This window comes from Cygnus olor, chromosome Z, assembly GCF_009769625.2.
Source record: "Cygnus olor isolate bCygOlo1 chromosome Z, bCygOlo1.pri.v2, whole genome shotgun sequence".
NCBI lineage: Eukaryota > Metazoa > Chordata > Aves > Anseriformes > Anatidae > Cygnus > Cygnus olor.
In genome coordinates this window covers 33,749,614-33,821,702 of record NC_049198.1, presented here as the reverse complement: position 1 = coordinate 33,821,702, position 72,089 = coordinate 33,749,614, and the positions used below count along the sequence as shown (strand labels likewise).

At 39.9% G+C, this 72,089-nt stretch overlaps 1 protein-coding gene across 2 annotated transcripts; it reads left to right on the top strand.

The window, feature by feature from the left end:
* The first annotated feature begins 18,789 nt into the window (after positions 1-18,789).
* LOC121062396 (nuclear factor 1 B-type) lies at positions 18,790-35,044 on the top strand. Of its 2 annotated transcripts, none has more exons than XM_040542404.1 (3): positions 18,790-19,141; positions 25,153-25,684; positions 34,974-35,044. In XM_040542404.1, exons 1-3 carry the CDS (start codon positions 19,112-19,114, stop codon positions 35,027-35,029), a joined length of 618 nt encoding a protein of 205 aa, XP_040398338.1. In that variant the 5' UTR covers positions 18,790-19,111; the 3' UTR covers positions 35,030-35,044. The 2 variants fall into 2 exon arrangements, with proteins under 2 accessions (XP_040398338.1, XP_040398339.1); XM_040542405.1 differs by lacking the exon at positions 18,790-19,141 and adding an exon at positions 24,631-24,740.
* The last annotated feature ends 37,045 nt before the right edge of the window (positions 35,045-72,089 follow it).

The window sequence follows — 72,089 nt, the reverse complement described above, 5'->3', positions numbered from 1 at the left end:
GCAAATGTTCTTGTCTACTTTTTTTTTTTTTTTTTTTTTTTTTAAGAATGATTTGCCAGGCTAAGGGAGCCATTTCCTATAACAGGTAGTTTGACAAGGAAAACCGATGGTCTTAAATATCAAAGCGCAGTCAAACCGCAATGAGATTCAAAGAAGGGAGTGTTGGTATATTTTGTTCCAGCAAACGAGCTAAAAATAACAGCCCCCACCCATGCTGGAAGGAGGTTGATTTGCCCACTTGGAAGGGCCGGTAGGAAATAGAAATTAAATTATTAATGTAATCAAACAGAGAAAAAAAAATCTGCCCGGAGACGCTAAGGGTTTTGTTCTGAAGTGTCGCTGACTTAAACAAGTCCGCGTGCAGAGTCGAGGCTCGGAGCGGGATTTGATGTGTTGTTGGGAGCTTTAACCTCATTTTATACCTTCCTCACGCCGCATCAGAATGCGTTTGAACAAGGTCGTAATCGTGCCAAACTGCACAGCGCAGTGTAACCCTGCTGCTGTCGCCGTCCTGACACTCGAAGCCCAAAGTGAGCGTCTCCTTTTCAGCCCCAAAGAAAGCTCCTTCCACACTTTCACGTATTATACTTACCTGCAGGGCAGGGTCTCTAAAGGTGTCGGAACTACTTTGACATTCATTTCAGAGATTAGTGTAAACGTGGAGCACGTCAGTGAGGAAAATGCTTAACATCACGATTACAAAATCCACGTTGGTGCCATTTTGCACCACGCATCTCCCCTCGCAGTCCGCAGGAGAGAAACAAAACAAAACAAGAAGCCCGTAACTAGAAAAAGGGAGAAAAAAAAAAAAAAAAAAAAAGAAAAATCACGACACACACACACACACAACGAGCCCCGTGTTTAATCCCCCGACCTCCCCTTTCTGCACGGAGGGCAGGCTGTCGCCCCCTGCACTAAGCGCGTCCCCCTCCGGTCGTTACTGCCCTGCTCTGGCGGGCGGCGTGGGTTTGTTTTAGGATCGGACCGCCGGGCGCACAATAGCGACCTCGTCGGAGGAGCAGCCCTCCGCCGCTCCCCGACAGCGCCGCGCAGCCGCCCCCGGCCGCCCGCGGGGCCCCGGCTGCCCCCGGCCCCTGCCCGCAGCCCCCTGCCCGCAGCCCCCCGCAGCTCCCCGGGGCCGGCGCCGACCCCCGGTGCTGCCGCCGGCTCCTGCCAACGCCGCGTTGCTTCGGTGTCCCCCCTCTTCCCAAAATCTCCCGCCCCCTCCCCGGGCCCGTGCCCACTTCCCCCGGCGCGCACCTACCCCTGCCCCGCTGAGCTGAGGGTTTGCTCGCCCCGCCGAGCCAGCGGAGGCCGGACCTCCCGCTGTTACCTCCCGCTCGTCCGCCGGCAGAAGGGGGGTCCCGCACCTTCCGCAGCCTCTCCCCAGCCTCCCCAGCGTCCCATCTGCGGGACTCGGGCTTTTTTCCCCTTCTGTCCTCCCGCCCGTCTGCGTGCCTGCCTGCCTCCTTTTTATTTCCCCTGCCAGTGACTTAAGACCAAGCCAAAGGAGGCAAAAGGAGAAATACAGCCCTGGGCTCCAGGTCTATAAATACAGCTCAGAGCGAGCGCTCGAAAGTTTGGAAAGACAGAAAGGAAGGAGGCAGCACATGGAGACAAAAGCTAGAGCCGCTCCGCCAGCGGGGAGCGCGGAGGCGATGCTCCGGCTGCGCCGGGGCTCCGCGGCTTCTTCAGGTGGGCAGGGCGGCGGAGGGAGAGGGTTCAGTGCACTCATCATTCCGCGCTGAAATACAGGAATATTAGCCAAAAATAAAAATAAAAATAAATAAATGTTAGTCGATCGATAAGTGAACTCTGTATAGCAGATAGTGAGAGTGGAAACTTTCCTAAAACGTCTTGAGCTGGTAGTGGAGAAGAGCTGGCAGCTTTTTTTCTTTTTTTGGTTTCTTTCTTTCCTTTTATTTATTTATTTTATTTTGTATTTTTATTTTATTTTTTTTTTTTGCTAGCGGGTGAATCCTAATTGGCTCAACGTTTCCTTGTTCTCTCTGTGGCTTGTGTGCCCACCGGCAAAGGAGAGAAAAATAATTCGAGGGCTCTTCAAGGCTGCAAGGGGTAGCTACAACCATACATGTTTTATGTCATTGTCCTCAAAAGAGTGTCCTTCTGGACACTCTGAAGTGGGGCTGCAGTCCGCTGTGAAAGTGACACAGAGGTGTCAGAGAGGCAATGGCCAACATATATCTCCTGTATGCTAACTATACATTCATGTCCACTGCTTCCAAGTCTATCCTATCCTAAGGTATCAGATGGAAGGTATTATTCTTCCTTAGGATGTCAAGCAATCCCCAGTTACATCATGCATGGAGTAACAGCAGCAACAGAAGAGTCAAGGAAATGTGCATATACCAGATGAAACAGAGAGAAATGACCCATTGACAGGGGTCTGCGATTTGGGATGTTGGGGGTGTGGGGAGGAAGCAGAGCTGGGGTTAGGAAATGAAGCTAGTAAGTGGAGAAAGTGACTTTCAGCCTGCAGCTCTTGAAAGCGTGCAGATGGACAACCCAAACCAGTCTGTGCTGCGGCTGCCAAGTGGGAGCAGTGAGAGGCCACAAGATGTGGTGTGGAAAGATGCCGCTGGAAGCGCCTGCCCGCTGTGTCTCCTGCTGCCCTCTGCAGAGGGAGAGGGCCTTGCCCTGGGGAGCAGCATCCTCAGGGGTTGCTGAGAGGGAGAAATAGAGGGAGCTGAGGAAATGAAGGCTGGGAGGCAGAAGGAGGTGGAAGGAGTTAATTGGAGGAAGAAACAGACTGCAGCTTGGCACTGAAGCTTTGCAGGAGTTTCTGCCTGCCTTGCACGCCAAGCACTAGGCAGAGGAAGATATTCAACCGCTGAAGAGCTTTGCAGACTGCAGGTTTCAGAAAGGATGGTCTGGGGGCTCTCCTACACCTCACACAATTGCAGAAGGCACCTTTGTTGTGCACTGCTGCAAAACGGGGGCTGGGGGCTCCTGCTTGTCACCCTGCCTGCCCCATGCCACTGTCACCACGGAGGAAGGGCTGGAGATAACAGCACAGTGCAGATTTCATGGCAGGGGGATTGCAGAGCCACCTCAGCTTCACTGGTGACAGATTTCTGGTGACAGCAGTTATTTCTCGAGGTGGAGGACTGAGTCTGCCCTGCACCCCTCAGCCTGCGTCCCCCACCCCGGCTAGGTCGTGGCTGCCAGCCCTGCAGGAGCAGCTCGCAGCCAGGGCTGGGTCTATTTAAAGACTCGGCTGCTGCTGCAGGCTCCAAGCAGTGAGTGCCAATCCCTTTGGCTTGGCAGCATTACTTTTGGCTGCGGCTCCCTCCCACAGCGTAGGAAATACAATCAAATTAAAACAAACAGGAAAAAAAAGGGGCGGGGGGAAGAAAAAGAAAAGAAAAAGAAAAGAGGCTCCACGATTGCTCCCTGTGGGGAAAGGAGAGGAGCCCATGGGTGTCACGCATCTGCCCTGCCCTGCCATCTTGTGCTTGCTTCCGCCTGCCCCGCTGCGTGCTGGCAGGTGTGGGGTGAGGGGCGGTGGGGGTGGGAACATGGCCTCACACCTGCTGCCATGGGGCCTTCCCCACTTCGGCACCCCTCTGGGGAGCATCACTGCCCCTGTGTCCCTGCTCTGGGGACAGTGATGTCCTGGGGCCTTGTGGTGCCTGTCAGGGTGGCACCTGGGATCACGGCTGCTGCGTTGGTCCCAGCCCTGACTCCAGGTTGGGTAGGACAACGCTCTCTGTGTGGACCCATCTGGCTGAGGTGTGACACTGGGTCCTGCCAGCACAACCTGGCTTCAGTCTTCACCCTCCTGCAGGCTTTGCTGGTGCAGGGGGAGCATGAGTTCTTATCTCCCCAGTGCCACTGGCATAGCTGGACCTTAAAAAAAGAGCAGTCGTGACAGAAAATATTTAAATAGATCCTATTCCTGAATCAAGGCTGTGAGACCTGTAGGCACAATGCACACCAGAAAGGAAGAAGCCTGTGCTTTCCCAGACAGCTTAATCAGTCCGAACTTCACAGAAAACGAGAGGATGTGTTTCAGGGCGGGAAAATAAATCCACTAGGAAAACAAGAACCTCCTTGCACTAACAAAGAAGAGAACACTACATAACTTTATAGTGGGAAAACACTGCTTATGTGTTTTTTTTTTCCTTTAATCTGCCACCCTGCATTTCAACCTCTATACAGACAGCATGAATATATGCATATACATAAAAGATATTCTTTACTGAAAAATGGGTAGTGCTTCTCCTTACAAGCTCTAAGTTCTTTTTTTGCCACCTTCTTTGGCGAGCCTAATACATTAGTTTCCTTCACACACAGGAGAGTTCCATAGTCTCAGAGCTTCCTCCATGCCCTTCACACACCTTCCTGCTGCTTCATCTCGTCCTGCTTCCAACATTACTTTACTTTCTCTGGTCAGTGAGAAGCAGAAGGATGACAGGAAGGGCTAATGATAGAGATGATGGTGTGGGGGCTGGGAAGACAGAGAAAGAGGTAGAATTTGCTGTGCTTTGTTTTTGCATTAGCAATCAGTACCACTCTTTTAACAAAGCTTGCATTTGCTCATCCCAATCTGCCGGAGCTGTTGGCCGAGACTGACCTCCTGCTGCAGGCAGTCGGATTTTCCTCTGACTTTCTCTACTTCCTCTCCTCAAGAGCTGAGTGCTGTCCTGCTCTGTTACTTGCTTGCATTAAGGCATATCGTACTGCAAAATGTATTACTTCATTAATCAGTTCAGCTGGTTAACAGAAAGATTAATAGTTTTATCTTATTATCTTGAGTGCATGTGTCTCTATATTCAGAGTATTAAAAGAACTACAGGCTACGATTATGCTACAAAAAAGTTCCATTATAACCTTGCTTTCCATATGTTCAAAGCCTTCTGAAAATGTCGCCTTTGGAACTCAAATTTCCTGTGTCTAGTAAAAACTCTTAACATGCCAGGAAGTCTTCCTCCGAGCACACACCCCAGCCTCTTAGAGAATTCAGTGTATGTTTAAAGTACAAAGCAGGACTTACGTTTTGGCTTAAACACTTTCAAATATATATATATATTTTTCCGCTCTGAACTTACATGTCCTTGAGAGCCAGGATTGCTTGTCCAGCTGCAGGTACAGGCAGGATATGGGCTTCGTTTCAGAATGGGCTCTCAGAGGTTCTCTTTATAGAGTGGCTGCTACTGAAGTCCAAAACTCTTGCATCAGGCTTTGGTAGCTCTTCAGTGCCATTTATCAGTTCCTTGGGCCTGGACTGTCCACTGTTTCCTACTTGTGGCTTTCTTCTGTGCAGCAGAAATTACCTTGGGTCACTTGTGGCTTATACACGTCCTGTCACGCAGCCCATTTTTACAGCACTTGTCTCACCTCAAATAGGATGCTGAGGTTAACCAGCTCTTGACAACACCAGGCTTGGTTACCCCCTGGTGTGATCATGGCTTAGGATGCAATTTTGGTAGGTGCAAACAATCAACACAGAGAGTAAGGGATGGTCAGAGATGAAGATGAGAAAGCCTATGCTAATTTCAGGGAGTGCCATTCAAAAACAAACAAACAAACAAACAAACAAGGACTATCAGTTTAGCCAGTATGATTTCTTGTTTCTCCTGACAATGCTCCTTGTAACGTTCACACCACTGCTGCAGTTATGGTGATAAAACTAAAACATTGTCCCCAAGTCCAGTCCATAGATCACTATGTTCGTATGCAGTAAAAATATTCATCTAGGGCTGTGCAATTTGTCATATCTGAGGTTGTCGATTCACAGCCTCACATCTAGGGAGAGAATAAATATGACAATCTCTGTAAAACTTCAGCTTAGTCTTCTGTCAATGGCTACTAATATTCTCCCCCTTCTCTCTTGGGATATTAGTATTTACGTTTAGCATCTTACATTTTAAATATTAACAATCAGTAGGATTCTTGGCTAGAATAAATTGTCAGTATCTCACCAGCCCTCTTCCTGCCATGGTATGCTTTCCACATGCTGCTGATGCAGTGACAGGTGTTTTTTTTACCTGTGAAAGTTGTTTTCTCATCAGTAACCACTCCTTATTAACAGCCTTGAATGACTCCTCCTCAGTCCATTTCCCCGACTTCTCTTTCCAGCGAGTTAAGAAACTAATCTGAGACCCCTACCATAATGCATCTTTGAGCTGGAAACCTGGTTGCTAGCAAAAAACTTACAGGCCAAAATGCAAGGATAAAGGAAGGGTCTGTGATTTTTCTCTGCATCGTAGAATATAAAGGATAAGTTTGTTTATTTGTTTGTGTCTTTAATTAGAGGACAAATTATATGCTCTTCATTTTTTTCACAGAGGAACTTTCCTCCTCTTGGGCTGCATCAATAAGCAAAACAGAATCAAGAAAATACAAGACAATAAAAAATACAATACAAAAAAGGGCTCATAGATGCATGAAGACACATCAATTCTGGACAGAAGTTGGATGAACTTTTAATCCAGTGAAGTGAGGAAGAGCAATGACAAAAAAAAAAAAAAAAAAGCTATGGAAAAGGAGGATTTTATTTAGAAGAGTGGCCATATAGCTGTCTGTCCAGAACCAGAGGAGCATGCAGCAAGGCAGAAGAGAGAAAGGAGCTACTAAGTGGCTGGTCACTATTGCAGTTTACAAGCCAAGGTCTCCTTCCTTCCTTCCTCCTGAAGCATAACCAGCTCCAATATTTTACTAGTGTGCTCTTCTTCATGCTGCCTTCTCATGTAGCCAGCACATTCTCCAGACAGTAGAAGATTTTAAGTTATTCCACAAGTGGAAATAGGTACTGCTCCCCATTCACTCTATTACCACACCATCAGTGTGGGGTCAGAGAGCAATGGTATCCTTCAGAAATCACTTGCAACTGTACGACCAGAACTTACTGGCATAGTTTAGCTAGTCTGCATTTTTAAACGTCATTATTCTAAGCAGTTGGAATGTCTGTTATGGTCCTAGAAAGGCGTAGATAATATATTATTTGTAATATCTGTATTTTATTTGAATACTTTTAGAATTGTTTCATAATTTGATTAGAAAATCTTCACAGATATTCTCAGGTATGTGAATGTTCAAAAGAGAAGTCAGGAAGACTCTAGCATATTCAATTTCCTGACTGACAAAAAAAGCAATGGAAAACAAATCTGTGGGTGCTGGAAGAGCATACAATGTCCCACCTCATTTCCACAGCTTGACTTTTTCTCTTGCACATTGCAAGTAATACAAGGGTGAATTGCAAACACATCTTTCCATGTGTTTTTCTCTGTTTACTGGGTCATGTCCCACTGACGAGAAGTACATTTTCCAGTGATCTGTTTCAGGTCTTCAGTGCTTTGAAAACTAATGGTGAGCCTTTGAGGTCTTTCTCCTTGGAGATACTGCACAGCATGCTGCAGAAGACAGAAGAAATGACATTGGCCACACTTATTCAGAAGTGACTTGGTATAGGGGACTACCTTTTCTTCAGCCTGCTGTGTTCACACTTTACCACTCTCCTCCAGCTGTGTGTAACGCAGCCTTCTGCTGGTTGCAGAGGCAGCAGCATGAAGAGGGCAAGATAGGTTTCTTAAAATGACATGCACATCTTGCCAACATCCATACTCTTGGGAGGGAATTATAACCCTGCTGTTCAAACTGCTGTGTGTCAGCTCTGGGACATCATACTGGTCATCCTTCCTCTCCAGGTGATGGAAGCCTGTGCTGTCTTTCAAGCTGACATTGCTATATTTTCTCTGTGTTAGGTAAACTGTGGTATCCACAGCGTTAACAGTGCCTGCAGAGCAGATTGTGAAGCCCGTTCTCTCCAACCTCAGCTGTTATTTTAAGCACATAAGCAATAGGAACAAGGGCATCAATCATGTCAAGAATCTTTGCTACCATAAGACCTTCTGCTGTTTTGCTGACACCAGAACGACACAGACCTGTAGAAGTCTGGTGGAAAATGCCACCGGGTGGCAAAATCATCCACTCTGGACTAGTGTTTCTGCCCTTACGGGCAGATCCTGGAGATGGGGGCCAGGACAAGTTTGTGGTCAAGTTTCCTGTGTATTTCTTTTTTATGGAGATATGCTGAATATCCCAAGACTACATGCTGAGACAATAGCTTTCTTTTCCACAAGCTGTCATTCTTATGTATCTGCAGAGAGCCCTATAGTAACTGCAGCATGCTGTAGGTGTCTGCCTGTCTGTCACATTAGCACCCGTCAGCAGAAATAAGCTCTCCTCTTTTTGTTGTTCTTGTTGTTGTTGTTTTGTTTTCTTTGGGTTTTGTTTGTTTGTGTTTTGTTTTGCTTTGTTTTTCCTGGAGATTCCCATGTGAAAGTGAGAAGGTGAGATGTTCACATGAAAACAACTTTGCTGCCTTACTTAATCTCCACTGCATCCTGCTGCAATGACACTAAAGCCACATTTATGTGTGGTTGCTCCAGGTCCAGGCTGATCTAACAGGAAAGGACAGAAATGAAAGTGGGAAGCTGGAACTGCTTCCTTCAAATATGTTACGCGGGTAAAAACTCTTCTCACAGAAGCTTGGGAGGAGCAGGGAAGATTTTCCTCTGACAACTCTGAAACATGCTCTGAAACTGAGGAGTGCTAACAGCCTTGGAAGACATGATCATAGTCCAAGCACCAAGACTATCCTAGCACCAAATCCAGTCACCTATGGAATAGTAACGAAGAGCCTGTAACATAAGTACGGGCTACATGTAGCTAGCTATTCAGGTACAAGTTCACATACGGGCTTTGTGAGCTCAGGTAAGCGTGCCTGCACCCAGAGCAAGAAATACTCTGCCACAACAATTTGTGTGCTATAAGACACATTTCAGAAACAGCTGAAAATGGAAAGCTCAGTGGAAAGAGACCCCTAACTGAAGCAGGAAGGAGACTTAGATCTGGTAGATTGGTTTGCAAAAAATAAGACACCAAAATAATTGTACTCTAAGGGCCTGCCCTGGCTCTGTTTCACAATGTTCTGCAATTTCTAAGCTTAAAAAAAAAAAAAAATCTGCTACAAAAATACAGCTGTTACAAAGTCAGTTAATGTGCTGCTGGTCTGTTCACATAGCTTGGCTAAAAATGCTGCAAGGCAAAAGTAACAACAAAGATGTGCACCCCTTCCCTTCCTGTGCACCTTAATGAGGTGTGAACTCAAAAGGCTCTGTATGCCATTTATATGCTACCATTAAGTCTCAGCTATTTTTTTTTCTGTTAAAAACAATGATGTTACAGTTCCTCAGCAATCTTGTGTATCGAGTGAGGCAAGGATCTGGGGGAAGAATATGTTGTTGTATTATTAAGGACAGTTGAAGAACTGAAAGCAGCCTGTTGAAAGAAACAGACTATCTACTTTTTTAGTGCTTCACTTTATAATCTCCTAATCTTCTTTTAATTTGTTCTCATGGTGATGTGGTGGTGTGGCGATGCTGTGATTGTGCTTCCGAGGTATTTTAACAGAGGAAGAGGTTTAAACAAATAAAAGTACATAACGTGAGCCTACTAACTAGGCAGAAATAGATGGTGTGCATCAGGATTCTCTGGCTGTTTTCCTGGACAAGGGAAGTGAAATATGCTGTTGACTAAAATTGTATATGCCGTATTTCCTCTCAGAGGCATTATAATCTAGTGGATGAAACCTATGGTGCTGTATTGTCCAAGGTGAAAATTCCGGTCTGCTGCAATCAGTAACATGTTTGGTACCGACCACCAAAGGGCCAGGGTTTTAGATGTGATTATGTGGCATACCCATTAATTCTCCTCTGCCCAATATGCAAGAGCAGGGCAGGAATGGATGGCACGTGTCCCTGCCTCGGGGAGTGGGAACCCTAGGCTTTGCTTGGAAGAGCAGGGGATGACTAACACCAACCTCTGGAAATCTCCTGACCAGCACTCCCCCGATCTCTCTGCCCAGTGCATTTTACCCCAGACCGCAGAGTGTTTGCCTGGGGGAAGCAGCAGCAGAATCCATTCTGCCTGTGCCAAGCTCGGAGTTATATTTCTGGCTAGTTGCTAGGTAACTGTGCAGGAGGCTCAGTGGGGCCAGGAGTCTGTGCGGAACAGCATGGCAAAAGTATGAACTTTCAGAAATAATGAGCAACTGTCGCGCACATGTGCAAATCCTGAGTTTTCCGTAGTGCATTGCTGAGACGAAGCTGAATGGGTTGCTGCAGGAGCAGCAAGAATCTCCTTTTTAACCACGGTGTTCTTCCCGTGAAAAATTCGAAGCCTCCAGCTGAAAGCTGGTGGGGCTACAGCAGCAGTTTTTCGCATTTGCAAGATGAAGCACGTGGCCAAATGTACCCGGTTTTCTCAGTTGGCTTGTTATGCATGAGGATGGCAGTACCTCACATGCACAGAGCTGAACTGTACCAAGATCTTGCCTGCCCTGTATGGTCCCTTAATATGATCCTTATTTGCTCCATTTATTCTGTGACTGCAGTACTCACAGACTTCATTGTTGAACCATCCACGTGCCAGACCTTCCTGCACTCATTTTATTTCCTTGTGCTGCTGATAGCAAGAAAACCTTGAAAATAAAAACAGAGGTTTTAATAGAGCAAATTATATTTATTAGCAACTTTGAAAATAAGTTCTGAAAAATGTAATCTATCTTACTAATGCTGTTATGGAAATGTCAAACAATTCTTCAGCTGTTACTTATTTTAGCAGAAATTCTTCAAGTGAATTGCTCTCCTCAGATTGTTGTCTGTCATATCCAGATGGGCAATTGAGAGTGTAACAATTAACCATAGATGAAAATTATTTACACTCTTTTCATATTTTATCCAGTGCTAACATTAAAATGTATCAGGGGCTGTCAATATTTATATGCAAAAAACCTCAGAAGACTAGAAAATCCAGAATCAACAGAACTTAAGGTCAGCCTCTTACAAAATACATGAGCCTTTGATTATATATATAGAAAAGAAAGCTGTAATCAAGATATACTAGAGCAGAAATCAAAGGCAATGGAAATACTATATAACACAGTATTTGAATTTAAAAATGTGTTCAAGAAAGTTTCCTATGACAAGCAGTCTGGGCTTAAACTAAACAGAATAACCATTACAGGTTTGTGCAACACAATTTTTCTAAGACTGCAATATCCACAGCTTTCCTTTCTGCCATTACCTTTCTCATTTGTCATAGTATAGAGAGTCCCTAATTATTTGCTAAATCAGTTGCAGAGTTGAGCTTAGTAAGTGTACAGGCTCAAACAAACAAACAACAATAAATAAAACAAACAAAAGCAGAAAGCTGCAGATTGCAATGGGCTTGCCTACTAATACTTGAATCTTTGGCAGCAATCACGACAAGAATAACAAAATTAAACCTAAACCAACAAAAAGCCTGGAAATGTTTGATGAAATATCACCAAAGTTCTTGTAATAGATTCTGGTAAGTGTTGATGACCAGTGCAAATCGTTAATTGTCTGTGACTCTCTCACTCAAAGCATGAATCCTCTAACAACAACAACAAAAATGTAAAATAAATCAACACCCACAAATTCCCTCTGGCACGGAAAAAGGTCTGCTCTCCGCTCAACTGACTGTCACAGAGTTTACAAAATCTATGCTACACATAGCATGAGCAATCATTTCCCCCATTCACTGGGCGGAAAACATCCACAGTTTTTCAGTTTGGATTTCTTCATAAAACAATCAGACAGATAAAACTCCACAGTCATTGTTCTTGAGTCTAAAAGCTTGTGATTCTTTGTTATTTATTTTCATGTCAATTTGTGCTTCATTTTTAGGGCAGAACGGGGTTTTACCAGCTTAGAACGTTTTTGTTGAACCAGACAAAAGAAAATTGACTTCCTGAGGGGCCCCCGTGCCCCCACCAGCGGTCTCCGAGCAATTACGAGGAGGACCCTTTAGAGCCTGCACTCGGCCGCGGTGTTTGGCAGGCAGGAATACATTTAGCAGGGACGCATGCGGCTCTGCGGGCCGGGGGCATACAGAGGGGCACCCCCGCCGCCTGGCGCCCCGTCACGGCTCGCAGCAGGCCTCCGGAGGCACGGCACCACACAGCCGGCCCGCCAGCGCCTCGCATAAAAAGTACGTCCGAAGAAAAGTTCCCGTCAAGCGCGGCCCATGACGGCTGAGCTAAAATATTTCGCTCGTTAATTTGGATATAACTCTCAGGGAGCTTGACTCTTCCTCCCCCACTCTCCCAGCCCCGGCCGAAGGCAGAGGCAGCGCCGGGAGGGCCGTTATAATGCCGGCGGACCGGCCAGGAAACGGTGCACTGGGAACCCCAACATGGCGCCAGCGACGGCGGGCCGCTGGCGGGCAGCGAACCCCGCCGAACGCAGCCGAACCCAGCCGAGCGCTGCCTAGCGCAGCCCCGCCCCGCGCCGCCCATTGGCTGCCGCACGGCCAATATGCAAATGAGCCCGGCGGCCCCGCTGCGTGCGGCAGCCGCCAGGCGGAAGCGGAGAGCCGCGGCGGGGCCGGGGAAGGGGGCGTCCGTCGGCGGTGTGAGCGGGCACGTGTGAGGACGGGCACGTGTACATAAGGGCATGTATATACACCTATATACACGTCTATACATATGGGCACACATATATATATGGGTACGCACGCATATATATATATACATGTATATATATGTACATGCACATATATAAATACACACTATATATAATACATATATATACATACACCACACACACACACCTATGTACGTACATACACACATTAAAATAAACTATTAAATCCTCAGCCTCTCCTGCACAGCGTTCAAGCCAGACCCCAAAACATGCGCCCCAGGCTTGCAACTCTATACGACTGGGAAAAGAGGCGGGGGGGGATGAGGCGGCTAAGGAGGAGGAGGAGGAGGAGGAAGAAGTGGGGGTGCCCACCGCCCGCGGATGGTAACTTTACTGCCTCTTCCCCGACTCCAGCCAAAAATTTTCTTCCCATCCGCTGCCGTACAGAAAGCCAGCAACAGCAACAAAACCAAAACAAAGCTAACAGCCAGCCTGAGAAAAAAAAAAAAATATATATATTTTTTTCCTCGACACCCCCCCAGACAAAAGGCAGAAGGCCACTTCCGGAAATCCAAACAAAACAAAAGCAAAGCAAAACAAAAAGCACAGAGCCCATGAGAAAAAGAGCTGATTTGTAACCTGGGAAATGTGAGGCTAACGGCCCGGTGGTGTGTGTGACAGACTTCAAGATCCCGTTTGTTTAATGCAGTGCGCTGCAATGGTATGCGGCGCTGGAAATTATTTATATCCACATATATGTGTAATATATGACTTGCTTGGCTCTTGTTTTTTAATTCTTCCCGGCTGAGACTTTGTCTCTGTGGTTTCAAAGTGGATGTTATACCCTCTTCTTAAATGCTGATACTACTTCTGTTTTACAGGATGAGATATAAGTGGTGGATTGTTTATATTTTGCTATTTTGGCAGCTTTTGTATATGGGTCACACTTTTATGCCAGGAATCAGTTGATGGGAGTTTGCGTCCAAAAGTGCTGAACTTGGCACATTTCCTGCTCCAACTTTCTCCCCCTCCCCCTGCTTTTCTGGCAGGCAACTATCAGTTAAATGCTGAAAAGGATTAATGCAAATGCTGCTTTATTTGTACCTTGCAGACAGTTCTTTTTCCTTCTCTCTTGTTCATGTAGATACTGTTTCTTTCCTGTCATTTTAATGTAATATTTTCTCTCTGGCTGTGTTGGTGGTTTTGGTAGTTAATGGGCTGCAATGTTAATGTATAATGTTGAGGAAATGGCATCGCCATTGTTTATGGTCAGCTAGATAAATTGTCTGGAGCCTTGTGCTGGTCTCTTTCACACTATATTGCAGGATGCAGTGTTCGGGTGGCATTTCTGGCCTGTTTTTTAAGGTTACTTCAGAGGGTTTCTTTTTGTTATTCCCCCCCCCCCCCTTTCCTTTTTCTTTTCCTTTTTTTTTTTTTTTTTTTTTCCACTGCTGTTTTGTTGTGGGACCTGTGTGTGTCTTTTAATTCATTCCTTTCTCCTTCATGTCTGTGTGTATGTGTGTGTGTATGTCTGTCTGCTTTCCCTCTTGTCCTCTCTTCGCCTGTGTGTCTGGGCCACATTTTAATGCACAATATCCCATCCATTAAGTTGTGGTTGAATGCGGAGTGTGTGAGGACTTGGCAGCTCTCAGGTTGAAGGGGGTGGGGAAGCCCGTTTCGGCTCTGACACAAGATGCCGATGTGGCGTGATCTGAATTATTATTAGGGCTGCGAACATGGCCATCTTCTCCTGCTGCTGGAAAGCGCTGCCATTGAACTTGAGATGGGACAGACAAGATCTCCAACTTATTTTTTTTTTTTTGAAGTACAGTAGCTGGCAGTGAAAAGGCGCCAAAACACACAAGATTAAAGTTCTCTGAAGCAGTCTTGTGCTGCTATCCTTACGATTTTAACTTTGAATTGCAAGGAGAAAACAAAGCAAACAAACAAACAAACAACAACAAAAGTTTTTTTTTATTCTAATTTAGACAGACATTTAAATCCAGCTTCTGTCCGTCCTCGCCCCACTCCTAAAAAACTGGCAAGTTATAAAAACTGGCAAAAAAGATGGAGGTGAAATCTTGTTCTTGCTGCTACTCTTTACGTCCAGAGCATTTAAGATCAAAAAATGTTATTTTTTAAAAGAGAATTTACTGTATTGGGGTAAGAGGGTTTCCATGCCTTTGAAAGGCTGAGAACATGACCTGCAGTGAGGACAAAAACTGCACAGTTGTGTAACCCAAAACGTTGTGGTTTACACAGCTTTACACTTGAGGTTTGATGTTTTCATTTGCTGGTCTGGGAGCTGTGGAAAGCTTGAGTATTATAGTCCCCATCAAACCGTATGTGGACAGAGGTCAAGCGCGCACACACCCTTCATATATATATGTGTTTCTGTGTAGAGCCAGTAGTGGGTTTCTTTGCTTCTGCTTGTGTATACACATGCTTGTATCTGATCGTGCATTTATGCAGTTTGTATACAGAATATGTTTCTTCTGATCACCGAGAAAATAAAAGAAAAAGATTAATAGTAAATATTATGATATATAAATTTATAGGTGTGATACTACACTAACTCGGAAGTTTTAGTGATTGCTGTTCGCATTCCAAAGGAATCATAAATACCTTACAAATTCAGCCGCATATGAAATAAATCAAGACCTCGTAAAACAGTGTATTATCAGTTTGCTTATTTAGCTAGTTGTGTTTCTTCCCTAAATGTTTGCTACCCAACTTTTTGTGTGTATATATATGCTAATGGATACATATACATTGGTATGCACAGAGGACAGAGTTCCTGTACATCGGGATACTGACCAAGGCTGTGACTGTACCAAACACAAGTGAAACTTTACTTTGTAGTTTAGTGTGATGGTACAAGAAGTCTCGCAAGGCATGAAGGCTAGTCATATTGGTAGACTCACCATTAGCTAACACTATGATAACTTAATGTGATTTGGGTTATTTTTTACACATAGTTGACACAACCTATATTTTACGTGTGCTGCACAGTATTTATATGTACACCTAAGTATTTGTGTATCTAAGGGGTATGTGTGTGAGAGCTGCATTTTCTAACCATGGGTTAAAAAGAAGTTAATAGTATTGCTGTTAAACTGGATGTAAAAAGCACTGTAAAGCTTGTCTTTTAGATCATGGGGACCTTTTAAGTAAAAATTTTGGAGTTGTTTCTCTGATGTTGAATCTTTTGTATTAAATGCTGCATATCTCGATCAAATGCCCCTGATTTTGCATTGGAATTTTCATGAAAATATGATTTCTTAGAAGTTCAGCATATGCATGTTTAGACAGTCAACCCAATTGCCCACTTGTATGTTGAGAGAATCTGAGGTTACACATTTCAGCATTAACAATACCTCTCTCTTTGATTTCTGATGTATAATAATAGTCTTGTGCTCCAAAACTCAAAACAGTTGAGCAGTTGTCTGGACAAAGGGCATCAGCTGAAACTCTGCTTTAGGAAGTATATCAGTGGCATAACTGGCCTTTCCACTTTTTAACGTCATTATCTCTGAAGTTCAAGGGCAATGCCATTTCGCAGCATCTGATAACGTTTGCGAACACTGTCTGTGACTGAAGGAGGTGAAAACACTTTCAGTGCAAGTCCAGGGTACTAAAATCTCCACTGCCAGCTAAAAACTGCTCCAGAAGAGCTAGGGTGGGTGGTGGGGATCAAGACCATCTGTCCCAGGGTTGATGTGAGTAAGGACTTGGAGGCAAATGGACAGCTTTCGCACAAGGTCTCCGTGCAAGCCTAGACCCAGACGCTACAGCTGCTGTCATTGCCACGTTAACACTGCGGTTATCCAGGCTAACCTGCTTGCTAGTGTGTGTGGGCCTCTCCCAGGGCAAACCCTCCCTCCCATGCAGGTTTCCACTGGGATTCACTGGGAGTAACCAGAGGGTTGAACCAAAGACAACCCGCACCGTGCCCACCTTGCCTCCTAGGGGACGTGCAGGAGAGGATGGTTCTGGAGCCCAGTTGGGCAGGCAGCTCCATTCCCCTCAGCATGCCTTCAGGTGTGGGGCCTGCTCCGTCTTGTCCCAGCAGCACCACCACAGGCTGCAGTGCTCGGCTCCACACCCCCTCCTGGTCTGCTTTGGGTCGGGATGCAAAATGGCTGCCACCAGTGGGGACACAAACCCAACCTCTCCGTGACTTCCCCTTGCAGAAAGCACCCAGCTTGGTGTCTTCCCTACCTCACTCCTTGCTCCATTTGCTTTGTTGCCCTCGTCTTTCCTCACTGGCGGGACTCTGCCAAGCATTTCTTGCTGTCAGTGCACGGGTTTCTGCCTCAAAGCTGGCCCTTGGCCTGGACCTGGGAGGACGTGGGGCCTCCTGTGAACCCTGCCTGGGGAAGGGCAGGCTTCTGAAGCCTCTGCAGCTCTCAGGGCAGCCAACGTGGGACTGGGGGCTCACCTTGGTCCTCGTGGAGGAGTGTGAAGGAGGAGGGGGTTGGGGAGGGCTTATTGTGGCTTTAGATCAGGTCTGCAATAACGGCTTGTTGTGTAAGAGTTCAAGCACTCAGAGAGGTGTGTTCAAGGACATCAGTGCATTTGTGCCAAGGGGAATGCCTTTTATGGTAAATTAACTCCAGTTAAATTGAATATTTATTCAAAGGGAAACTCCGGTATTTAAAGCTGGCATTATCAGCTTTTTGCAGTGTCTGGGTGAAGGAAGAGATGATAGGATTTGGGGGGTATTCTCCACCAGATAGGAGAATAAATGTGCTCGCTGTCGTTAACCCCGAATTTGCCTCATCCTTTCCCGCCCGAGTGCGTGCTCTGAACTTGTCACTTATTAATGTGGTCTGCGGAAAGGAACAACTATGGGTGCCGGCTGAACCCTGCAAATCCGAGGGGACTCTGCAAGTGCAGCCAGAGTCCGAGGTGCGGGGCGGACCCCGCAAGGGTTAACGCGTTGGGCTCTAGCTGTTTCCTTTGACATTACCTGTCTTGCACGGGCTCTCTCCTTCCCCCGCCCTTCCCCCTTCTCCTTTTGGTTTGTAAATTTATGTGAATTGCAGCTGGTAGACTTGGCAAGCTCCCCTCATTAAAAGCCCTCTTTGAAAATGGGCTGTGTTTGAGCATTTCCCTAATGAGGACAGGACGGGGTTAAAAAGTGACCGTTTCATGGTTGACTTGAACCTGCCTACTTTCCTTGATGTGTCGTCGTGAGATGCATGGCGTGAATAAACTCTCACTTCGGGAAAGAGGAAGCCCGTGGTCCCTCCAGGACACCGCAGAGCCGCCACCGGCAGAGGCAGCGCCGGTGCCGGGTGGAGGCACACGCCGCGTCCCCAGACCCGCCGTGCATTCAGGGGCGCACCGGGCAAGTTCCCTTCGCCGAGCCTCCTGCCTGGCCAGAAAACGCGTCCCGGGGCTGCAGCTCCCTCGGTGCCGCGGGGGCCGAGGTCGTATCCCGAAAGGGGGAAGGAAAAGAAACCCCCCGCAGACGGCAGCCCGATCCCCCCCTCCCTAAATCCCCACCCCGTGCCCCCCTCCCTCAGCCGCCGCCGCAACTTTTTTTTTCCCACCGGAGAGGGAAGATGAGGGATGTTTGCAAAACGTGCTCGTTCCTTCTGCGGCGTTAGGTGGTGATTAATAAAGAGGGAGGGCAGGGGAGGGGGATCCGGTGGACAAGGAATGTGTTCGCAGGAGGAGGAGTGTAAGGGATCATTGTGTAATTAAATAATTAAAAAAAAAAATACTTAAGTCTCATTTGGGGAGGGAGCTGGAACGGGGTCCAGAGGGTGTAACCGGTGAATTTTTCAACTTCCAAGTTTTGAACAGTGAGAGGAAAAGCCAAGGGGGAGACTGCGCGCGAACAAATAGGGAGGGAGAGCGAGGGAGAGATTTATCGTTTGAATTTTCAAGAGATCATTTTTATTATAGTGGGCGTTTGGAAAGCAGTCTCTTAACATTACCCACAGAGAGCGGGAGGGAGGGCGGAGGGAGCGGATACGCAGAGGGAGCAGGAGGCAGCGGCAGCCGCGAGAGGAGCCCGGAGATTGCGCGCTGCGGAGCTTTTCCACCTTTGGGGGACGCACACGCTCGCTCCGGCTCGCTCCCGCACACATGGTCGCTGCCGTGCAAAGTTTCGCCTGCCATCGCTCCGGGATTTTCCTGCGCCGCTCCGGGCTGTAACCTTGAACTTTCGAGAGCGTGGTGACAGTGCCATAATAACCCACCATAACCCACCACCAACTTCTTAAAAAAAAAAATAAAAGAAAAAAAAAAAAGCCAAACAAAAAAATCCTCCCGCCCACCCCCCACCCCCCCCGCTCGAGTCCTTCCCCCCTCATCTGCAAAACAACCAGCAGCAGCAGCAGCAGCAGCAAAACCAAGACTCCTGCGCCGCCGACAACAAGAGGGTTAAAAGTGTAGATTGGATTTCACCCCGGGAAATCTAGCACACGGAGTGAACTTGAATCTTTGGCTATTTAAGGAGGAACGGGGTTTGTTGTGAAGTTGTGATCCAGGGCAAAGCCCCGTCCTGATTGATTTCATCTTCCTTGAGTCTCAGATGACTGTAAAATGAATAGATGAAATTATTCCTTTTTTGAGGCTTTTTCTTAGGGGCTCTCCGGGCAGCGTGGTCTCAAAGCGAAGTCATGATGTATTCTCCAATCTGTCTCACTCAGGTATAGACACATTTTGTTTCATTTCATTTTATTTATTCGTTTATTTACTTATTTTCACGTGCTTTTTTATATTTGTGTGAGTTGTTAATGAGTCATTGCTAGTAGTGGTAATGGGTTAACGCGCAGTTGTAACTGCTTGTCAGATCCAAACTCGCAGGAGGGGAATACTGGAGGATCAACTGTACCAGGCCATTGTTTTGGGGAGATCCATTCAAAGTGTCACTCGGAGACAAATGCTGTTAATTGCTAGTGCATAAGGAGTCAAAGGTTAACAGAATGGAAATGAGAGTAATTACGCTAAAAAGCAGGTTCGAGAAGTATTGATTTGATTGGAATCAAACGCACTGCGGTCTTTTCAGCCCACCGGCGTACGCGGAACCTAACGAAAGCCTTTAAAAGGAAAAGTGCTGTTTTTGACCGAAAAAAAAAAAAAAAAAGGCAGCGAGCGCGCTCTTGGCGCGAAGCGATCCCGTCTTAGGCTTAATTAGCAGCGCGCAGCCTGCCAGCGGCGGGGGCGAGGGGGACGCGGCTGCCTCCCGGGCGCGCAGCATCCGCGGCGGAGCGCGGAGCTCACCGCGGGGCTCACCGCGGGGCTGGCCGCCGGCAGGCAGCGGGGGCAGCGGGACGGGGCGCCGCGGGTCCCGGCCGGGGTCCCCGCGAGCGGGTTTGGGGTCTGGGGGCCGAGCGGTGCCCGGCCGCGGCCGCTGAGGGGAGGTCGCCGCCGGGGCTGCGCTGGGGAGGGGGCGCCCGGCCGGGCGTGGTGGGGGGGTGAAACGCCGTGGGCAGAAGGCAGAGGATAGTTTTGAGAAGCTTTTGTGAAAGTCTGTCTTAGGAGGATGTGATGTAAACTGATTAAGCGATAGCGGCTTGCTTCCACATTGGCGCAACAAATAGCTAAAGAAGGCGAAAACGTGCGAAAGTGGCGTCTCGCGCTGTACGGTAATTAAGCGGGCAGCGACGCGCTTATAGCTGCACAGCGAATAAATAAATACGATTTAAGTTATTCGACAATAAGAAAGCATTGTAATTCAAAAGGACTGAAGTATTCATAAATTGTGAATGAAGATGGAAACAACGATAAGGCTTATTCAGTGATTGGATGCAGTCCTGTAGCTTTTTGGCTGACACATTTTTTATTGTTTATATTTTGTTTGGCATCTAAGTGTGATTGACTTAGATATGGATATTTTCAGCAAGTAAACCTGAGCGTGAGCGGAGCAAACCTGGAAAAGAGTGCCGTAGAAATATTTCTTCCTCAAAAGAAAAATTACTGCATGTGGCAAGCATTTTGTCTAGCAGATACACGTACGCTTGCAGGTACACACAGAGAAATAATTGCTTACCTTCAATTAGCAAAAATCAATTCTGTGTGGCCTGTCCGTCCTGTGAAATTACTGACAGGCAATGAGACCTCTGTCCCAGGATATATTCCTTACAGTACAACTTAACACAGAAGACACGCACGTTTTCACTACCACCACTAGCACGGCGGGCAGTTCATTTTGTTGTTTTCTGCTCTGATGACATTTTTTCCCATATCTTTGCCTTTTGGACTCAGATGCAATAGATTTCCTCACTTTTCGCAAATCTATGTTAAAATACCATACCTAGGTGCATACAAAAACATAACGTTATACTGCTGCAGTCACAGGTACAAGAGAACGATTCCTGGCTTTCGTGTGTTAATAACTTCTATCTTACATTTTGTAATCCTGCTATATCATCTGCTATGTAGGAGCAGTTCGCACTTAGAGGCACATCTATGGAACAGAATTGCAGCAGTTTGATTTTAATTTGGATTTTTTTCTCTATCTGTTTGGAATGATAAGAGCGGTTTTGAAATCGTCTTCCCTCTCCCCAAATTAAAAATTCAGATTATGTTGGAAATGAGAATGTATGCTTTCCACTATTAATTTATTTAAAGCATAAAACTGATGAATCTTATTTTGGCTTACAACTGAGTTAAAACAGTACTGCCAAATTTGTTCTCTATTGTTTTCTGCCTCTCTAAGGCACTACACAGATGCATGTTGACTGTGATAGGGTATGCTCAGTAGAAAATATTTTGGTAAAAGTTCTAAACACAGAACACCTGTTTGGACCAAGCTAGTGCACCAGCGCCAGTTCAGTTTGTGCTGATAGAGCACTGAAGCACCTTTCAGAAACAAGTCTAAAATTCAAAAGTGCAGTTTTAAGACAGCCCTTGGCATTTCAAACGTTACCCATCACTGTTTCAATAAAAGTTTGGTGGATGTAAAATAACTTCAAGGAAGAATGAAGACTTGGCAGAAGCACTTTAATTGGGGGGTGGAGACATGAGGGTCTTTTTCTCTGTCCCCCACGTCTCTTTCCCCCGGTTTGGGAATGAGTATAAACTACATTTATCTCTCTTGCTGAGGCATGATAGGATGGAGTTACCACATGCCTTTAAGTGCTTAGACTGTTGTGATATTTTTACCACGTTTATTTTTATGTTATGGTGGTCCAGGAAACTCAGAATATGTAGCCTTTTTCTTTTCCCCTTATAATATGTTATTTCATTATGCAAAAGGAAAATCCACATGGGGAAATTGAGTGCCTGAAGTTTTTGCTGTAAAATTTCTAGACTTCTGCCTTGTATACTTGTTGTATGATCCTAGGTCAAACTTAGATGAATTGATATAAAGTTTATAAGAGCGGAAAATATGAGAGTGGCACTGCATTTCCCCTTTACCTATTCCAAAAAGAAAAGCCGGCCTATCTATCATCATTATAATACAATTAGACTACTGGTATTTTTTCCTTTATTTACAAACTACATAGTTATCCTATAATAACTTCCATTTTAATTTAAATTGTCAGTGCAGAATGGTTCACCTGAGCCATTTGATATGGCGTTTGAAAATCTTTCCTCCATAAATCACTCTATTGCAAGAGCAACTATGGCACATGGGTAAGTGCCACATAAAAATCATTTTTCAATATTGCTGTATGAATATTAAGGGGAAAAATCAAATTCTGTAGATGGCTTTTTAGGAGGTTTAGTGGAGAATGTGTGTGATTAATTGCAAATCTCCATTTAGGATCATTTTTATGGGCACTTCTTGTCAAGTAATGTTTCATTTGAAAGGACTCCAGATGCACAATGAATCTCTCACAGATATCTGATAATATTGCTTTAGAACAGGATGTTCTTTGCTGTCTTTCTCCTTCACACTCTTTCACATATATTTATAGCTTTAGGACTTAATGATATCCTGAAAGAAAAGCCTGAATACAGTCTTAAAAAGCTTTCCTTTTTTTTTTTTTTTTTTTTCCATTCTTTCTTTCTTTCTCTCTTTGAAGAGGAAACATTCAACCACTATTCAACCACTGGATACTGAAATTTGAAAACAGTAATTTGTCTATATAAAATTTTCATAGATATGAAATGCTATTGGTTATTATTGGTAACACAATGTGCAGCACCTGAAGGTGAAGCCATTCTGGAAGAGTTTGCCATGTCCATCTTAAAAAAGAAAAGTAGATCTGCAGTTTTTTAGTAGTGTAAAATTTCCATGTTAATTATATTGCCATTTAAAGTTATAAATGTTGGAGTCTGTTTTAGACATAGGGTAAATTATTGTACTTGGGCAAAAAACAAATTCTCTCAAAGCTCTTAATCCCGCTGTCTTTTTCCTTGCCCCACATTTAATCACAGATATTAGAATTTTCAAGATGTGAAGGAATTTTGTTTTGTTCAGTCTAAAATTAATTGTAAGGATTTTACACTGAAAAACCTTCCTCCTTATGCTTAGTTAAAATTTTATTAACATGCTCTGATTAAGATGACTTTCACAGGTGAAAAAATAAACTTTCTCTAGTAGTTGGAAATGAGGGGGAAAAAAGCATGGCATTGGAAAGCGTATGAAGATAGGGAAGTCTTATCATGGGCTGTGGTTACTCAGAGCAGTATTGCCTTCCCACACAAAGAACAGATTGTGGTTTAACTCTTTCCATGGCCTAGTTTCATGTGCCAGTATAGTATCAGAATTGTTCAAATCTCTGCTGGAAACTACTAGTCAGTTTAATTATTGCCTTTGTGACTTTGTCAAACATCGTACTGTAGTGCAATTGTTTATGTGCTGAATTATCTTCTAATATTCTCTCTCCTTCCCCCCCCCTTTTTTTTTTATTATTTTTTTTTTCTCTGTGAAGGTAACATGGGCATAGGGAAACGGCTTGGAACTTTTGTGTTGTTTTCTGTTTGATTTGAGGGTGGTGAGGGAAGAGAGGTAACCAGCTCCAGTAGGTTTTTACCATTCAGGAAATTTTAAAGTTTGTTTGAAATTTGAAGATTTAAATACTAAGTTCTTGGCCTGAAGCTTCTACAATGGCAGTCTGAACTCTCTATAATTGAGACCATTGGTTATACTTACATCATTTTTTCCCTAATGGAGTTAATCAACCTACTGATTAAACATAATTCATTCCCTGTCTAGCAACATAGCTAAAATATTAGTTTGTTAATTGTATTCTTGAATATAATTGTATAAAAAAGGTTCAGTTTTAGTTTGATTGCACCGTGCCAGGCAGTATGATGAACAATCTGCATGGTATTTAAAACTACATATGCCTACACACAGAAAGAGAGATATCTCCCCTAAGGTCTCCTTTGCAAACCAAAATACAGTAATGTTTGATAAGCAGATCGCGCTGTTTTAAACAGCGGATTTGTTCACAGAAGAGGCATTAGTTTTTGGGAAAGGCCTATTTAGATATTAACATGGATGTGTAGGATGGTACTTTAAGCAGACAAAACAATTTAATTGCTATAGAATGTGCTTGTAGACGACAACTAAGCATTACCTCCTTAATGCAATACACATTGCTGCTAGGCAGAAGATAAGAACTTTCAGGTGTAGCCAGATGATAGAAAGGGATATTTTGGAACTGTAAATAAATTGCATGGGTATCACAAAAGCAGCATTTGACCAGCGGTGCACTCGTAATGTCACTCTGCCACAGCATGCAGGAACACAGAGAATGCAAAGTTCGTGCCAAGTTGCCATTTTTCATTGTACACCTCAGATTGATTTTTAAGGGGTTTAGAATAATTGCCACACTCATGTGATCAGTTAACAAATTAACTGACTCTGTGGGGCTTCAAAACCCATAGTAGAGCTGCCAGAAGAAAATTAATGTAATTTTTGTTCTCAGCTTCGTAAACTTTTATTTTACGGAGTTTGGGGGTGGTGGGAGGGAAGCCTGAAGAGCTGAAAGTACAGAAGCTTCTGTTCAGGATTTGTGTACAACATGCTGTGTCTTTTCCCCACTTTCCCTTACTGTATACTGGTTTCTCTAGTTACCACCACTGGAATGGTGCTGTTTCAGTGCTGGAATGTTGGACGTTTGATAAGAAAATGGATCAAGTTTAATGGCGCATGCTCTTTGTGCCACCAGCAGTCTCTTGCTGAGAGCATGCTCCAAAAGCGGGAACTGTGTGGCATTACACTGAGCATGTATATGCTTTGTGTTTCTGTGCCACAGAGAAGAGAAATGAACTGTGGCATTCGCCTCAGCGTTCTGAACATTTCTGCTCAGATTTTTTAAAACCGTATAGTGTCCTCTTTGCACAATGGTACTTTTCTTGTTGTTAGCCCTTCACTCAGATATTTAAACGTTAGAAACAAAACATCTTGATAGCATCTCTTTTAAATGATGTAGTCTTTATAGCATTGTGGGATGAAGTGAGGGGAGGCATACAGAATAAAATCTTCAAAGGGTTCTTTTAAAGAGTGAAATATAGAGAAAATGTGATTCTCTGTGTACTTTTGTCTGTTGCCTGATAGCGATAATAAATGCGTAAAACATATTACGCAGAATTTTGCACAGATTTTAACTAACTATTGAGTGTTTATTCTCTTCGTCTTGGATTTCACTTTAAGATTTTCAGAAATCTTTCTTGATGATGCTTTGATTATGAGAGCTTACTGACTCTGAGTTTTCTTCCTCTCTTCTTTTATTTTTTTTCCCTCCACTTCTTTTCACAGGATGAATTTCACCCGTTCATTGAGGCACTTCTTCCACATGTCCGTGCAATTGCCTACACTTGGTTCAACCTCCAGGCTCGAAAACGCAAGTACTTCAAAAAACATGAGAAACGAATGTCAAAGGATGAGGAAAGAGCAGTCAAGGATGAGCTACTTAGTGAAAAGCCCGAAATTAAACAGAAGTGGGCATCCAGGCTCCTCGCCAAGCTGCGCAAAGATATTCGCCAAGAGTTCCGAGAGGATTTTGTGCTCACGGTGACAGGGAAGAAGCACCCATGCTGTGTATTGTCCAATCCTGACCAGAAGGGTAAGATTAGGAGAATCGACTGCCTGAGACAGGCTGACAAAGTCTGGCGTCTGGATCTAGTCATGGTGATCCTGTTCAAAGGCATCCCTTTGGAAAGTACGGATGGAGAGCGGCTCATGAAATCCCCACATTGCACAAATCCAGCACTTTGCGTCCAGCCACACCACATAACAGTATCAGTCAAGGAGCTTGATTTGTTTTTGGCATACTACGTGCAGGAGCAAGGTAGGAAGCAGATTGTTGTGTTTCTATGTTAGTATGTCAAACTCTGGTTGTGAGTAGCCCTGTTTCCCCTATGGGCTCGCTTCCAGTGAAATATTATTCTGTGGTCTCTATACATAATGTGGGTACATATCCTTATGTAAATCAGCATGTATACGTATATACACACATACACACATACTCTTACAGACCTGTGCAAGTGACACGTATGTTTGACATATGTCTCTTCTTCTCTTTCAGGAGAGAGTAGGACATACCAGAGTAGTACTTTAGTTCTTCTGAAGTTGCCTTTTTAAAAAAATTTTTTATTTTTTTAATTTTTTATTTATATTATATATATATATTTGTGAAAAAGGGGCACAATATTGTGTATTTTTTCCAGTAATGACTTCAGAAAACATTCTTCTTCTCTTTAAAGTTTTTGTGTGTCCACCCCACCCAACCCACCAGTATTGTTAGTAACAGATGCAGGTATGTGCAATTGCACAATCACAATAAATAATATAAATATTTATTCTTGCATTTTCTTTTACAAATAATCAAAAATTCATCTTTAAGTTGATGATTCTATTTTAACTCTAAAAGCAATTATAGAGTTTCTCATGACTATTAAATAAAATATGAAAAAAATTTAACACAGGAACGCAGCTTAGTAAATACTTAGTAGTCAGAATTACAGCATACACTACTTTACGTTTTATTCATATTTTATATCATTAGCTCATGTTTCCTGTCTGAGTTTTGAAAAACAAAGATACAGCTTGTAATATTTACAGAGAATTTTCCATAAAAAGTATATTTTCATAATCACACCAGTATAATTAATTTTATTTGGCAGATAATTAAAATATGAAAAATCACAGAAAAGCTCCTTTAACTTAGTTTTGTGGAACTAAAATACAAACAGTGCTTCTGGTAATCATATCTCAGGGAAAAAATGCTATTCATTTTACATATTCACATAACAATATTCATATGCAGGTCCCCCAAAATCGTAAATGGCTGTAAGTAGATAAAGGTTTTCCTCTGATCCTAAGCTTTCTGAAAAACATTTTCTCTGCGTGCATCGTTTGGGTTCTTTCTGCTGATTATATCGTCCTCTAGCCATCTTTGTATTGCTGGCTGATAAGCAGCAATAAAACATTTCTTTTTTAGCCGCAGATCTAAACTAGGGAAAGTTTGAACGGCTGCAGATGGTGGGCCATTTTACAACTTGGCCTGGTAGTAGGCAGAAATGGCCTGCAGAAGGGCAGATGGCAGGCTGTTATCTGATGCCCGATACGTAACTATGGATCTAACCGAAAAATAAACTGAATGGATTTTATTAGTAACAAAAAAGTGAAATCGCACGTCGTTTCAATGTGTACTCATTGTTTTGAAGAACAGATACACAAGACGACCTTTTTATTTTCAACGAATTTTTCTGTTAGAAATTCAGTCATGTAAATGGTGCACTGTGTTCTCGTGAACATATAAATAGTGTTCAATTTTATTATTTATTCCTCAGGAAAAAATGCCTTTTTTTTTTTTTTTACCTTGTTTGTATTTTATATATTTTCTCTCCACAGCAGTAGGCAATGTACTTAGAAATTTTGCAGCAACTTTAGGTAGTTGCACAGTGTGGTAAATCTGATCCTCAAAAGCATAGAAAATAAGTTTTCTATGATAGCATTAAACAAAATATCTTAATTACAAAATATTTTTAACTTCAAATTTTCTTTATGAAAAAAAAATAGAACACTAGTTTGAATGCAAATATTGCAAGACATAGCTTACTGATTAATTCTAACGGGTATACCTATCTGTAAAAGTCAAAATTACAAAGAGAGGCAAAACAGCTTATGTAACTCTTGAACCGAAGAAGCTGCGGTCAGGGTACTCACACTCTTGATTTCAAGTTGTTGGAAGCCAGTATCTTGAAATGGGGCAAGAAATTGAAGGGCATAGGTGATTTTACTGTTTTAAATGGATTGAGAATATGAGATTATTCAAAATATTTGTCTAAACAGAAATGAGTAAGATAAGCATGCTGTGATATTATAACTTCCAAAGTTACAAGAAGCTACTTCAGGAATATATGGGAAGATGAAGCTGGCTAATTTCTTTGTACCAAGCCACCCTTAGTAGACCCTTTTGTTTATTGTGAACCGCAAGTATTTTGTATCTCTCTTGCTGCTTTACAGTTAATCTTCTGTTAACATCTGTTGGCTCTCTTCTTGAAGAAGTCATATTAAGTTATCTTCGTATTTTTATCCCGTTTTGTCAAAAGTTGATTCTCTGTCCTCAGTGAAAGCAGGTTAATTGTGGCACTTTGCAGTGCACTTGATTAAGAGCACCAGGCTTTGCAAAAGATAAGCATGTAGTCAACCAAAATACTGCTTTTTACACATGCTGTTTTGCTTTTTATTTCTGTTTTGGAATACAAAAGCCGCCTAATAGTATCGTATAAAAACTAAGTAGAGAAATAGAAACAATTAAGTTGCTGAATGAAATATGAAGAAGGAATTAGCACACAAAATGAATAAAGGGGCCAAATAGTATGTTTTTTGTTGCTTTAAAAAAGAAGATTAGGGCAAAAAGGAGGAGGAAGGATGGTTTGAGTGCCAGTGATGGTTGCCAGTGGCACCAGGATTGGCATCAGACCTTCTTTGTTTAGCCTAGGATGCCTGTGATTTGTTGGTTGGCATCCGCATTGCAGTGCAGAGTAATGTTACAATATATTGACAATTTCCAGATCTAGAAGTGTCAATAATCCTTTCAGTTCCTAATAAAAAGAGCTTCTACTTCCACATCTGCCTTGAAGGATGAAATAAAGACTGACCTGTCAAGTTCTGTCATTGACCAACTTCACCTGGTTCTGCTTTTCGCTCACCTCCCTCAGAATTCAGCATCTTTTTCTCCCTATTCCCTTTCTACTACCTTCTTGCGCTTTAGGAACACTTTTTTTTTTAAAAAGAGGCTTGACATAGGTTGCAATGCCTTTGACTGAAGTGGAGGAAGAAAATGGGAGGCACACAGTGACCAATGTTTAGACTCAAATAATTTTAAATCATAATACATTTCTACAGGGCTCTCCTTGTTTTGTGTATCAAGTCCACCCTCCCCCCTCACTGAATTTTTTAAAAGCCCAAACCTTGAAAATGCCACAAATGTTGTTTCTAATGACAAAAATGCCCCCTCCCCCCCCTTTTTTTTTCTAGCTAGCATCAGAGACATTTTTGTTTGTTTGTTTTTCTATCATTTGATATGAAATGCATCTGAGTCCATAAAATCATTTGATGGTATTTGACTCAATCAGTGCAGTGCTTAGGCTGTGTTCCCGTTGCTACAAGAACCGCCATTTTGTTTGTCAAGTGCCAGGAGAGGAGAAAAAAAAAAGGCAGACAATGTGCTTGATGCCAATAATGGTTGCCAGTGGCACCGAGGTTGGCATCAGACCCTCTTTGTCTAGTTGCTGAATGCCTTTGATTCGTTGGTTGGCATCCGCATTGCAGTGGGCACATTGGAAAGTTTTTGACAATCAGTGAATGAAAGCTGCAGTACTTGTTTGCTGCAACAGAACCCAGATAATATAAATCCCTTCTTCTGATAGATGTTTTGCTTAGTCTTACAATGGCTGATTAAAACAATAAATAAAAAAAAATCCATTGCTCTTTTTCTAAAACATAAAATATCTCATCGCAACATGTCTTATCTGCAGAATTCCTAATCCTCATGTTGTCTCTGCTGTTTTTCTTCCTTGCAGCATAAATAAAATTCAAAGTTGATTTTAGATATTTTAGAAGATAGTGAATGAAGCACAATAGAGCTTGAGAAATATTTTGGGAGCTTAAAGAACTGAAGCAATGGTAAATGTAAATGGTAAACATTTTTAAGTCTTTTAAATGTGTGCGCCTCTCAGAGTACATTTCTCAGATCAGTCATGTTGCTGTTTACACTCTCATTTGTCCTTTTGCAAGACTGATATAACTGGGGGAGCCTGCATCCCCAGCTCTTAATAAAATCTGAAGTTGAGGGGAGGATCTTTTAAACTATCCAAAAAGGAGAGCAGAAAATAGATGCAGATGTCCTTCGTCTGGTACTGCTCAGGCTCTCCTGAGTTTTTAAAGTTCTTAAAACATCAAGACATAGTTACAGTTCCAGCTGCAGGATTTCTGCTACCACGAACTCTGCAAAAAGGCTAAATCATTTCTGTTGGAAGTTTCCTAGATAGTTAGCATTAATATTGCTTTCCGGTTAACTGCTATTATCTCGTTAATTAATAAGAAGGATTAGCAGCCCTACCCAAAGGGCTGCACAGAAGGAAGCCTGGCCTACGTGAACCCCCAGCTCACCAGACTGTGTCCTATCTCTCCGGAGGTCACGGGAAAAAAGGGAAAAAGGAAGGATAGGAGGGAAAAGAAAGAAGGGGAGAGGCAGGGAGCGGGCTGGCTCCCCGCAGGTGAGGTAGGGGAGAACTTCTCCTGTGAGGATTCATCTGTTGGGCCGCTGGGAAGCACGCAGATCCCAGGAGAGAGAGGGCCGGTTGTGTGCTGGCAGGGAGCATGCACCACATGGCTGCAGCCGGCTGCCGCATCGAGCAGCCAACGCGGGCTGTGCCAGGTTTGTCATGCACGCCGTCACGATCCTTTGGCCAGCACCTCTACAGATCGTCTCAGCCTGAGTGCAGGCATTCCCGGGCTGCACCTGCATGGATCCAAAACTGCTTCCAACCCAGCTAAACGCTGAGGAATCAGCAATCCCTTAGCGAGCAGGGATACCGCCTTCTTGCTTCGGCGGTGCTAGCGAGGTGTGCGTGCAGTCTTGTGTTGGACAGTGTGTCCTCTGTCCAGAAGGAACTGCGGGAATGGGCAAGCAGACTCCTGGTGGGTCAATGCCTTGATCCTGTTGTTAAACTTTTTGAGTTTTGTGAGTTTATTTTTAAAGGGAGCTCAAATTTTTAAATATGTCTGTGTAGTCGTTCTTATATCACACTTCAGTTTACATATAGTAAGCATAGAAAACTGAGGATAGAGTAACATGGTGATAATACTTTTTCTCTTTTACAACGGTAAATAATGTATTTTTTTCTGTTAGTTTTCTGTAAGTATAAGGAATTCAATGTAAAATTGTACCCAAAATGATTTTTTAAACAGTCTCTTCTCTGTATAATTCCTATAATGTTCATACATCTAAATGTCACAACATCCTGAAGAATTGTGGACAGGGGTTTGCATTTCTTGTGTACATTGATGCTTCCACACACAATTAATAAATAAATAAATTTAAAAAAATAAATAAAAGAGGGCCTAGAAGAATCAATCATGTTGAATTGCTGATTGTTCCTACTTCCGTTAACTTGAATGATTTGCCTCCTTCTGAATACTTTATATGGGAACATACAATTGAACATTTAACCTGTTTTGCAGAAGGATATGTCAAGGCACAAGTAATTTGCTGGAGTTTACACAGCAAATTGTTAGCTGCACTGGGAACAACAGGAAATAGAGATTATTACTGCCTGTACCTTATAGGTGTCTAGATGCTCTTGAAGCCTATTACTTACATGCTGAAATGGCATGCTGATCCCTTGCATTAAATCTCAATTTGGAATCAGAGAGCCAGTGCAGAAGTAGAGGTAGGACTTTATGTTTTGTTTGTTCTCATATGAGAAGAGCTTTTTGTAGTTTAAGAAACTGATAGGGAACAATAAACACTTAAAAAATGTTGGATTACTTTGAGCAATTCCCATTTATTCAGGCATACAGAAAATATAATTTTAAAACACTGCTTGTGTCAGTTTAAAAAGACACCTTTTGACTTCTTTTCTAGTTTTCTAATGTAAAATGTAGGATGACAACTTTGTCAAGTATCTCAAATGTGCTGAAAATTACAGACAGAAAAGATATTCATGAGTAAAGAAAAAGATTTTCATGTGTATATGGGCATGGGCATGTTTTTCAATTGACGATTATGAATATTTTGTGTATGGAGACACAGGAAAATAAAACACTTGAAAAGGTCACACATCAGTCAAACAGTAAAAATGAAGAATTCAAAATGTATTTATTTTTTCTTTTTAATTTTTATTTTTCTCAGAACAGTGTTGTGGGTGATATGACAAATTCATGAGAAAGAAATGGGAAATTTTAATATTTAATTTACTATTGCTATCAGGAATGAAATATATATGTTTTAGGAAGGAGCCTTTTGCTTTTTGTTTATTCTGTTTTTTCTTACTTGATACACCAGGGACGTCATTTTCACAGGGTTAAATGATATTAATTGTGTTTAAGACAAAGGAAGCTTACAGTTAAATACATTCTGTGCAACTAGTTGAAAATTTAGAATTTAGCATTAATTTATGAATCACATTTAGATCGACAGCAAGAAGCAATAAAGTAAAGAACAGAAAAGAAAACAGAAAATTCTTGCTTCACAGTAATTTCAGACAGAAGAATACTGGGAACAAAAAAAAAGCTTCTAAACTGTAAATAAGGTCACTAATTCATAAAGGAAATACTTCAAATAACAGCAGAGGTTTATGTTTTAAATTTCTTATTTTTCATGCATATTGGATTTGTTGTAACTGAAAACTTTATAAAGTAATTAAACACTAATACCACTGGATGTTGAATTTTAAAACTTATGGCACCAGATTGCTGTCAAATTGACATCTTTTTCTAGCTTTCCTATCTACCCTGCTTTTTCTTCTCCTCCTCCTCCTGCTTTTTCTTCTCCTCCTCCTCCTGCTGTTAGTAGAGGAGTAGTGTAGAAAGCTTGAGGACTGGTGGCCCTGCCGAAGCTCTGGTCCTTGGAGCAGTACACAGCAGTGCCAGGCACAATAACCCAAGAAATTTCTTTAACAGTTATGTTCCAGCCTTAACTGCACAGTGATGTGTTGTTTTGCTTTAATCACTCAGGTGGGATGATTTCAGAATAAAAAAGGCTAATCTAACTGAACTAACCTAACTTTGATTTTGGGGTGGAGAAGAGACCCCTTATCTGGAGACACTTTTCATATGTTAAGTGAATGTGACAAAGGAAGAAGGCCTGTGCACTTAGCCAGTTTGTTTGACAAACATAAAATGAGATGTCATTCTTTATAGGGAGTCTTCATGTTTGATCCCTGTCTCTCATTTTCTATTTTTTAATTTATTTTATTATTATTATTACTATTTAACACTAGTGGAATTTCTAGAAGTGCTTGCTAAAAAACTGGCTCAAGGCTGTGAAGTATGGATTAGAAGAGGGTTGAAAGGCTCAGGAACTAGTAAAGGAGAAGTAAATCATAGATTACTAGCTTTGTCCAAGAGAAAAGAGAATTGATTTAGGTGTGTACATTGTACTATCTGGAAGCAGTGAGTTGTGTGTGCGATTGGGAACATTCTTCTTGCAAAGCTGCTAATCCTCCCCCCCACCTTTTAATTTATAAAGGTATTAGTTTCCTACTCTCTTATCCTCCCAAGCTCACCTTACTGAGAGTTTCTTTCCTTTTCTGAGTGTATTGTGCTTTTCCTCCACCCTCCCTCCTAAATATATTTCTTTAGCTGTTTCTTAGGAACCTCAGTATTGACAAGTGACTTTTGTTCTAGATTGTTTTTCAGTCAGTGGGAGATGGACACTTCAGTCATGGCTTTTGTGGGGGATTCTGTCTGAGGAAGGGCTGAAAGTCTTGAGTGTGTTTATCAAACATAGCATTTTGGACATTTCTAGCCAACCTGACTACTAGAGATTTTGCCTGCAGGCCATGTGTCACATCCTCCTGGTTCCCTGTGCCCCTTCTCATGTCATAAAAAAGTGACTTAAAACTGTACAGACACTGAAATCATTTAATGTTAGGGCCCCTTTCACTACTTATGGTGTTTAAGAAGTTTTAAATATTTTCTTTCTTTCTTTTTCTTTCTTTCTTTCTTTCTTTCTTTCTTTCTTTCTTTCTTTCTTTCTTTCTTTCTTTCTTTCTTTCTTTCTCTTTCTTTCTTTCTTTCTTTCTTTCTTTCTTTCTTTCTTTCTTTCTTTCTTTCTTTCTTTCTCTTTCTTTCTTTCTTTCTTTCTTTCTTTCTTTCTTTCTTTCTTTCTTTCTTTTCTTCCTTTCTTCCTTTCTTTCTTCCTTTTTTCCTTCCTTCCTTCCTTCCCTCCTTCCCTCCCTCCCTCCCTCCCTCCTTCCTTTCTTTCTTTCTTTCTTTCTTTCTTTCTTTCTTTCTTTCCTGTGTAGGAATCAAATAAAGAGAAATGACTATGGTACGACACTGGGTAGAGAACTGTGGAAAAGCTTAGCTGAAGCTCATTCAACCATTGAGTATTCTCCCTCAAAAAAACCTTGCACATTTTCACACTGACTATTTACTCCATTTACTCCAGAGAAAATTTAGGAATAACCTTAAACTGAGTGTTCCAGCGTCCTTCAGTGTTATAAAGGTACCTTCACTAAAAGCATCTCTGTGGATTTAAGGTGTCTTTTTATTGCTTCCTCCTGGCAAAATATATACAGAAGTGCAACAGAATGATTCTCCGTTACTTCTTTAGAGATCAAACAGGAAAGTCAAACACAAAAGTGAACAGATAGTGAACTCTATTTGAGAAACTCATTGTGTCTGTTGGGAAATTACAAAAATGATATTTTTTCTTATATTGGTTAATGCAAATGATGTGCACAAGTAAGTATATTCTATACCATTTGCAGTTATTAGACTTTTGAGAATTTTAAATAATTAGTTTTTTAAAATATTGATTATATATTTGCCTTTTCAATCTTCAAGTTAACATTAACCTGAATTGCTACACATAATTTCAAAAAGAATACTTTTATGCAAATGAAAGATAAGTGTAACAGATATCTTTAATCTAGCATTATATTTTACTCTTTAGTCAGTCATCTTGATATATTCTTCAGAACATATTTTCTGATGATTACATATAATTTATATATTTTTTATTTAAAATAGAAAAAAGTGTACATATTAGAATACAGTAATACAGATTCCTTATCTTTAGAGATTGAAAATTAAATATTTATTGTAATTTTTTTTTGTGAATACTTTGTCCTAAAGTGACAAGCCATTTTCAGCCTTTTTGATAAAACAAGTAACAAGGAAATGCTGGATTTCCCTAGTTGATTTTTTTGGAAGGGTCTTGTGTCTTGTAGATAGCAAGTGTATTTAGCATAGCATCAATTTTCCATTTCATGATTAATGCCAATGATAATGATGCCAGATACATTGAAAGGATGTCTATAAACCTGTACTCTGATTTCAAAGTGTGAAAACATCTCCTAGTCAAGTCAACTTGTATTTTCTTATTCTGACATCTGGAGTTTCTGGACAAATTACCTTAAATTTGTTATGCTGTGTTAAAAGACATGTTTTATGAGGCCAGCCTCAGCTCCTGGCCTTAGTGTCAAGGACCCTGCTACATGATGCAACATGTCTTGTTAGGTTTAATTGACCAAAGCCGATTTGTTAACACAATTCATTTGTGCTGTAACTCATGCCCAGGCCAAGTTGCTACCTGAATCTCTTGACCTTGAGTTGTCTGGGTCATGAAATGGCTGCGAACAGCTTGACCTCCCCATTGTTCAGCAGTGTTGCTGTTTCCTCTGATTCTCTGTGGTAGTTGTTGACAAGAAGGTCTCAGTCCCCACTTTTCACACCAGCAGCATCCATCCAGAGCTGCCCTGTCCTCTGTTGGAAGTGGCTGGACTCTCAACATCACCACCTTTTTTCTGCTGCCAGCGATGGCGACAAAGAGGTGGCCCTCCTCTGCATAAGAAGTGATGATTGCTAGAGGCTAGAGTGAAATTTTGTCCTCCCTCAGGTTGTGATGCACTTCTGTTCTTTGAGGGTGTACAGGTTCACTGCATTTCTCAAGGGCAAATGCTTGTAAGTCTTCATCAGCCTTGTTTTGCTTTGACCATCATTCGAGTGGTATATATTGGAAAAAAGGCTCAGTTTGGAAAATATTTTGCAATCAGGGTGTAATGCACATGCACACTAGTTCAGTTTTTGGAAAAAAAAAATCAAAATGATCTAAATAATTTATTGTTTTGGAATAGAGGGGCATCCTGTAAGTAGCTATGATTTCTTTAGTATCAGAACCTTGTTTTCTCAAAGACTAATCTTGTATTCAAGTGCAATGATGGTCTCCAAAGCAAAGAACTTCCAAAGGACTTCATACATAATGTTTGATGCAGGGTCTAAACTTATTAAGAGGAGACAAAGAACAATCTTTGTTTTCTGCTTTTTTTTTTTTTTTTGGAAACACTGTTTCTAGGGAAAACTGCTTTTACTTTGGCTTGACTCTTGGTGAGAGGGGAAGTCATCAGCACTGTATCCTGACAGGCTGCCTACCGTGAATGTCCCTGATTCTAATGTCAGCTCCTTGATTTAGGCTTTGTGCTCTCTGTAATTGCTTACAATTTGATTGTTAGGACAGTTTAGTTTTTTGAGATGGGTATTACATCTAATCATCTGCTGCATTGTGCTGCAGTTTTAGGAAGCATTGCCTTTTGAAATCAGTGACTGGATCTGTTTGAAAAACTGATGGCATGATACAGCCTTGATGATTTAGGAAAGCTCATATGACAGTACTGGTACCGTTATAAAACAGGTAAATTTGTAAGCCAGTACTCATCAGATCATTGGCATGTTCTTAATTTAAGGCCTTAGCCTGAAAACTTTTCTCACTTGAGCAAATTTATTCAAGCAAATCTACTTCACTTAAAACATACTTTATTCCTGGTACAATGCACTGACTTTACAGCATGTGATCAGGTTTATTTCTGCAGTCTGGTTGATTTCTCTGTCAACTCATTCATTTTTTTTGGAAAAAAAAAATCAGATAATATTTGCACATACAGTGTTCCCATCAAGTTGTAAATGACCATACTTTTTATTTAATTCAGTGGAGGTCTGGTTTTTGATTGCTGTTATATTATTCCTCTGAAGGAGGAGGGTGGGACTGCTGATGCATGGAGGTTGAATGGTGTCCCTGTAATGACAATGTGAAGTATAAATCAGTGCTTAGATGCAAGGACTTCAAAACCCATGGCTTAGTATCCAGTTGTGGGTGACCACAGGCAGGTTTCCTCAGGTCCCAAGAGAAGGCAACGCTTGCTGTAGTGTTGTCTCAGTGGGGGGATTGCAAAATGCCTTGATATGTACCAGCTGAAAAATTATAAACCTTCATGTATTTCACTGCAAGCAGAGTCTGCCTGCTCGTGCCCAGCCCCCAAGTGGGCTCTGAAGAAATGTTTTACCCCGTTTTCTCATGCCCAGATGGAAGAAACTTGCCCAAGCAGGGAGGGCCAGCACAAAGCATTCCTCCACTGCAAGCCCTGCGGTGGTACTCTGCTGTGGAAGAGGGCGGCAGAGGGAAACCGCCCAGAATTATCTGACACAGAAGACCAGGTCTGTGGTGGGAGCACTCTTCAGATTCACCTGTGTTTCAGCTTCCTTGAGGCTGCCGTTGAGGATGGAGCTATGGTTTTGGTGTGCTTAACGAGCTGTCTGAATTTTGCTGCCTTGTGACAGTGGAAAGAAAAAATGCTTTAGAAAGAAAGATGAACGAAACAGTAATCACAGGCAGTTATGTATATGTTCATATAAATGACCAAGCACACAGAACGAATCTGTAGTGTCTGTAAGGGTGGCTTTTGAGTTCAGCCTGGTTCCCCATCCCTTTCATCTCTCTGATGCCCAAGCATTTCAGTCCAGTGGGTGAATAGCTCAGCCCAGAACACACTGACATGGGAACAGGATGGATGGTCAGGAGTTTGGTCCAGGGTGTGAGATAAAACTCATGTAACAGTGCACTTGTATCTGGAACATGCTGGTCATCCTGTTTCATCTTACTGGTGACTACAGGTCTTTGTAAGGTAACTTAGCCAGAGCCCATTGCTCAGATTTATTTAATAGCCTGATCTTGTTTTGTAATGCTTTATTCCAGGATCTTGTCTTGAAAGGCCTATTTGTAGCCAAAGCCCCTACTGATTGTACTGAAACTCTCCAAAATACTTGATATGTAACTTGTCCTTTTTGGACTCAACATGCCAGCTACTTTTCCTTCTGAAGTCATTGTTTTCCTCATTTTCTGCTTTATGATATTTTGAGGTTGGTAATGAGCCAGATGTAACATCAACACCTACAAAATGACTGTGCCTAGTTCTAAGAGTGGGAAGTGACACTAATCTATGCAAAGGAAAAGAAGTCCATCCATGCACTTTTCCCAGGTAGTACTGAATCAGGGCAGTTTGGAGCTAACAGAGGGTTAACATCAAAAGTTATTCTATTGTTTATCTTCCAGTTAAAGAATAACTAGCCTATGCAGAAAGGAGAATTGGAAAATTGATTGGGCTGTCTAGATTCAGACACATAATTTAAAGTAAACTATATCAACTTTTGTTTTTGCCACATATGAATTCATAGTCTGCAGTTCAGCCATCTATAAAAGTTTATGTTGAAGGAGTCATGGACTTCATTTATTTTATTACACCTGACTTTTTTAAATTTATTTTTTAAGCTATGTGTAATTACTGCAACTGGCTTAATTGTTACTGGAGTTATTTTTCCTTGTTACGGAAACAGATATCTTATTGTTACACAGAGCATAAGAATTGTTTGTGCAGTTTGACTATAGTGAGGACTGCTGGTTAATTTTAAAACACATGCCTAATCTTGCATTGTCATACACAAATACAGTGTGTGTATATAGTCCTCCCTGGCCTCTTGCACGTTCTTTACACTATACTGCTTCTGTAACTTGAATATTCTGGTACAAGAATTATAGTTGTCATGTAATCATTTCTGTTCCATTTTCAGTCTCCAAATAAAGGAAAAGCTGCTTATAGTAAAATGAGGATCACTGGTCTTTCAGTAATTAAATAGACTTGTTATACTGCATTAATCCTTTTTGGAACATTTGGAATGACTTCTTAGCACTCACAAACACAGCATTACGGTGAGCAATTAATCTGTTGTTTGTCCTCCAATATTTGTGTGATGTAAAGCATGTGTGTTGAAAACCGTATTTCAGGTTTAGGACCAGAATCCTTGCAGAGTTAAATAATATTGATCATTTGGTACTGTGGACCAAGACATAAATCTGAGTTGCTCTGAGTTGCAATAATTGTTCTAATGACTAACAAAGCACTAACTGCATTCTACTGAAAGGGCTTATGGTGCAATGGTGTTCAATAATGTAGAGTTTTGGGTGAAAAAAGAGTAAATTCAGAAAGTAAGTGTGAATTAGTTAGAGGTAGCCAAAAGCTTTCTAGATTTCTGATTAGCCTGCCTTGTAGGTAGGTCGAGAAATAAAGGCTTAACATTTCATCAGAAAAGATTGTGTTTTGGAAAAAAATCAAATTCAGTAACTCTCTAATGATTATAGAAGTACAAACTGGCCAAAGGAGAGTGTGTAATTCTTATCAAGGACAGGTTTAGGAAGCATCTACCAACATGACATACTTAAATGTGATCAAGTTGTCCAGCAGAGACGTGGTTCAGCTGACCTCTTGATGTCCTTCATAACCTCAGGGTCCTGTAATGTTAATGCAGTAATCAAATTTGCTCCTTTTCTGAGCTTCACAAATAGTGAACAAATAAAATCACCCAAAATTTATCTCAGAATTTTACAGTTTTGTAATTGCTTTCCTGGATGCAGTCTGCTTAGTTTTCTTTGGTCAAAAGGGCATATTAATTCTCTTGGTACTGTGCTGGAGTCTTGTGCTGTTTTCCTGCATTGTTCAGCAGTAATTAACTTGAAGCATAGTGGAGAGCATTAGCTTCTGAGCCTAGGTTAAATCAGCAGAAGAGTCTTATGTTCCTGCAGTATATAGTCTTAGAATACATTATCCTATTGCAGAAAGATAAAGGTGTTTTTAAATATAGTCCAGCCAGTTTGACCTTGTCAGAATTCAAGCCATATTAATGGTAACTTGAGCTTGTTGAAGCCTTTCACAGTAGGATGAGCATTAACACAGAACTCCCTATTCCATCTGGTGAAGAACCTACAGAGAAGGCTATACATAGACTTTTCGTTAAATTCCATATTAAGGTATAATGAGATATTTATTATGTTTTCCACATGCTCATGACACTTCTCTTGCCTTTAATAGGCACCCTCTGTCAGAGACCAACAGATATAGTTAAGAAGAAGCACTGTAAAGCAACACTATTAGCTCATGCAGATAAGACTGCTGAATAGTAATAGTTATGGGCTGTATTTTGGAAAGCAGTGATTAGTGACAGTTTTATTGTAGCTAACATATGTATGAAGTCCTGGCTTTCATTGTAATGCCCTGGAAATGAGTGTCAGAACACAGAAAAATTTAACGATTAATCTATTTGTTGCTTTTAAGTAGCAAATAAAGGCTCTAGAATTTAATCCAGAGTGACCTTGACAGGCTGGAGAAATGTGCTGATAGGAGCCTTATGAAGTTCAACAAGTAGAAGAGTAAAATCCTTCATCTGGAGAAGAACAACCCCACACAACCAGCTGGTGCCACCCAGCTGGAAAGAAAACTTGCAAAAAAGCACTGGGGTGTCCTGTGTCCAGTTCTGGCTGCCCCAGCACAAGAGAGACATGGAGAGAATCCAACAAAGGCCACAAAGATGATTAAGGAACAGAAACACCTCTTCTATAAGGAAAGGTTAGGAGAGCTGGGTCTGGTCAGCCTATAGAAAAGAGAGTTTTCAGGGGGTTTGTAATGACATAGATAAATACCTGAAGGGAGGGTACAAGGTGTGTGGAGTCAGACTCTTTTTCAGAGGGGTCCAGTGACTGGCAATAGTCACATACTGAAGCACAGCAGGTTCCTCTTGAACATCAGGAAACACTTTTACTGTCAGAGTGACGGAGCACTGACACAGGTTGCCCAGAGAGGTTTGTGGAGTCTCACTGCTTGTAGATATTCAAAAGCCATCTGGACATGATCCTGTGCAGCTAGCCCTAAGTGGTCCCTGTTGAGCAGGAGAGCTGGGCAAGACGGTTGCTAGAGGTTCCCTCCAACCCCAGCCGATATGTGATTTTGTGAATTCTTTTAAATTGTTTCTGCTGAATTTTTCATACACAGTGTCTAACACAGTGATACATAAAGCCTACTTGGTCCAGAAAGCAGCACAGGTACAGTGATAGGACATCTTGGGGTTTTATGTACCCTGCTATTGTGGGTTCCCCAAAAGGTGCTATGGACCTATGCTTGAAAAATATACCATAGCAGGCTCATTCGAACTTCTCTCAGCTGAATGTTTTATTTTGTAATTCTAATAATGTATGCATATGAGTCTGATTATGTTTGTTGACTTGTTGTTTTATAAATTTGAGTGAAAGGTTTTTGGCATACTTCCTAGTTATTATGTGTATTATGACAAGGATGCATTAGTTTGGTTCCCAAGGCTGGTTCTAGTTTCTGTATCACTGGTAGCACATGTCCTATTTGAAAGTGACACATGCCAGCATATTTCTTGTTGCCTAGTTGGTGCTCGCTTGAGCTGTGGAGTGCATCACTGGACATCACTGTTGACGAACAAATGTGCCAGGCATTTCCAAGGTAGCTACCATTGAAAAGCTTTTTTTGGTGTCCGTCACCATTTGACTACTTGATGGCCATGGCCTGTGCGTGCATTCTTGCCAATGAAAACTACAGCAATTAACCAGCTACTTCCAGAACCTGGGGGAATACAGGGACATAAGAGAAAATAGTGCCTGCAGGGCCAGAGAGAAGAAATGGGGAGGAGGTGAAATGAAGAGTTCCCAAGTGTGGGTGTCAGGAGGGACTAGAAGATGAGAGTCCTGTGCCAGAAGTGTGATGCTCTGGGGCCTTTGGGCAATTGGGGAAGGAGATTACTACCGCTATCTATGAAGACAGACTGAAGGAGTTGAAGTTGTTCAGCCTGGAGAAGTGAAGGCTCTGGGGAGACCTTTTAGCAGCCTTTCAGTACCTAAAGGGGGCTCACAGAAAAGCTGGGGAGGGACTCTTTTTCAAGGGGTGGAGTGATAGAACAAGGAAGGATGGGTTAAAACTAAGGGTAGACTAGATAGTAGGAAGAAAATCCTTACTCAGAGGGTGGTGAGGCACTGGAACAGGTTGCCCAGGGAAGCTATGGAAGCCCCATCCCTGGAGGTGTTCAAGGCCAGGTTGGATGGGGCTTTGAGCAACCTGGCGTAGTGGGCAGGTGTCCCTGCCTATGGAAGGGGGCTTGGAATTAAGTGTCTTTAGTGTCCCTTTCAATCCAAACCATTCTCCGATTCTCTGATTCTATCTTGATGAGGAAGTCTGGGGTTCTTATTTGGGGTTCCTGGTGCTGACTGCGTCTGTGTCTGCCATCTCCATTGTCAGTGACACTAAAAAATTTTTTTTGAAACCCGTGTGCTATACAATTGTGTTGACTTCTGAGCAGGAGCTTCTCCTTTTCAGTCTCCATGGCAACCCAAACTTATTGTATATTAAATGTTTCCAGCTCCAAGTTTTGGTGTTGGGAAAGGACAATATACATACCTAACCTGTTGATCCATTGTTGGGGAGAGAAAGAAGAAAAAATAGTCTTTTTTTTTTTTTTCTTTCCCCTTTCTCTGGTTTTGTAAATGCAATGGACATTCTTGTATTTTGTACGTTCATATGGATCAACTGATTCTTTTGAACTCTATTTGATACAGTAGTATAGAGATCCAATGCTGAATTCATGTTGCAAGGAATGTGTTCAGATTCATATTACTTCTGTAAAAAGATATTTGGCCTGTTCAGGAGTTATTCTGATGTACTGGGATCCCAGGCAACAAAACTAGAACAGATATGACTGAAGTACTGCAGACTCTCTAGACTGTAGACCTAATCCCGCAAATCCCTATTTACATAAATCCCACTGATTTCAAAGGGTGTGCACATGAGAAAGCAGGTTTTACAGGATCAGGCCATTCTTCCTAGAGACCAACATCTGTTCCACCAACTGTGATAATCTCAGGACTGTTAAAGGAAACTCTGAGGAAACATTTTATGTGGCCTAAAAGAAAACAACAAAAAAAGTAACAGTTTTCTGTTGCTATACAACTGATTATTAGCAGAAGCAAATCCCTGTGTATTCTTGTGTCTCTCCTTTATTTTCTTCCTGCATAGTTTGATTTACATGAGAGAAAAATGCTTTATGCAACTGTGTGCTGTCACTGCTGTTCTTTACCTGTGTTATCTATTGAGAATTTTTTAGACACTGAAAGAGGCCTCTGTCTAGTAGGTTAATGACTGTCAGTGTCTTGTTTTTGGAGCTTTGGGAAGCACAGAAATCAATGCCTTCAATAAAATTTTGAGGCATTTTAGGTCTTGCACTTAAAGCCTATGCTAAGGTTTGGCTCTGTCTGAATTAAGTAATACTTTCAAAGAGTTTTCTCGGCACACATTTTGGAGGTCTATTTATAAGACTGCAAGGAGAAAAGATACCTGAGTAGGAGGAGATGGTGGTCGTGTTGGGATTAATACAGGCCTTTCATAGAAAGGCGCTCATGAAAGGCCATAGAGTCTAGGAATAGACTTCCTTTGCTGTCCTCTAAGAAGAGAACATCTGCATAGTTGTGGTTGCATTTGCTGCAGATGGAGTTGAATATCTTTTGTGACCTTCTCTTGGATGTCTGGTGTGGAAAGGACATTAGGCTACTGCCTTATCTTGGTTGCCTCCAGTTCCTGTGGGCCTGGTATTGTTTTACACAGGAGCAGGTGGAGTCACAGTGCTGGGTTCATTTGACGTGTAGTCTGTAGATTTCACTTGTGTACTTGCACTTTGCATTGGGCCATCCAGCTGAAGGTAGAAAGCTGTTATTTCCTGTCACTTCCTGTCCACAGCACAGATGTTGTAATAAAACATCTGTAGAAAATTTAAGAGAAAGAGCTTGGCAGGTGAGTTGGACCACATTTTTGGGGAGGAAGACCAGCCCTGAAGTCCAAAAGAAATTAGAGTGTACATCAGTGATGAAGTGCATGAACAATAGGTCTAGACTCTCCCCTATTTTTGGATTCACTGCATTTAATATTTACAGCCAGTCTGCACATGACAAGGAGAGTGGCCTGGGATTTCAATAAGCCATATAATGGTCACTAAGCTACTGCTACTCAGGTTAACAGACTAACACAAGAACATGGCAAGGTGGAAAACATAGAATCCTAGCTTGCTGTCAGAAACTGCAGAGTTGGTAGACAGAGGCATGCTATTCCTCTAGACTATGGCATATACTTGAAACTTTTTATGAATGTTTCTAATATTTAAAATGATTACCTCTTCACCTTTCTGAAATCAGTCAAATAATGTTCAAAGCCCCAAAGACAAGGCTTTAGGAGCGTGCATTTTGACTGATATACAAGAGCTAGAACATAAATAAAGCCTTTGAGCAGTTCAATGTGAGAGTATTAAGATGTTCAAGGATGGTGCTTTTATTCATAAGGAGTAACTTCACATTATCTTCTGAGTGCTTTTTTTTTTTTTTTTTTTTCCCTGGATATTATGAACCAAGTTTCTTTAAATGTGCAAGATGCATAATTAAAGAGTCTTCTTCTTAAGGGAACAAATGTATTCCAATAGATTTTTCTCCCATGCCACCTGCAGTTATCCAAATTCCTCCTTTCACATCAGAAGTCCACATTTTGCCTGATGCTTTAAGGTGTGAAGTCGTTGGGAATTATGTTCTTAATGTTTTTACTGAGTTTTTAACTGTCCACTTTGCTCACAACTAATTGCTTGTCTGACATGGAAAATCCTTTTCAATGTATATTTTCTAGATAGAAATAGAGAATTTCAGACCTATATAGAATGTGCTACTTAAAAGAACTCTACAGAAATAGCTTAAAAATCAGAGCAAAATAGAGAGAATTAAGTAACTAATAATTGTAAGATGTAAACCTCCATGGAATAGGTCTCTTAACTGAAGGCAAAAAAATTGCACATTAATTTTCACAGACATTAATACTAAAGATTTGGGGAAAAAATAGAAGCAAAATCTCAGTAAAGTTTACTTTTTACTCTTGGAACTCAAATGTCCTGTTCTGCAAAACTTTTGGTATTGTATTAGATTCCAGTTAAGAATGAGTTCCAGGTGTGCAACTTTCTGTAGTAGTTTTTCCCCAGTTTTTTAGTTAGAGCAATAATTTAAGGAATTGCAATATGCTGTAGATAAATTTGTCAGACAATGCTTTAGTTATTTTGTGAGAAGTGGAAGAAGGCAATGAGTACAATGGAACACCACTTTGTAGGGAACTGAGTTCAGGTCAGAGGAAAGAATGCTGCAGAAAATATAAAGAAATTTTGAAAAAAAAAATCCCTTATGTCTGCAGACATTTTTGACTGTGTTAGAGATACGAAGCTGCAGTGTTGAAGTCTTTATGGCCTTAGGTTTTGTGCCTGGTCTAGCAAGCATGTGATCTAAAACTAGTTAAAAGAACAGAAAAATAACAAGAGATATTGTCATCTTCATTTGGTAGGAGCAATTAATTCATTCAGTCACTAGATTTATTTATTTATTTATTTTAAACTGCACAGAACAAGAATTCTCAAAAGAGCAAATCTATAAGATCAGTTTACTCTGGCATAATTGTGCACACTATTTCACTCCTCTTCTCCTCCCTGACTCTTAACGAATTCCGTCAGTGCTTTAGGGGCTGAATTTGTCTTTTGTTTATGTTAGGTTAAATCCAAATATTGTGACAAAAATTTGTATTTCATTTAAATTTTACATAATGGTTTTTGTTTTGTTTGTTTTTTGACATCTTAGAACAATCCCTTCTAGGATCTGGAAACAGAGCATTACAGAAGATTGTGACAACATAGGAAGAAGGAGAAACTGATTCTAAATAAGAAGGAAACTAACTAGTTAGTTTTGAAGAGTAGTTTTTGTTTGTTTGTTTGTTTGTTTGTTTTTTAAGTACTCATAGCAAGTGATTCCATGTAACATCCTTCATAGTTTTCTACACTGGAATTTCATATCTTAAAACAAATAATGTTCTTTTTCATCAGAACCAATGTACCTCGTTAAGTCATTAAGATAACAAGATATCCTGTCATCCTGCTGTGTTAAGGGTCTCTTGCTGAACATGAAGACCTTTGGAATGCAGAAAGAGTTTCGCATGATTTCCCACTTAAAATAACATGCTGTCTCCTGGCTATCTAAGTGAAATAACAGATAATTATATAAACATGCTGTTTTATCTTGCTGTTTCTAGAAATGCTTTTACATAGATTTGAAACTCGACATCTGAGAGGATAAGGAATGCAGGTGTTAGAGATCAATGTCCTTCTGTGCCTCATTTCAGCACCAAGCACAGTAAGCTCTTCATCCCAGTTGTGATCGTGGTTTGTAGTGGTGTTTCAAAAACTTTCTATGGAGTTGATATGCTAATGGTGTACGCTGCACACTGCAGCTTTATTCCAACCTGCATTCTGTATTTCCCAGCATTTAATTATTATTGTACAAAACAAATTATTAAAGTGTTTGTGTCCATTCATTTGTGGTAATGTATTCTGAACATATATTCTAGAGGACTTCAGATATGAATAAGAAAATATTTTTTTCACAGGCATGAGAAGATAGGTATATTCTATTTCACATTCTTTATTACAAACATTATTTTTGCATATTTTACCTCTGGCACTAAAATCTGAAGTCAGTAGGGAAAAACTGCTCTCATGGTTGTAAATGGTAAGATTTTTAACATGTTTTTGCTTGCAATAGCTGTCAAAATATCTATCAATAGAGGAAACTTTGGAAAGTAGCTAAGGTTTTGCTTTAGAAAAAGCAGATTTGTGTGAATTGTAGTGAACACTTAAATTTCTTAAGCTTGGTAGCTGGTTGCCAAAGCTTAATACTCAATACTAAATGGCAGAAGACTTGTAGATAAAACAGTTAAGCATTTATAACTTTACTAAGACAGAAATGAAATAATTTTGATTAAATTTTATTTCTTTATATGAAAGCAAACAGAACATATGTACAAACTTAAAGGACAAATTCACGGGTTGTGCTGGGAATGCCTGGTACTCTTGAGAGTTCCATAGATGGTGCTTGTTCTCATAATGGCATCATTGTTATTGATGCAAATAGGATAATACGCTGATCCTAAGAAATTCTAGGACCCAGCACATGTCGCCATAAATTTTCATTAGATCTAACATTATATTAATAAATTCATAGGATTTAAAATGAAAATATGTTTCTTTGTTTTTGAAGTAAAAAACTCTTGAAACAGCTGTAGATTTTTGGTTTTGACTGTCAAAATGCATAAATTCGTTGTCTTCAGAAGCAAAAATATCTAGAACAGTGTTTTTCAATCTGTATTATAGAGGTTATTCGTTTAAATAGTTTACTGTCAGTCCATAGAATCATATTGAACATTGTTTTTAATAGATTTTTAAATTATTTATCAAATGATCAAAGTACATGGTGGTTTATAAGAAATGGTGAAGATTAGTAGAATAACATTCATTGATAAAAAACGTTTGGGCAGCATGTTCTTCTGCCAGCAGTTCAACCTCTCAGTAGAAGCATGAAAAAAGTCACACAATTCAAGATAATATTTCCTTCAGAACACTTAAGAGTTTCATCTTGGAAACCAAATAAGTACAACTGGTGCACAGTTTTAATCCAGATAATGGTATTGAAGTGAAAATCTCTTAAAGACTTAGGAGTTGAGGACACTTTTTTTTTTTTTTTTTTCCTACACAAAGTAAATATTTGAACATACATGGCAGGTACTGTTGTCTCAAACATTTGTTGAAAAGTGAGAAATGTGAGTCATCTAAACCAGTCCAGATTTTTAAGAAGTTATGTTTGGCCTCTGCTTTTTAATGTATTTTGTTCATGTGAATTAAACTTATGGTCTGCAACAAATAATGTAATCCGCAAGTGACCTTGATGTGCTTTCTGGCTTGATCTTTATAATTACTGTGGTTAGCTTTCCTTTTGGTGTTTTTATATTTTTTCACCTCCTTTACCTATATTGTCAAAACATAATTATTAGTAGTGTGCGTATTGACTCATAGCAGTTTATCTCTTTATGGTTTATAGAAGAAATTAAAAGCCAAAAAACTATGACTATATCCAAGCTTACAGATTAGAAGCAAGCTAGGAGAATGAAGTTAAAGTACCCTATTGATGTAGTACATCCAATAAGAATTACAGGGTAAAATCATTGCTATACATTCTTTTGGTTTTCTGATAATTGTTACTCAAGTTTTGTTTTGGGGGTTTTACTACTGTAGTTTGTGTTTATATGACCACATAAAGAGTGCTTAAGTTCTGTGTTTTGTGACTTTCTTTTGTTTTATTTGTTTACCACTTCTTCCTTCTGACTCAGCAAAACTGTAAATTACAGGTAATAACTTTCTACAGTAACCTGGCATTTGCACTGGGTAGAACCAATGCTGTTTTTACCACCAGTGGTGCAAATATGTAAGCAGAGGTACAGCAAGTACATCAAAGTCAAACTCTGAGCTGACAGAACTGTCATAAACACTATCCTCTACCTAGCTTACTCACTAACATTTGTTAAACATATTTAAATGAGGCAGGTGCCTCTAAGGTTGAAATGAGTGCAATTGAGACTAATATACAAAAGGTTTTCTGTAACAATGAAAGTCTTAACATCTAGGGATTAAATTCTGTTGCACAGATGCTCTTACAGGTATAATTGTTTGTTGTTTGGCAGTTAAATTTAAATGTTCTTTGAGTACATAGAATATAGTTTATTTGTTGTGGTTCTTATTTTTTTCCCCTTTCTCTTTTCCATAATCATGGGATTATTCAAATATTATTTGCTTACTGAGGTGAACTTGAATCCAACACAAGAAATATTTAATTTCCTGAAAAAAACTCTATAACATGTAAAAACATGGAAATCTTTCATTATTTTTGTTATGAAAAAGTTTAGCCAAACACAGGAGAGCTGTGCAGGCACACACGAGAGAGTTCTTGTCTTGAAGCTATTGAGGTCTAATTGTACATGACAATCAGTGAGAGGTCTGTAAAACATAAAATTTCTTCATTTAAGGTATTAAGTGACTTTCTTTAGGCCAAAGGTCAATAGCAAAACTGAAAGAAAACTCTTACATCCAGTGTATGGTTCCAGTGCACATTCAAATAAGCCATGTTACTGCATTCTCAGCTATTGAAAGTTGGAGCTGATATTTACCAGTATGCTTCCTGTTGGTTCTGTGACACTCCACCAAATTCTCTTTTGCATTAAGCTCATGTGGTGCTACTATCTTGCTGGCATCTAGCTGTAGGCAGCAAAGTGCAAGTACATTGTTAAGGATGTTTCTGGGTGCTGCTGTGAAGTCTCTTTCAGCTTGGTATTTCTGTAACAGAATCCTAAACTAACACTTACTCAAAGAGGACTGAGCTTACCTTCCAGGGAGATACCAGAGAGGATTTGACAGTAGTTCTGTTAAGAAAATTGAAGCAAAATTAGGACATATTTGTACAGTGTTTTGTAAGCAGACACAAGTAAGTTTTCTCTATGCTCTGAGCCAGCCAAGCACGTTGTAGCAACTACAAGGCACTCAGTTCTGGCCAGCTGGCTCTTGGCACAGTCGTCTTGTGTATGGCTGGCTGCAAAATACCATGTAAATATACCAATCATTTTAATAGCAATATGAACAGAGGAGTGGTCAGCTCTGCCCTCTCAAATAGCTCCTTTCCAATTCAAGTGACAGGGCTGAGGTTGGTCATGTGTCAGGGGTGGGTGCTGGTGTTGCTTTTCAGATGCAGCTTGTGCCTTGGAGCTGGCCCCCTTTGAAGTATCCAGCTGCCACTTAGTAATGTAGTCCACCCTTGTAACATGACCTAGGACAGCAGTGTCAGGGGTGGCTCCAGTTAATTATCTTCACTCTTCACAAGACCTGGTTGCCCGTTTACATAGGAGGACAGGCTTGCTCTAGACTACTTTGTTCTCTGTGTTTCTTCATTGTAGTGGTATCTCATTTAATTTAACTTGTAGTCCCCCTGATTTTATTTTTATTTGTAAATAAAATAAAAACCAAAAAACAACAACAAAAACCACCACACAGAATAAATGTAAGTTAATGTTATTTTCAGAGCAAAATGCTGTACTTTTATTGAGTTATGGATGGCTTTGATTTAAAAGTTCTTAGTTTCTTAAACACTTTTGGAGAAACAGAAGAGAATTTACCAATATTTAAACTTCAGTTTTCTTATGTTCCTATTTCTGTACTCTCCAAATACCCAGTTTTCATCTGATGGGAAAAAATGTTTCAAAAATGCTTATTGTCATAATAAAGAGGGTGTGTATATATATATTTATATATATATATATATATACATGCCTGAAATGAATGAATTCCCCAGGAGTAACAATAATTTTTCTCAATTAATATTTGTCATAGAATTTAGTGTGGTCATTCTTTTTTGGGGGACTGAACTAGGAGGCTCAGATTTAACATGTGTACCTTGTTAGCAATGTTTTGACAAATAGCAGCAGCTGTATAAACTAATCTTTCTGTAGCTTTCACATGTGGGACTCAATTAACAATGAGCCACTGTCAGTATCTAATCCTTTCTACCTTTTTTTTTTTTTTCCAAAGTTTCCTAGTTTCTGTACATTTTTCCATGTGTAACTCAACTATTATTCTTTCTATAAATGGAGGAAAGTGACAGACTGTAAATGGAATGACCTTGCATGACATTTTATATATGATTTATAGAAGATGATGGCACTTGTGTTTACACTCCTGGTAAATTCAGATTAAAGTGAAGATTAAAGTCTGTTATTTGCAGAATGTTGTAATGATTGCAGAATCTAGAATAAAGCTTTCTTTGAAATTCCTGTGTTTCAAACTCTGAAGTGTGGAGAATCATGAAATACTGCCCTAGGTATGTCATTCAAGATTGTGGTAGTAAGTAAGAAGAGGAAGAGCTCTGTGGGTGTTTGTTATGGTAAGCCTGTGAATCCATGGTATGTATTGTGCAAAAGTCTGTATTTACCTATGGCACAGTCCAGGCACAAGACTCTCACATGCCAAATAACTTTTCATTTAACTGATTTCCAAATAGATCTGTGGGCAGAAGTTGAAGTATTAGAGACTTCCACAGTGGGACTTTTGGAATTTTTGAGGTGTCTTAGAATAACAGTGAGTACAAATGCAAACTCCATTTAAAAAGTACTCGACATTTGAACCTTCTATTTGAAATTCCTGAACTAGAATTATCTAAAGAGGGCCTTCTGGAGTTACAGGGTCTTCTTTTCTTTTGCAAATGAAGAAAGGGATATAAAGATGGACCGCCAAAAATAAGTCATTAATTTTTTCTTTCACCTAGTAAAACTTAAGAAAATATTAAATTACTAAATTCAGAGTAGGGTATTGTCACTACTTGCCAAATAGTACATGCTTGTGCATCTGTCTAATCCATATTTGAAAGCCACAGACAGAAACACATAATTTGGCACAGCACCAGAAGCATGCCTCGGCACACTTCTGGAGATTCTTCCAAATAACTTACTGATTCAAAAAATCTATACTGTTTGCCTGTGTGCACGCGCTGAGTATCTGGAGAAACTTAGCATGAGTTCTGCCAGAAAAACACGGGCATTATTATTGAATTGGGGATGGGATGAGTTTCTATCCCTATCCATTTAGCAGGAGTTCTAAATGTATTGTGATAATTTTTTTTCTTCCTTTTTCTGCACGTTTATGTGTTCAAGGAAGAGAGTTGTTTTCATTTACAGGAAATTCACAAAGACAGTGTGTGTGAAATGGGTTGAAGAAGATCACTTGTTAGTCAAAATTGCCTTTTTCAGTTGCTTTATTTTTTAGTATTTCTTTACTTTCTTTCTGTTGAATTCTTAAAATCGGAATTGGTCAGTGCTTAAAGACCTCAATAGTAAGCACAAACTCCTTCATAAAATGAATTCCACAGTCAAGAAATTAGTTATTATCCTACCATGGTGACCCTTGTTCCTTAAGGCAATTGCCTTAGAGTCTAGGACATCTTTTATTTCACAGTGAAGTGCTTCAAATATTCAGATAAATTTAAGGGTGCAATCCCGTGAAATAGCTGAGATGACCTCATTAATAGCTGCTTCAAAAAGAGGCCCTTCCCCATGGATCCCTTTCCCTTAGCAACCTTCTCTTGCCCTGGCACAGGTGGTTGTCTGTATCACTGCTTTGCTGATCTCTATTTCATGCTGGCAGGAAGTGTTTGGGTGGTCAGGGAATGAACTTTGTCTGGGAACTGATCTGGTGGAAAATATTAAATTTAAAAAAGCAGCTGTAATGTTCTAATAGTTTGAAATATAGTGCAATGAAACAGCACAAAATATTCAGCTATTTCATTTTTGTTGAAGGGGCTTGAATTTATCCTTTAGTTTAAAATACATGATCTTATTTCCCACTTCGTTGCCACTCTAAAAGTAAATAGAAAAAATCCAAACAAATTTATTCAGTAGTAGTTATTTCAGAATAAATTACTGTTGTATGCACAGGTGTTATAAAAGTGGGAAACAAACAAACAAAAAAAAATCCTTTAGAAGAGGGAAAGACACTTTTATTCCAGCTTTCCAAAAGGGGTATTATGTTACATCAGAATAGCTGTTTTGGTAGATTTGCTAGGGTAGACAAATCTTTTGGTAAATGAATATTTTTTTTGTATTTGCAAATTGTATGCACAGGAAAGTAAGGTAGGTAGGTGCATCTGTACTGTTTGTGCTTCATATTTGCATCTGTACTTCAGTAGAACAGTGACAGATGTATAAAAACCTAGATAGAAATCTGTATTTTCCTAGATTTCAAAACCTTAGATGTGGAAATACTGTCACCTCAGATCTTTCACTTTTCTATTTTTTTTTATTTATTTATTTTTTAATTGATGAGCAGAGAGCGCTTAAAATGTGATGAAAGATGAGAGTGATGAAAGACAACTTGTGCCATAAATTGAGTTTATGGATTTTGGTCTGCACACTACTCTGGGACAGACACCCTAATACAGGGTATTCTGTCACAAGAAGAAAAAGACAAAGCCTGTTTTGTCTTCTCTCAGTGTGGTGGGTTGACCTTGGCCAGCTGCCAGACCCCCACCCAGCTGCTTTCTCACCACTGATCTTCAAGGGGAGAAAGTAAGATGAGAAAACTTGTATGCCAAGATAAAGACAGGGAAGACACTTATGAATTACCATCATTTGTAGAACAATCACAAAGTAGGCAATATTAATGTAACTTATTGCCAATTATAATGGAGTTAGATGGTGAGAAACAATGACAAAACTAAAAGACCTGGCCCCCACCTCCCCTTTTACTCAAGTTCAACTTCATTCCTTCATTTCCTACTTGTCTACTTCCTGCCTACCTTGTGGCCTCAGGGGTATGGGAGGTTGTGGTCAGTCCACAACAGGTTGTCTCTGCCACTACTTCCCCCTCACACTTTTCCTAGCCCTTTGTCCATTATCTCCACAGGCTTCAGTTCCTTCAGGGCATATCCTCCTGTTTTGGCATGGGATACTCCACAGGTTGCAGTGTGGATATCTGCTCCAGCATGGTCCTCTCCACAGGCTGCAGGGAAATACCAGCTCCACTGATGTCCTAGAGCACTTCCTTCACATCCTTCTCTGACATTGGTGTTTGCAGGTTTTTGTCTCACAGATTTTTCCTCACTCTGTTGTGAGAGTGTTTCCTCACTGTCTTTCTTAAACAGCTGCTCCCAGATGCACCACCCGTGTCGCCTCTGGGATCACATGTGCCTGGTGTTGGAACTGGCTGGGGCCACCTGTGTCTGGCAAAGGGTGGTCTCCATCTCCTCACAAAGGCCAACTCAGCAGCACCCTGCACTGCCAACATCTTGACACCTACACCTGGTACAGTCAACATATGAGTATGTTCTTTCCTGTTGAAAGAAAACTTCATTCACTACATAGGCCATGGGGCATTAAGCCTTCCGTTAATAGGTAACGAAGAAGGAAGTGAGACATTCTTGTTTGTCCTTCATGGTTCCTTCACACTAAGCATATATCAGGTATGCAAAGCACGTGATATGTATTCTGCAATGAATTTCTCGGAGGTATATAGAAAATACTTTAACAATTAAACTCACAGCTTTGAAATTGGTTTTCTAATGTAGCTCTGCGTGTAAGGAAGATGAGATGTCAGCAGTTTCTTCAGCTGAGGTTTTGGGTGAACTTACATCATGGATGTGTAAGTGAAATCTGTGTTAGTGTGGGTAAACAGCTATTTGGCATCTGTGTGGGAAACTGTGGTTTGCTATTTCAGGACTGATTTGTTAATTTCGAAACTTTTGACATAGAATTTTGCATTTGCCTACTTTCATGTTGTGGTTGGAGACTCCAGAACTAAACGCCACCATTCTTCAGTCAGCACTCTTCCCCTCCTTCCCTTGTTCCTCCCCCTCCCCCCCCCCTCCCCAAACAATAGAGAAACTCCAGTTAGTAGTGTGATATATTTATTATTCTTAAAATGGGATTAGGGTTTTCTCTCCGTACGGAAAACAGTTTACAGTAAGCTAAATAAGCACAGCTGCAAACTTAGCTACTCTTCTACACACCAGTAGAAACTTTGTACCAGCTCTTTGTGTGAACACTCTCAACTTGTGCTGAGTGCCTTTGTGCAGAGAAATTTATTGCACTGGCAGAGCTTAGTAATACGATGGCGTTGCTAACTCTAGACAACACTGCAGTGATTGCCCAGTGTAGACAGGCTATTAAATGAAATACATCTTGGAAGCAATTACAAGGTCCCCCGAAATAGAAAAGCTACCATATTTTTCTTTGTAAATGCTGTGGATGGGCTGCTGAAGAGAGAACTTAGCTGTTTCTATGATGTCCATATTTAAGACTTCTAAAAAGAAGGCTAAATCTGACTTATTTGATCTAAAATTTCATAGACAATGCCAAGAATAAAATTCAGACATTTTTTTCTTTGAATATTTAGTAGAAAAAAAACTTCCCCAGTTGTAACTTTTATGAGGCTAACATTTAATCATCAACAGACTCTGGAGTAAAAATTTGTAGAACAAGTACATGGGAAATAGCATGAAAATGTATGTATTAATTAATGACATTTTGCAGTTACACAATCACAAAAATGCATCCGATATAATGAAGACAATTTTTATATGTATCCTATGTATCTTTAACTTCAAACCAGATGAATTATTTTCCTGAGGTAAATTTCTTTTAAAATAATATAAGGGTTGACACTTGGCCTACTTTTCCATTTAATTTAGTCAAGAATTATTATTTTTTATGATTGGTAATAAAAGTAATACACATTTGTTTGAATTCATTTATAGATTTCTCAAATACTGAAAAGATTCATTTTCATTATAAACACACCATTACAATTCATAGTGTTAAAATGCCTGACTTAGCTTCTGTCAGTCAATGGTAAGAAATTTGGTTTCTGTACAAACAATTATCTGAGAATTTGGGTCAGGTTCTTCAGTTTCATTAGTGAGCTCCTCATTAATTCCTGCCTGAATGGAGGTCAAAGGCAAAACTCCTTTGGACATCAGTAGATGCCTCAGCTGCTCAGTTATTAGACTAAAACTCTTAATACATTTGCTTATCTTCCAGTCATGGTAAGTCGTAATCATGCTTGTAAGACACTTTGAAGCACTTGGATAAAAAACACTGCAGTTGTTATCAGCATAAAATCTGCAGTTCTGTGTGGTTATCGCATTGTGCTCTCTTGGATATTGCTGTATTACATCAGTTCTAAAATAGGAAATTACTGTGGTATTTCAGAAGTTGTGGTTTTGGAGCTGTCAATAAATGTTGGTAACAAGGTGTGTAAGAGTCCAGAAGCTATGGACCTTGTTTTTAAGTGGTCTCTTTTGGGTTACTGTTTTTGTACAAGCTTTTCAAGTTTTATTGCTACAGTATTCATTTTAAGCTAATAAAAAAAAAAAAAAGATATTTTTTCTTGAAGTCTAAAAATTTAAAAAGAAAATTTGGGTATTTTTGTTGACCAGCAAAAGTATGAGATTGTTTTCTTATTTAAACTAATACAATCTTTATTTTCAGGGGCTTCATTGTCAAAACCTAAGTCCAGTTTTGTAAATGCAGTTTTGTGTTCACAATTATGCCAAAAATCTTTTAAGTGACTAAAAATCTTTTATGTCAATTAAAGTTGGGGGGAGGGGGATGGAGAAGGGCTTCTTGTCATGTCCAAAAATGAATTTGCAGTTATGTGTCACTTCAGGCAAACTAATTCCAGCTGCTTTATTCCACAGACAGAGAGGAAGAATGATCCCACAATGGGTGGTATAGTCTAACAGTAGACAACTGTTGGCAGTGGTGCCACATTTGGCACTGACAGGGTTTTGGTTTGGCTTAATGACAGTGACCTACATTGCTTTTTAAAATAATTTTGGCACCCAGCACCAGAAACATACACCCTGTTGGTCTAATCTGTAGTTGAGCATGATTCAGAACAGAAATAGAAAGTGTAGTTACAGGCAGGACAACACTTTTGGTCACTCATTATCTAGCAGTGGTGTAATGGGCATTATAGTGGCTCCTCATCTTTAGTACATAAGGAAGCTGTACCAAAGAGGCAGAATACACAGAAACATGAAAAAAAGTAATATAAAGCAAAACAAGCAAACAAACAAAAAAACTCCTGGATTTTTTTCCTCTTTCTTCTGCAAGGATGAGGCTGTGCCAGTGTTGGATGTCCCCTTCTCTGATGTCATGCAGTTCAGCAGAGGGCTGCCACAGGGCTGGCTTGTGCAGTGTTCTCTTCAAGCGCTGTTGTGGTTGGAGCACACACTAATTAATGAAGTTGAACATGGCCAAATGTCAGTCTGAAAATGGTGAAAACTGCCCCCAAAAGACTAGACACTACCACTGTGATTAACCAGTTAAAATCTGGATTTTTTTTTCCCCGTCAGAATTGCCTGCAGAAGAAAAGAATGTGGTCTCACTGGTGTAAAAGAGAAGATTGAGGGTTTAGTCTGGTTTCTGGTGGACTGGTGTCTGCTTTATAGAAAAGCACCACTGAAGTGGTTGATAATCTCAGCAGAGAAACCCAAGAATGAGTAGGCATGGTTAACTGAACAATTGTTTCCCCTTTTGATGTGGTTCCTTTAGAAAATCACTAAGGCACACTGATAGATCAGCAAGAGGTAATTGTACTGTTTGTGCATGATTTCCTCTGTAGCTGGGGGATTCAAACCATTAGTTTGAATGTTTCATGTACTACTTCTATTTGTTTGTTTGTTTTTCACCTTTTCACTGACACACAATTTGAATGAACTAAGTCCATAATGCATTTGGTCCTTTTTTATTAAATCAGAACTGCATAGGAAATGTGAGACATTGGGAGTACTATCTACAAGCTTCACGATGAATAGGTGCAAAGAACTAAATATTTGCAGGACTGTCTTTAATTCTCCACTTTTAAAGTTACTTACAGCACAGAGGCAACAGCTGGACAGACAGATAACAGAAAGAAAAGTGGTTCAGCATTTTTCACAGAAATAATGCTACTTAAAGACTGGAAAATGAAGAGTTTTCAGTCTAAACCATCTCAAATACCCAAAGTGACAGTTTTAGAAATAACCTTTCCAAATAAGGGAGGAGGAGGGTGTGTATAAAATCAGGAGAAATTCTGTGGAACCTTATGGGACCATGGGACCCTATTTGTATGCTGTATGTCTTGTCTCAGATCTTTTAATAAAAATTTAAAGAGGAAGAAGTAATTACAGGACTTTTTTTTTTGTTTGTTTTCCTTTTTTCTTTTTTTTTGGCTCCATGTTAATATTATTGCTGCTAACAATATCTGCAGATACAACTGTTTTTGAGCAGATTTGTGTTGCTTTGATTTTTTGTTGTTGTTATTTTTTCCTGATTGCTGCACAAAATGTCACTCCCTGTCCCTATAAACACTTTCTTGATCAGACACCTTTGCGCCTTTAGATATGATCTGGAACTTATTGGCTTATCTCTTTAATGCCACTGGAGGTGAAAAAAAGGCTGTTTCCCTCTTGCTAATTATGGTGAAGTGCCACATTATGTTGTACTGTAGTTAACAACTTCAGGGGCGCCAAGAGCCTCTAGCTTTGCCTCTTGGGAGTGGGACTTCCTCTTTAGCTCAGCTCCAGGAAACTTGAACATTTGTGTTTTCAAGACCACATACCATTGGGAAGGAAGTAGGGGTGGAGATGTGTGCAGAGATTAAGTGGATACAAGAGGCAGTGTGCTTTGTAAAGATCTAGGAACTGCAGAATTTTCAGAAAGACACACTGGCATGTCCTTTGGTGTTTTTGAGTTCAGAGATAACATTGCTAAATCTAGCAACCTGCCAGAAAATTCTGTATAAAACCTTTTCATGTGTGGTTGTCATAGACCACATTTTCATGTATACTGTTCCTGTTTTGCACTTCAGCATACATAATGTGTGTGTGTGCCTGTGTGCGGATGCACAAGCTTTCATATTCACTAACTGCGTTTTCTGGAATGTATAGTTATTATTAACCATGGTAAAGGAATTCCATAACTCTGCAACTAGCTATTAAAAAATAACTTTAAAAATATTTTGACCAGTTCAGCATTAACTATTCCCACTCTGACATTGTATCTGAAAGTAATAGTCTGGTAAGTTTAAATACAGACACAGAGTTTCTGTGCCTCTGCTTTCTTCAATTTCTGATGGGATAATATTTTGGGAAAAGTAGATAAAGTGTTCAGATGCAATCCAGATTTACTGGATATTTTGTATCTTGATGGCACTATTCAAACTTATTCTGGTATGCATGCAGTTGTAAATTCAATTGCCAATGTACCAGTTAAGAACAAAATTTCCTTTCCTTTTCTATTAGAAACCCCCAAAGATGTTAACTCAAGGCCAGACTCAGTGTGTTTTGTAGCTACACTTAAATGCTTCTGAAGGGCAACATGTCCTACAGCAATATGTACTTTGTGAGTTCTTACAATGAGAAGGAAAGCAGTACAATCCTGTAAATATAATTAGTTGAGTTTATACCAGTGAAAAAAAATCCTAAATATCTGTATATGTAGTATTTTTGCTTTTTATTACGTAGCCCATTAAACTAAAATTGGTGAGAATCCTCAATGCTCTTCCCTGATTTATTTCTTCTCAGTTTTCCTTTTTTTTTTTTCTTTTTTCAAATTTACTATTTATTTATTTGTTTATTTTTGTGATGTGAAGGAGCAGCATGTGCACGTGGGTCAGGACAGAAGCAGGCTGCAGTGACGGCAGTACAAGCATTCGGAGATTATGAACATGGCAGGGAGGAGCATGCTCACTTTTTCTGTCTATAGACTTGATCCTACTGCCAAGTTTTGTCATAGGCTTCAGTATCAACACATAAAGTCCAAGTTCTCAAGAAGTGGAGCTTTGGAGAAGGCTGAATGGTGAAAGTCATCCTCTCAGGCGTATGAAGTTGGGCAGAACAGCCTGCCAGTGTGATGAATATATTTTCTGATTCTGATTTATTCTGGTTCTGTAGCACAGATACATTCAAGTGAATGTATCTTTTTAAATATTTACCTTCTTTTTATGTATCTCTACTTTGGGATAAATGTAAAAGATGAGTAAATGAAACAAATTCTTCTCTTGAATAGGAAAAATATATAATCAACGTAAAAACCAAATACAAGTGGGTAGGTAAAATGAGATTCCAACATGGTTTTCTCGATAATTAGCATATATATTACTTAAAAAATACGAAGAGGCTAGACAACCAGTATAGTCTTGTCTGAAAGTTAACTCTACAGCATTTTTTCACCAGAAATAATGCTGGAGGTCTTTATTTGCAAAGGGTGGTAGTTGTTACTAACACAGTGAAGAATATGTATTAATGGGTGAAATGTTGTAGGTAAAGCTGACCTGTAACAAGCAATATCCTATCTATTTCTCAGAATATATTTCACCGCTTATTTATAAAATATTTTCCGCCTTTCTAACTTACATAAAAAAGTACTTGTAGAGACATTTCTAGAAGCCAGACTCTTTATGACAGAAAAGTTACACAGCTATTCTGTGTGCTGTTCTGGAAGTGATTTTGACAAAGAATGAGTTGGGATTAATAGAAGATAAACACTTTTATAGTATTTACATATTTAGTGCCTGACTTTTTTTTTTTTTTATTCTCTAACCTTAAGCACAATAGATGAATGTGTTAATAGTTTGTTTACCTATAATTTAATTTTGATAACAAAAAGTCTGAGAATTACTTAAAACTAATTAATCATGTGTTAGAATTTGTATCTAAGAAACGCTTTCAAAAATGAAGTGCATAGTGCGGTGCTTTGTTGTATCATATACAGTGAAAAGTCATTATTCTTTCCAGAAAAGTGCTATTAGATATAGAAAATGCACACCATGTCTACAAATGCCACAGAGCTTTAGAAGTGCAACAAGCGAATGCATGGCTTTACATTTTCAGTTGATGTCATACTTGTGATTGAAAGAAAAGAACCATCATCTATTATGAATTCTTGTATAATAATTAGCTTTGATAATTGGATTAATAGGCAACATCTGAGTATGAATTGTGGGACAACTTTATCCTTTACTGTCTAAGTTTAGTGAGATCACACTTGCAGTTCCTTTACATTTTGAAATTTTTACTTCTTTTGCTATTTGCCAGATTTAGAGAAATTTTGTCTTAGAATTGAAAGTGATTTTTTTGTGCCCCTGCCCCCCCCCCCCCCCCTCCCCCACACCCCCCAGTGTTTTCCCTACCTTAGTCCTTGTTAAGTTGGAAAACATATCTTGACTAAAGATATGCTTGTTATATTTGGAATAACTGAATTTTGGGAGAAAAAGAAAAGATGATATGTGTACCTCTCCCACCAGGTTGTTATGGAATCTTACGGAAACAAGATTTCCTACGAAAGAATATGCTGATTTACAGTCCTGCTGTGAGGAATACTGTGCTAATATGTTTTTCTTTTCCTTTCCTTCACAAAGCCCATACAGAGGCGTAGAGATGTGTTCTGCAGGAAAATTTTTTTCAGTCCCAGCTTCTCTCCTTTAGATTTTTTCCTTTGGGGTATTAATAATGCACGTTTTAATGACTGAAAGGTGAGGGTTATATATTTTTCTTCTAGAACTTTTTGCCTTACATTTCCCTCCCTGAATGTGGAGTGTGTTTATTTCTACATGTGACAAGTCTGCAGTCGTGTGTTCTTTCTCAGTTATAATGGCTCAGATGTCATAATTAATTTGATGAGCAGGTGGGGGTTATTAGCCTTGTGCTTCACTTGCTAATAGCTGCACAGCTTTTCTAAAGTACTCTTTCAACTAAGGAGGCATTTCTTCACACAGAATAAACAGTGCAGCACAAAAGCCTCAGTTAGATAACTATCCATGGGTTTGAAAAGCTGCCAAGCAGATGTTGTTATTGGAGCGGGCCCAGACGAGATTGGGCAAGGCAGATGCTAGATGGGGGAGGAGGTTACACACAGCCGAGGCACTTTCTCTGCAGTGGCTGGAGAATGGGAGGCTGGGAGGTGTCTTACCATAAACCAAATCCATAGTTTGCTGGCCTTATGCTCATTCCTAAAGACCCACCCTTTGACTGTAAATAAATGAGGAGGAAACCCTCTCCCCTCTTTGTCTTAATATCCGTGTGGGAATGAAACCGAATGTTCATCCAGCCGTCAGTGACTTCTGGTTTGCATTAAATCGGCTGTGTGCAATTTTTGAAGGGCCTACAGAGACTTTGCTTCATACCTATCAACATATGTAATGAACATGACTGCACTGACGTTTACCAGAACTCTTAGGTCCTGATTTATTTCTATAAATTAGGTTGTGCAAATTTAAGACAAAATGCTGTTTTGTTTCCTGTCACCTCTCAATATAGTTTTGTTTTTTCTTAATGAGTTTTTTTCTTTATTAAAAATTAAATATCAAATATCAATTTTTCTTTTTCATATGGAAGCACTTTGAAAGTCCTGTGGATTTGTAGGCAAGGGACAATTAGATTGAACTGAAAATGAGGCTGATCTGTCTTTTACCCTGTAGATTTTTTTTTTCCCTCTGTGATCCCAAGCTTTTTAGAACACATCTCTCTCTCTCTTTCTCTCGATTACATTGTATAATCCCATTTTTCTTTGACTTGATCTCAAGCCAATGGTCTGGAGTTGTATTGTTGAGGGATAATTTTTGATAATGGTCTATTAAAACACTTGGAGCTTCCATCCTGTCTTTCAAATCTGTATAAACATAAATTGCTTTTCTGTGGAGAAAAAAACCTCTCAGTTGGCAGAAATCAATGGATTGTATGTGTGAATAGTATAAATAACTTAAGAGCAAGAATCTTGTTTAAGCTAAATATGACATTAGAATATCGTAAGACATAGGTGACTCTACAGCAGTTTCAAAATTCAAGCAATCAAATATTTTTATGAAAGAATGGAAAGGCACAGCTTTTATACATGTTCATGTGGCAAACAGGTTGACCCAGAAATGTTTGGTTTGTCACTTTTCCTGTTACTCAGGGAAGCTGAGTTTGTAAGACTCTCCATACATCAGTTATTACCTTCAGACATTAACTCATTTTTTTCCACCTGTATGGCTCACTTGATTGGCAAATATCATATGTGAACATCTAGCTGATGGTTCCTGAAATTAGTTCCAAAATAGTCCTAGTTTCATGTCTCATTCCTACTTATTCAGGTGCATACATAGGATTATGACCCGTCTTCAGTCTAGGCCTGATTATAAAAATAATAAATCTATCTACTGACAGAAAATCTGGTGGCAAGGCAAACAATTTTTTTTTTCTTTCTAGAAACAAAACAAACAAACAAACAAAAAACAACACAAGAATTCATTATCAGATTGTCCACTAGGAAAAACTTCAGCCTACAAAGAATATTTACTAAATACTTTGTTGTTAAGTGCCTTATACAGTTTCGTTTTAGCTTTTTTTCTTTTTTTTTCTTTTTTATTTCCATCTTACCTGTTTTGAAGTTAGTGAGAACTTTGTCTGAAAAAGAAACAAATAAAAATTAAAAAAAAAATAAGAACTTATGATTTGGTTAGCTTATACTTAAGACTTTATAGCACACTGAATGATTTGCTGTATATTTACAGCATGATTCCTTCTTTTTCTATGGTCTTTCAGTTTCTCTATTGCAAAATGTGTCATAGTCATGGGGAAAAATTGAGTCAAAAGAACCTTGAAGTACATTAAAATAATTTTAGTAGTCCCCAGGGCACCAATATGATTGCTCAGCACCGTTCTAAGGAAAAATTGAGAAAAATGAAACTGAATGTGGAACAAAAAGTTCCTTCACAGGTAAAAGTCCAATTTATTTTCCTTATATTTTATTATATTTATTAAATATTGCTGTCACCATCTCTGCAATAGTTTTGAGGAATAACTTGTGGGGCTGGTGGACAGCTGAGACACTACTTTGACCTTATCCTTTGTCTCTTAACAGTTTCTGGAGCTGACCACTTTCATGTAGGAAATAAAACCTTCTTCAGTGATGAAATTTACAGATAGAGTTGGAGAGATGGAATATAATAGAAAACAAAATACTGACATTTAGCAATCTGGACTGGTTCATATGTTAGTTCCTTTATGTCTTTTAACATGTCCAAATATAAAGCTGCATGGAGCAAAGAATAATACTAACACTTATAAGCATGAGAAACAGTGACCTGGAAAAACAGTAGGTAACTGACAACACAGAATAAGCTGAAGGTGGCAACAAGTGTTAATTGGTTATATGTAAACAAGAAAATCCTGAATTCATTTAGTTTGTGGTGTTTTAGCTCTCTCTGGTCCTGAAGTAGTCATTGATACTAGGCTTAGTTACAACAATCATGCTTAGAGGAGAATGGATTTTAAATTCTTTGATAAACATTGCTTGAGGTAACAGTTTATCAACTAGTTAGAGCTAATCTGGAGTCAGTGACATTTTGAAATGGGCAAAATAGCTAATTGAGCTTTCACTAATTTATTTATTTGTTTATTTAATTTGGCATTATTCTCCATTTATTTTTCAATCCAGGACCAGAAATGTTGAAATATTGCAAGTCAGTGTATTTTTACGTTACTTCTGCTCCAGTTGGAAAAAGAAAATATTGGCTTGATCTTGTAAGATTCCTAGTCCAACATTTCCTGAAATATCTTCTTATGAGACAAAGGCCAGATCTACAGAAGAAACTTTTGCCAGTTGAATAATGCTGGTTAGAGGCTGTGACTTATTGCAGCAAAACTGTAGCCCATGCTTCATTCAGATGCAGAAATATGTTTCTGTTGGAGTCATCTGTCGTTCTCCAGCACTTCCCTCAGTTAGATAAGGCTTCAAGTAAGATACTGCTCTTCACAGTACTTTTCTTTAATTAAGTTCACTAGTAGCTTTCAATTACTTTAAATCTCTTTGTAATATTACACAGGTTATGAAATTCTGATTTCATTAACTTCTTGAAATCTGGCAGTTGGCAAACAACTGATAGACAGGCATTTTGAAATATCTTTCTATTTTTGAAAATCTTAGCCTCAGTCCTTCCTCCCCATAACGTTATATATATAGCCATCTTATGCTAAATAACATAACTAAATGTGAGGTAGACTTCTGGGTTTGACTACACAAAGTTGGAAAATGCACAAAAATTCCTTGATATCCCATGCCAGAGTGGACCACTTTGTATAGTCTTCCAGTTCCTCATGTACAAGCACTAAGTGGAGCTAGGATATCTGTGGTCTTCAGTCTTTCCAGAAAGCAGAGGGTTTCTGAGACTGGCTACAATGCACAGTCACAGAAATCCTCCAGTAGAGATGGTACTTTAATAGTTGAATTTGTTTCTACACATTTAGAATATCGGGTCCAAAATGCATAGGTTGTTTATTTTGTATTTGCTTAAGAAGTACCTGCTCTCTGTGTGTGGGTGTGTGTGGGATCATTGGCTTGTGTGATTTAGATAGTCTTTTACTGTAAACATTGCCACCGTCATACATATTTTTTTATTGTATTAATATCATGTCTTTGGCTTACCAGTGTTCTCAAAAACACATTTGCAGAGGCAAATCACATCATGGTGGGTCAAGCGTGCTGACTGTTTCAGGAGACTTCATGGATTATATGAGAACAAGGCTTCTGCATGGCATTTTCACTTGGTGCAACATTGGGCAGAGTGCATTTGGGGAAGGTATTTTCCTACAAGCATCACTGGAGGAGTCACAAAGGAGCCTCCCTTTTTAAGGAGCAGAGAACGTGGTATGCGTCTCATGTAGGCCTGCTTAGTGTACCTCAAAGGTGAGAAGAAATGTCTCCATTCATCATGGAAATCTTAAAATCTGACCTTGTCTTTTCCATATTGCTATGGAGAAGGTATGCAGAAAGAGAGAAATGCAATAATAGGATGTCAGCCAAGTACCATTCCCATTGACCAGCACTCCTTAAAAATGGTGAATTAGAAGTGCTTCTCAGGATAACAAAAGTGGCTTAGGCTTCTGCTTAAAGCAGCTGGACAGAAAATGAGACAGTTCAACTTATTTTGAATTCAAAAGTTTGTCATCCAGAATCATTTCAAAGACAAATCCTTTAAGAGGGTAAACACTGTCACTTGTACTCTGTGAAGACCCGTATTGGATATCAAGCTTGGCTACTATTTGTTGTCTCTTTGGTAGGAATATGGAAAGATATTTTCAGCTCTTGTCCCAAGTAAATACTTTTGCTGTATTCATGTTACTACAATTATAGAATATCTGAATTAAAGGTGCAGTTACTTCCTTTTTTTTTTTTTTTCTGAAAAAGTTCATATTTTATTTTTTTTAAAGTGGAACTGGAAACACTGTTAAGAGTTGAGATGGTCAGGATTTTCCCATTTAAACTCTGCTTCCAGTTCATTATAACTTGGTCAAGCTTTATTTCTCTGAGGTTTAACGTTTCCATGCAGACTGTCACCTCAAGCTGAATTTTATTTTAAAGTTTCAGCAAAATTGGGTTAGACATTTCCAAAAATGAGATTAAAGAATAATATGTTGAATTGTAATAAATATGCCTTACAGCTGTTTTATTGAGAAGCTATGGTGTCTCCATGCTTTGGAGCAGAGTCTTGAAATTTGGCATAGAGGTCACTCCAGTGTCAGGGGATGCCTGTTCCTGTGAAAAAATGCCTGAATGTGGCCAAGTTGTAAGCCTTTGCAAAGACTCACTTTGCATATGTTAACTTACAGTCACATCAGAGTTCAGATAAATTCCTCAGAAGGCGCCATCTGCTTTGAGCATGTTCCAGTCCTGGAACTGTGTTGGACTTTCTGCAGTTTTTGCTATCAGCTCTTGAGGTCCTCTTTGGATATAAGAAGAGCAACATCTTCTCTCATCTCAGTGCTTCGCCAAATAGTCAAGTGAGGAAAACCCTGTTAGATTTGAATACAGTGGGGAAAAGGAGTTACTTCAGAGGTGCAGAAGAATGGTGATAAACTAGGGTAAAGAAGTATTGGTCACTTACTATTTTGTTCAAAGACATAATGTAATGGTATCGGATTTATTAATTCATACAATACAGCTTTAGAAGATGAATGTCTGTTTAGGATCATCTGAGTGAGGGGACAAGAATCCATTTATAGTTTACTGAAATGTCAGTAGTGAATGCAGGAAGTAAACAATCCTCAGCTATTTCTCTTTGACTGTCTTAGGCCTTATTTCTTCTTCTTTAATTGAAATGATAATGAAGCCACAAAGCCACAAAGTTATGAAGGTTTTTAAAGAAATGTTATTGATGTGGTCAGCAGCCATTAGTTATTAGACAATCAGAAGCTGTTAGTTCTTTTTTTGTGGCAAGTGCCTTTCTGGAGTAAAAGTATGAAGAAAGATAAACTCCCTAGTAACACAAAATCCAAGCCTAGTTTCTTCAGTGTTTTGATCGCATCAAAAATGTTGAGTTAGCCTAGTTTATCTTCAGGAACCCTGTTCTGAAAGGCACTATTAATTGGTGTGCAGAGGTTGGTCTGATAGTAGCTATACTGTGCTGTTACTCTAAAAATTAGTCAGTTCAAGAAGGGACAGTTCTCTATTTGTGTCTGAGCAACACAGTATAAAATATCTTTGTCTGGCTTCTGCCTTATCAACTTGCAAACTTAGCCTGAGTTGTTATAGTGGCATGGGACTTGTTCTTTCTCATCTGTTACCAGTAACAAATATTCTACAGGCCAAACTATGTCCTCATTTGCACTTTTGCCTTGAGTCAATCTGCACAGGTATGCAACTTTTAATAAACAAATGTAACTGTAATAGAAAGACTAGAATCCATTTCTCATGCTCTCTTAACTATATAATTTCCTCAAAGGTAATCAAAATAAGAGTCTCTTTTAGTTTCCAAAATTGGTAGATTGCCCCTGGTTAGGCATGTTGCTGGTGCTTTAGTAGTGAAGCTACCATTCGTTTTACAAATTTCCAAAAAAAATTTTTTTTTTTTTTTTTTTGGTAATTAGTTACTCCTTTGGTCATTTTTGTATCTGAAGTCTCCCCGCCAATGTCCTTCACTCTCCAAAAAAGCTAAAAAAGCAGTCCTCATAAAAATTACTAAGTATACATATTTATAAAAATTTATCTAACAGCATTTTTGAAGTTATATTTTTTCAGTCTCTTCTACTTTTCTTTGTTCATGAAAACCTTTCTGGTCAATAGCATGTATGTGGCTTTCATAAACACTTTAGATGAAGAAGAGTGACAGATTTGGACCTTTGACCTTTTTTCTGTTAATCATTGTGTAACATTAATTCATACAGTAGTTTATCTTCATAGACCTAGTATGTCCCAATAAATTTATTTTACATACCTCATCACTGACTTCTTGGTTGTTGGTTATAACTGCAATCTAATTGGCTAACCTGGCATTGTTAGTTTTAGTCAGTAACAGTTTCTGTTAGGAGAGCTGTAAACTCTTGCTGCCTGTATGTTTTCTGCACTGAATTTGAGGATGAAGCCACTGTGACATATACCTACATAGTAATAAACATCAAATTCAAACTGGTACATGAAAAATCATTACAGTTTTAATCACATATATTTTTCCTTTGTGTTTCTGCAAAGGCTAAAATCTTCTGCCCTAGCTAATATTGGAACCTCTGATGGTAATGTCCAGTTGTTATGTTATGGTACACAAAATTATCTGGATAGAAATTGTAATTGTTCACAGAAACCAGTAAGATGGAGGACTTGTTGAAGACTTTTTCTTTTTTTCTTCTTTTTGTTTTCTCTGGAATTAGAACCGTATGCATTACTTCATGCAATGCCTTTTTTTTTTTTTTTTTTTTTTTTTGTAAGGGAAAGCAAAATATGTGAAACAAGTTTCAAGGACAGATTTTTTTTTCTTCATTCTGGAGGACTCCAGCTCAAAAGGTGCTTGTGAATAGTTTGCTGGTACCAGCTAGATGTAAGACTTGGTCCATCATGTTTAGGCTTGCTTACAGATATTTAGTGAAAAATCAGCATCTGTTGTGAAACCTGAATGTTCAAATATATTTGAAGGTCCATACACTGAACATGTAAAAAGGGAGATATTTAAGAAAAATAGGTATGATTTTTTTTTTTTTTTCCTCCTAACACTAACAAAAGAGTCAATTTCTTTTTTGGAGAAGCTTGACAGATGTTTAAACAGTATAGTAGAATCTACGTATACTGTAGTCCTGAAAGACCTTGGAAAAGGAATCATCTAACACCTACTGTTTAACAGTTTGTGACACTTAACATAGAAACATCTCTAACAGATGTTGAGTTTGAGATTTCAGCATTGACATTGAAGTATGTTGGAAAAACTGTTCCTGAAAATCAGAGATATCATTTTTTTAAAACAGAGTTGTTCTTTTATCATTTCCTAGACAATGACCAGTGAAGGGGTATGAGAGTGAAATTATAGTTTTAGATGCACTTTTGTTAACATCTGGCAAGTCCACTGTTGCCTACCATACATGTTACGTGTGGGACTTTTCTCTTCATAAATCTCAGCTGTACGGGGTAAGCTGTGGAAAACTTTCCTGATATGTCTCATATGGCTGCATGAGCCTGGTTATGCAGATTGACCAGCAGAATACACAGAGAGTGTGTGTTTGCACCGAGCTGGCATTTACCCTTTGAGTACTTGGAGTTATTTTACACCATGTTATTCTGGGTCCCACTCCTCTTCGAGCCCTGTCCTACACTCTCTCTCTCTCTCTCCATACCATCTTTGATCCTGGCAACAAAAGTTCATTCCATAACTCAGGTCAGACAGACATGATGCATTGCATCACAGCTGCTTTTATGAAAGTGTTTATTTCATATCTGAAATGTTTTTATATACATTTGCTTTGCTATGACTTGCAGGAGGAGAAAGAAAGCAGTTTTACTGGAGGCAAAACAGCCACCTGTGAAAACTAATTGCGTAGGTTGCGTTGTGCTGGTATCTCTGGGAATGATCCATCAGGAAGAAAGTAAATAACCTTAATCTTCTAGGAGATCACCTTTATGCCAGAATGATCTCCTTTATCAAAGTGGTGATTGAAATATCCCTTCAGAGTTGTGGTGGTATGTGTTTGGGGGGAAGAAAGGGGAGGAAGCACAACTCCTGTAGAGGCAGGTGCCTCATCCCTGCAATACATGTAGACAAATGAAAAATGACAAACTTGAGAGGCCCTAACTAAATCAACTCATTAAGGACTGTAATTTAATACGCTTGGTATCCAGTTACTTTCAAAGAGGAATTTCAGAGACTAGGCTGCTCTTGAGTTTTGTCTTTTTTCCTCATTAAGATATGGCTTGCAGTGCTAATTTATGTCCCTTTCCTCACTCCTTCCACAAAACTCTGCTCTCTATCAGCTCTCAAAATATCTTGCTGTAGTGTTAAAAAGAAAAACCATTTAAAAACCACAGTGCTTTAAGGCACATCATCTGCCTGCCACCTCTGTGTGTGTTACTGCAGTCCTGTGAATGCCAGAGAATTGTTTAAAAAATCGGGGCATTTCTTTAAGGCACGGACAGGAGCAACCACTTTGTTTCTACTACATGCTGTGCTCCTCAGCAGCTGCTGAGGACTTGCTGTCCCTGCTCTTCCCACTCTCCAGACAGCCAGGGTTCAGGACGGTGTCCGAGCTCTCTGTGCTCCCTTTGGTGCCCCGGTTTCACTGGGCATGGTGGTGTCCAGGTTCTACCTGAGCCTTGTGAACCGTGCAAGAACCCACACCAGCGTGCTGCTTGGCTTACTACAACATTAAAGGCCAGGGTGTTTGACGGGCAGGGCTATTTCGGTCCCGTTTGGCTGTCTCTTCATTCCAAGATTAGATGACTTTTTCCCCTGTTTTTTGACCTTTGGTTTCATTGTGCCTGAGAGATTGCCCAGTCCAAGGAATGACCATTTTCCTGCATAGAATGGAAGCTTACAACTGACTCTGTTACTGTGGTTCTTGACCACTGCCTGGCTGTCTAGGGCTTTCAGAGAGCTCTCCACCCACAGTTTTGCCATCCCTATCCTTTACATATTTTTGCAAAATTTGAAATAGAGGTAATGGAGTGTCCATTATAAAGAAAATGATAATTAACTGATTTTTTGACCTGCCTATATAAATAGAGTATTTAACTGATACTTCACTGCAGCTCAATCCTTGCCATTTGAACTCAGTGAAAGTAAAATACCTCATAGCAAATTAGGAATTTAAAAAGCACTTTGCAATGCTATGTTTTAAGCAAAATAAAATAGAAACGAGTTTTCACAGCTGCGGATCTATGCAGCAAAAGGGAGATGTCAGCATGACAGATTGTATATAGTATTGGGAAATTTCATAACATATGGGACCAGATGAAGTCATGGAACAAGTTGTCAGTGGCAGTGAAGATCACACTGCATCAAAAATGCACACTGCATTTTTATATAGGTGAATATGACTACCTTGTATCATTTCAGTTTTATAGGAGGTTAACTGAGGCACAACAAGTAGCTTGCATGGAATTTAGTAGAATGCTGAGTCAGTGAAATCTTGAATGCTAGCTCCATGCTTTGAGTGCCGGTCATTCAGATTTCCAAAAGATTAAGCCAAAGTATTTGGATCTAATTTGTCAGTCATGAGTCATGTCATATACATTCGTCAGTCATACATGCTTAGCTTGTATATAGTGTAGCTATTGTACTTGTAGAATAGCTATTGTACTGTGCTTTTCCCAGGAGTATGTGACATTACTCTGAAAAACATCCTTCATCAATTAGTCTCTGGCACTTTGTGATTTATACCTTGTTAACATGATTTAACAGAAAATACACTATAAGCCTAGTTGCCAGAGGTTGGAAGAGCATTCAATCTGAAAGACAAAAGACATGCAGAATTCCCCTCTCCTCCCAAATCAAGCAAATGAGTATTGCTTTTGTTCTTGTGTTTTGAAAATTAAGAGAGTAACAGTTTTTATCTCTATTGGTTATTATTGTACTGCTACTTTTTTAAATTCTGGTATTTAAAAAATTGTTTTCCTTTTACAGTTGTAGCTTCTTTTTCAAGTTAATACACATTGTTGTTGTAGGTGCAACCTTATACCCTCTCCACTTACACTAGAGGAGAGACAGAAGGGCCGCTTGTCAAAATTCTCAAATGCTGGAGGGGAGGAGGATGTTGCTGATGCCAAGGAAATCTGAGAAACACAAACCTGTTGTTATTTCAGAGTGCTGTGTTTCTGCCGATTATTGGCTGAGGTTTAAAGTTATGTATGACTCTAATTCATAATTCCAGAGAGTTACACACTCGGGTGAGCATGGACGAGTCAAAAGTAGAGAAGTTACTGGACCTACTTTGGAAATTGGCTGTGGTCCTCCAAACGGAAGGGAATCCCTGCATTTTTGCAGTCAGACACTGGCACACATCTTCAAGAGCAGGCATGTGAGCCAAATGGGTTTGAGGTTGCACTTAACCCCACCTGCATTTGTCACCCGTCCATTCTGACATGCTTAGTTTGTCAGCCAGATGTTTATTCTTTTATTTTATTTTTCCAGCTCTGTGTTGTGAGAATTCCTGGCTTCCCAAACTATTCTGGGCAGCTGTGTTGGGCCTGAGGCTCTTGCACAGTGTTTAAAGCCTATTTTACTACTGTACTCATGCTGTTTTGTATCTTGTATCACTACCTCTTTTGCATCAAATGCTGAAATACTAGTAGCAATGGTGAAAGGCAGCAGAACTGATTTTTGTGAAAACTACTCTCGTACCCAAATACTGACCATTAAGTTGATCATCTCTCTATACATTTATTTTGTAAATTAAATATCTATCCTGCCCTGCAGCCTCTGTGAAGCAACGGACCTTCACAGCTGAGGATAGAGGTGAATGGTAGCTACAAGTTTATGCTGTTGTAAGGGCACTGGTGATACTCATCAGCCTCTCTTCCTTTGTTCATATTTTCCATTAATCTTCCTGCTTATTTTCTGTGCAGTCCAGAGAACTCTCCTTCTAAACATTTGCCTGTATTTTGCAGGAATACAGGCCTAGCTCC

Excerpts from the sequence above, each read along its gene's own strand:
- LOC121062396 (XM_040542404.1), top strand. The coding sequence starts at position 19,112 with ATGATGTATTCTCCAATCTGTCTCACTCAG. Across the intron at positions 19,142-25,152 it reads CTCCAATCTGTCTCACTCAG|GATGAATTTCACCCGTTCAT; the intron begins GTATAGACACAT and ends TTCTTTTCACAG. Across the intron at positions 25,685-34,973 it reads ATACTACGTGCAGGAGCAAG|TTTCTGGACAAATTACCTTA; the intron begins GTAGGAAGCAGA and ends TGACATCTGGAG.